This window comes from Tiliqua scincoides, chromosome 2 (assembly GCF_035046505.1).
Source record: "Tiliqua scincoides isolate rTilSci1 chromosome 2, rTilSci1.hap2, whole genome shotgun sequence".
Classification (NCBI taxonomy): Eukaryota; Metazoa; Chordata; class Lepidosauria; order Squamata; family Scincidae; genus Tiliqua; species Tiliqua scincoides.
The window spans coordinates 254,201,389-254,272,964 of NC_089822.1; the positions used below are offsets into that span (position 1 = coordinate 254,201,389).

Sequence of the window (71,576 nt, forward strand, 5' to 3'; positions counted from 1 at the left end):
ACCTTTTCAAAAATTTTGGTTAGCCTAGGTGGGTCCAGAAGGGATGTCATTTTAAAAAAATGGTTCCCATTGCTAAAAAGTTTGGGAACCACTGAGCTAAATGATTTCCCTTATAAGACAAATTTCTTAAACCTTGGAAGGTTGGCTTCAGCAAGGGACTGATCTGATTAAACTGTACAACCAGCAGGAGAGAATTGTTTGAAGGTCTTTTTACTGGTTATTATTACTTATAAATAAATAAAATATTTCTTTTTAGATCTTTCTTTTTAAAAGTCTGGTAAACCTAGATGGGTCCCAATAGAGTGCCATTTTAAAAAGTGGATCCTGGTGCTAAAAAGTTTGAGAACCACTGCACTAAAACACACACAAAAGGATAAAAACATATTGCTTCAGGACAGCATTGAAAACAGCTGACCAAAGAGGGGGGCACATGCAGGTCCTTTTTAAAAAGCTGAAGTCTAGCTGATAAAAAGAAGCTCTGAACCTTGCTGTTCCTTCTCCCGGTTGCAGGTCTGGAGAGGAGAGTTCATGCCCGCCCAGTGGTGTCACTAGGGTTTGTGTCACCCAGTGCAGGATGCCAGTGCATCACCCCCATGCAATGGGCAGGGCAACACCCCAGGTGGTGGGCATGGTGATATACCATCACACCACCCCCACTAGTTTTTTGGCTGTACCTTTTGATAGAAAAAAGATAGAACACATTCTGCATGAAATTACACATTGATTGATATATAACATGCTGGTATTATTCCTCCAAACTCTGATTTTAGTGATTTTGGTCACTAGTGATGTCACACATCCCCCCAAGGGTGTCAACTTACTAACACCTTATTGCAGCAGTTATCAAACTTTTAGTACCAGGACCCACTTTTTAGAATAACAATCTGTCCAAGACCGACCAGAAGTGATGTCATGGTGGAAGTGACATCATCAGGCAAGTTAAGTACAAATAATTAAATAAGCCGAAGCCAGCCCTGGTCCACCAAGTGAATTTCCTCTGTAGCAATTACACACCCGATCGGGGGAAAAGATAGCTGCCTTCTAGCAGTATCTCGGCCGCTGGAGCTCTTATCAATTTTAGCCTTAGTGGCAACGCAGGAGGTTTTTTCTTCTTCCAAGTTATTTTAACTTGCTGAAGATCCTATTGACAACATTACATAGTTGGCAACCTTCAGTCTCGAAAGACTATGGTATCACGCTCTGAAAGGTGGTTCTGGAACAGCGTCTAGTGTGGCTGAAAAGGCCAATTCGGGAGTGACAATCCCTTCCACACTGGGAGCAAGTGCAGTCTGTCCCTGGCCTGTCTCCCTGGCTATGGGCCTTCCTTCTTTGCCTCTTAGCCTCAGACTGTTGGCCAAGTGTCTCTTCAAACTGGGAAAGGCCATGTTGCACAGCCTGCCTCCAAGCAGGCTGCTCAGAGGCCAGGGTTTCCCACTTGTTGAGGTCCACTCCTAAGGCCTTCAGATCCCTCTTGCAGATGTCCTTGTATCGCAGCTGTGGTCTACCTGTAGGGCGCTTTCCTTGCACGAGTTCTCCATAGAGGAGATCCTTTGGGATCCGGCCATCATCCATTCTCACGACATGACCGAGCCAATGCAGGCGTCTCTGTTTCAGTAGTGCATACATGCTAGGGATTCCAGCACGTTCCAGGACTGTGTTGTTTGGAACTTTGTCCTGCCAGGTGATGCCGAGAATACGTCGGAGGCAGCGCATGTGGAAAGCATTCAGTTTCCTCTCCTGTTGTGAGTGAAGAGTCCATGACTCGCTGCAGTACAGAAGTGTACTCAGGACGCAAGCTCTATAGACCTGGATCTTGGTATGTTCCGTCAGCTTCTTGTTGGACCAGACTCTCTTTGTGAGTCTGGAAAACGTGGTAGCTGCTTTACCGATGCGTTTGTTTAGCTCGGTATCGAGAGAAAGAGTGTCGGAGATCGTTGAGCCAAGGTACACAAAGTCATGGACAACCTCCAGTTCATGTGCAGAGATTGTAATGCAGGGAGGTGAGTCCGCATCCTGAACCATGACCTGTGTTTTCTTCAGGCTGATCGTCAGTCCAAAATCTTGGCAGGCCTTGCTAAAACGATCCATGAGCTGCTGGAGATCTTTGGCAGAGTGGGTAGTGACAGCTGCATCGTCGGCAAAGAGGAAGTCACGCAGACATTTCAGCTGGACTTTGGACTTTGCTCTCAGTCTGGAGGGGTTGAAGAACTTTCCATCTGATCTGGTCCGGAGATAGATGACAACATTGATACTGGTTATTTTGCTGCTTTGGAGTGCCTACTCTTGTGGATTGATTTGGATTGAAAACATGGGCAGGAGAAGGAAAAGGCAGCGAGCTGGCAGCAGTTCCCCACTGAAGGTCTCTAAACAACTTCGATTAGGCCAAATAACATCTTGGAACGAGACCATAAGTGTTACTCCCAACCCTGCTTCATCTAACAACTCGGGCTACCTAGAGACTGAAATTGATTTGGAGGGGGAAGAACATAACAGCATACCATGTTTGGGAAACACTAAGAATGGGTCCTGCCCTGAAGTTATCTCACTAAATGTTTATGCTCATGAGAGTGCACTGGGAGATAAGGACCTAGCTCACGCGGACCAAGAGGAACTGGTGGACCTTGAACCAGGCAATACCTCCCTCTTAACTCTTTTGGGAGATCACTCCCTTGTTGTGGCTAGAACAGTTTTGGCAATCTTTCGGGAACTTAAGTTTATATCCTCCCAAATTGATAAACTACAAAAGAAGCTGCAGGAGCAATCAGCCTCAAGACCCAAGGGCAGCTCTCTGGCAACAACACAAGCTTATAGCCACACGCAGATAATGCCCAAGGACGCCTCTGTCTTTGTGAAAGAATCTAGGATAAAACCTGTCTCTTTGCCTAAAGCTGCTGGCTCTCGCTCATGCTGTTTCCAAGCAAACCAAATTCTCCTGGAGGTTGGCAGAGTGCCAGTAAATTATGGAAAATGGAGGGACAGGTTCTGTGTAAAAATTTCCTTAAGTAAACTTTTATGTATGGACCTAAATCAAATTGACATGATAAGTGCTCAATGGCTAAGTAGTCCTACATCTACAGTCAAACTCCTTTTGTCTTTTGACACCTCTACAATACCCCTGACTCTGTTTCTGATGAGAAGGTTTCTCAGCACATTTAAAATAACAGCGAAGAGAGTCTTCTCTGATTTCTCTGACTCTAATCAAGAGCTGCTGCCCTCCTCCACACATAGCTTGAAGCCTCTGACCACTGCGTCGTCCTCCGTCCCTGCACAAAGTGATTCTTGGCTGCCTGCCCAGACAGCTGATAAGACTGCAGCAACATCCCCCTCTAATGAGCAAACAAACTCTCCGAGTCCAAATATAATAAAGAACACTATTGAAAGGGACTCAGCTACCTTGCAAAGCCTAACCTTTTCCCTAGAAACTGCCTTAACTAAGCTGAATCACTCTTCCAACCTGCGATATCCAGGGACTGACAAAGACATTTGTGGAAAGCTTACCCCAGCTGCTCTGCCAGAGTCCCATCTGATGTATACATTTGCCACACGGCAGGAACAAATGAGGGAGACTGAATCTAAGTCAGTAAGCTACCCTTTGGATGTTGATGAAACAGCTGATGCCATTGTGGGCACAATGCCTGGAAATCCTAGGATAAACCTTCCAATACAGCTCGATGCCACTGAGCTGGATAGTATGGAAATTGCTGAAGAATCCAATAACCCAAGGAATTTGGCAGATCTGTCTGATCCTCCAGACTCTCTTTCATCCATAGAGCTGACTGCTAAAAGAGTTTCAACTGCTTCTGCAGGTTTGAACCAACGACCCCCTGCAACACTAAATGACCAACTGATCAGGACAGATCATATGGGTTCACCTTCAATAAGGTGCCCTGAGAGGGTCATTAACTCAACTATAGAGCCACAGGATGAGATGCCCAACATAGATATGGAATGTGCCAGAAAACATCCTTCTAAGAACTCTGTGCTCAGCTCTGAGGTGACTACAAGTACTGGTGACATTCCCCAGTGTCCACCTAATGACCCTCCACAAACTATGATGGAAAACTGGCTCTCTCAGCAGCAACACAAGCTTCCAATCAACAGATCTCTCTGCACCTGGACATGGATGAGAACACACTGACCAGGGAGGCCCTGGAGGCATTTAGACTTCTTCCCCGACAGGAACAACTAAGGATGGTCAAGAAATTGAAGATGGTATGGCAATAACTAACAGGCATTATACTGACCCCTTGCTGCTCTGTATCATCTAAGACAGGGGTGCTCACATTTTTTTGGCTGGAGAGCTACTTTGAAACCCAGCAAGGCCCGGAGATCTACCAGAGTTTTTTTACAATGTTCGCGCCATCATAACATATAACATTTATGTGTACAATGTATGTTGGTGTACCTTGCATAACCGCATGAGCCAATATTACACAACACAACATAATTAACTATAATTTTTTGTAATTACTTGAGTTTACTTTGATGACTTGCACTGAAGTGAATCAGCCAAGGATGCATAGTCCGGACAGTAGCTGCTGACAGCCAGCCTCAAGCACACTTCCAAATGTTCATCAGTCATGGTGGAACGGTACTTGGACTTAATGATCTTCAAGTAGGAAAAGGCTGACTCACATAAATAAGTGGAGCCCTTCCTGCCTCAGGTGCTCTTATATCCCTGAGGGCCCTATTGCCTTCAAGTGGCTGCAGCTGTGCAGCACACTCTGCTGGATGCCCAGGCCTTACCCTTAAAGGGGCCACTGCTGACACCACATCTACCTCCTCACCAGATCTTCCTCGATTCCAATACAAGGGGGGGGGGACAGATCTCTATACAGACCAGTGCAAAAACAGGGGAAAGGTGTGAGGGAGGGAAGATCTCTATATAGACATCACAGCAAGACCAGTGGAAAACCACTTGCACACAGAACCAACAGATGGAAGTTGGGGGTGGGCAGATCTCCATACATACCAGTGCAAAAGCAGGGGAAAGGTGTGGGGGAGGGAAGATCTCTGTATGGACATCACAGCAAGACCAGTGCAAAACCCCTTGCACACAGAACCAACAGATGGAAGTTGGGGGGGGGGGGCAGATCTCCATACATACCAGTGCAAAAGCAGGGGAAAGGTGTGGGCGAGGGAAGATCTCTGTATAGACATCACAGCAAGACCATTGCAAAACCCCTTGCACACAGAACCAACAGATGGAAGTTGGGGGGAGATCTCCATACATACCAGTGCAAAAGCAGGAGAAAGGTGTGGGGGAGGGAAGATCTCTGTATAGACATCACAGCAAGACCAGTGCAAAACCCCTTGCACAAAGAACCAACAGATGGAAGTGGGGGGGCAGATCTCCATACATACCAGTGCAAAAACAGGGGAAAGGTAAGTCAGCCCCAGTAGAGTCAATGGGGCTCACTCCCAGGGATGCGTGGATGGGAGAAAAGCCAGCCAGCGGCTCCTCTCCCAGGGAGGAGCCTGCCAGGTGCTCACTCCCTGGGCTCCCTGGACTCACTCCCTAGGCTCCCTGGACTCACTCCCTGGGCTCGCTCCATGGGCTCACTCCCTAGGCTCCCTGGACTCACTCCCTGGGCTCACTCCCTGGGCTCACAAGCCTGCCAGGGGCTCACTCCTAGGGATGCGTGGATGGGAGAGAAGCCTGCGATCGACTCATTTCGCCTGGAGATCGACTGGTAGCTCGCGATCGATATAATGAGCACCCCTGATCTAAGAGCTTACCTCCTTCACGAAACCATACAACTTTTGTTCCAGATGCGGCCCCTCCTCAGAGGTGATCTCTCCAAGCAGAGATTCATCAGGAGCCTCCAGCTGGAGGTAGTCTGACCTCCTCTCAAGGTTTATCATCTGTCAATGTGGCTCAGATTTCTGAGCCTACGGAACTGCCTTTGAATAATCTGGACTCACCATCTACAGAGTCCATTGTCAGTGGCCCTTTCCAACCAATGGTAGTGTTGGAGAAAGCAGGGGCAGAGACATGCAAATCACTTCCACCAACTAAACAACAGACAGTATTTGCTAATCTAGAGGAAGCTTCAGCACAATTACCACAGCTCTCATCAGAGGATATTCAATCTAGCCAATTGGTGCAGATACCTTCTACACCTGACTGCACTCATCTTCTCCCAGTAACCAAAATAGCCCCAGAAGGGGCAAATCTGCTGAACAACCTAGATGCCAAGTCAAGACTGTCTAAGGACACTACCCCTGAAAAAGGGACACGACATCCTCTTATAAAAAATCAGAGGGATCCAGATACTCAAATCCTCTCAACTTCAACTTCTTCAGACTGACTTTCACCTACCCAGTCCTAGAGGGCAAGCTGAAAATCCTTTCCTGGAACATCGCTGGTTGGTTTGCAAAGACTCGTGGAAAAGATCTAGATCTTGTTTTAAGAGACCGAGATATTATTTTACTGCAGGAAACTTGGGCAATTAGACCTATTGAGCTTGATGGGTTTGTTTCTATATCTTTACCTGCACAGAAGAATACAGTAAAAGGCCGCCCAGTTGGAGGCCTCGCTATATTAGTGAAACCTGTTTTCAATCATGAATTGCTATTTATGGCTGATAGTGTTTGCAAAATACAAGTGATCAAGGTGAAGCTAATGCCCCAAAGCATAATGATAATTAACATATATATGCCTCCTTTAAAGATAAATCTGCAACTGAAAAGCAATGGGCATATCTTAGTGGTGTAATCAATAACCTGACTGGTAAATTTCCCTCTTATAAGATTCTAATCGCAGAAGATTTCAATTCCAGGGTGGGGCATAATTCTGACATCTTTCATCAACTTTGGGACCTACCTACCGACATGATATTGCCAGAGACCTATTTATTCAAAAGGCAATCGAAAGATAGAACAATTAATGTTGCGGGGCTGCTTCTAGCCAAATTTTGTATTACTTATGGCCTCACTTGGCTAAACGGCTTAGACGCATTGGGGGATAATGGAGAATTCACTTACATCTCATCTAGAGGTGCAAGTGTTATTGATTATATCTTGGTTCCTCCTCAACTCCTTCCCCAGATAGCAAACTTTTGTGTTGGATACCCTCAGCCTAGTGACCATCTTCCTCTGCTGTGTGATTTAGACTATCTCCCAAATCATTATCATAACACTAATACCCAGGAGGAAGAAGGTTACTCAAACATAACAAAAAGAATTAAATGGGACCCAGACTCTAAGGACTCATTTTATACATTAATACAAGCCAAGGAAATCCCTCAGTTGTCCACTCTGGATCAACCAGGGATTGTCCACTTTTTCGAGGATTTATTATTTACTCTCTTGAAAGTATTAGGTAAGATCCCCTCATCCTGAAGAGTTGAGGGCGGGCGAGATGACTCTAAGATTGATCAGATCTGCTTATCTCTGAAAACTGCCATTCACAGCACTTACAAAAAATTTAGAGACACTAACAGTAAAACACTTCTACGCCAATATTTCAAGCTGACTGCCCACCTGAAGGAAGCTGTCAGAGTCTCGATCCATCGTATTGCAGAAGCAAGATGGTCACTGCTAATCAATGCTGTTAGATCAAAAAATGCTAAGAGTTTTTGGCAAATTATATCAGGCTGTTTTCATAAAGAGTCAGTTGGTGCTACCACAATCCCTGCCAAACTGTGGGAATCGCACTTTAAATCAATTTTTTTTAATGAATCCAAATCAACCTCTGCTATTCAGGCATCCATCCCACCAGACCTCCCAGACTGGCCTGCTGTCTCAGAGGATGAGATCATTTCAATTATTAACCAGCTAAAACAGGGTAAAGCAGCTGGCCCAGATGCAATTCCCTCAGATATCTATAAAGAAGCGCCAGACTGGTGGGCACCAATCATCGTGGAACTATTCACAATAATCAATAAATTTGGAGTAATTCCAGAATCCTGGACCAGATCAATCTTGGTCCCTATTTTCAAAAAAGAAAATAAGAACCTTCCCTCTAGCTACAGGCCAATAAGCCTTTTGGATGTCGCAGGGAAAATGTACGCATCCCACTTATTGGAAAAACTTTCTTCCTGGATATCTGAGTATAACATCATAGGTCCAGAGCAAGCAGGTTTTAGACCAAAAAAGTCCACAGTCGACCACTGTGTGATATTGTCCCATTTAATTTTCAAACAGGTGACCCAAAAGAAATCTCAACTCTATGTGGCATTCCTGGATTTAAAGTCTGCCTTTGACTCTATTGATAGGGACAGACTCTGGGAAAAACTTGAGAAGATGGGACTTGACAAAAGACTATTAGAATTAATTCGTGTCCTCCACCTAAACACTTCCTGTCAAGTGAAATTATCCCTGCAGGGTGACCTTTCAGCTCCAATCCCGATCAATAAGGGGGTCAAGCAGGGTTGTGTGCTGGCACCCACTTTGTTCATCCTTTTCATCAATGATTTGGCCCCCTTCTTAACAAAGCTTGACTCGCATTGCCCCAAACTGGGATCGGTGGATGTCCCTTTACTTTTATATGCTGACGACATGGCTCTGATCTCACGTACAAAAATAGGCTTACAGAGACTGGTCAAAGCCTGCATTGAATATTTTACAACAAACTCTTTGCAGTTAAATTATGAAAAGTCTAAAATTGTGGTATTTGGGAACTCTTGGAAACCACAATCTTGACTTTTCAGTGGAAAATTAATACAGCAGGTCAAGGAATTCCAGTACCTTGGTCTTTGATTTCATTACAAGCATTCCTGGTCCTCTCATCGATCAACTGCAATTAATTCATCTAAATTAGTGGTTCAAGCCATAATTCGCTTTTTCTTCTCCTGGGGCAACCGGTTTGTACCAGCTGCTTTACAAGCCTTTAATGTTAAAGTTATACCACAAATTTTATATGGCATCCCAGTATGGATGCCAGCATTAAATAACACAATTGAAAGGGTTCAATCCAAATTTCTTTACAAAATTCTCAGCTTACCGCATTGCGTTCCCTATGCGGCACTCTGCCTGGAATCAGGTCAACACAGGCTGGAGTTACATGCATGGTCCAGTTTTTTAAAATACTGGGCCAAAGTCTTTTTTAGGGCTGATCAGGAATTGCTGCTAAAGGGGCTGTTGACTGATTCAACGTTATCCCCTTGCCTAGTACTATTCTATAAAAAAAACTCAACAGATGGACCTTGAGGTCGCTTCCAGGGAAGATCGTTTATGTAGCTGCAATTTAGGCGTAGTAGAATCATCCACAAACATCATGTTGCACTGTCCCAGATATCAAGTACTAAGGCAGCAATTTCTCTCTCCCTTGCTCCATCCCAAAACAGGACATTCTGAGAAAGATATAATTCAATTTCTTCTAGCAGGTGATATAGAACATACAACCCTCTCAGTCGCACAGTTCCTAAATTTGAGTATTCTGAATCGAGCCAAGCTTTCTGTACCAAGTAATCACTGAGTAGGCTACATTCTGGCATGATCCGCAGAGTAACTGATTGTTTCTGTCTTTTAAATAATTCATGTTTGTTTGTAAAATGTAATGTACGTTGTATAGGTGTGTACACATAGGTGTGCACATATACATATATTTGTGTATTACTTAGGTTTATACTCTCTCTATGATTTCTGTATAGAGTCCTCACCTATCAAATGTTTATGCCTAATAAAGGTTTTGTTGACTGTTGACTGTTAATTACACCCCCCCCCCCCATCAGTAAGGTTTTCAGCCCTGCCCAGTGCCCAGTTCAATTTAAGAACTTCTGATTAAACCAGATTACTGTCAGGATCCACCAGGCTTTGCAAGTCTCAAAAAAGTTCACCTTATCAGCTGAAGCCTCTGTTTTTAACCTTTTTAGGGGGGGAGGCTGCCTTCTGGAGCATTTGTTGAGCTCCAGTTCCATCAGGTCAGGACCATTCTGGTGGTTTCACATTCCCTTTTGTCTGGCCTGACCACCAGCCAAAGCATGTTTGCTTACTTGTGAGTAAACATGACCTTGAGGCTTAGTTTATCTTCCCATAGGGCTCAATACATTCATCTGCTTGAAGGGAGGGACTTCCTTCTCAGGTGTTTTTGGGGGCTGCATTCATTGGATCAGGACCACTCTGGTGTCTTTGGATTCCTCTCAGCCTGTCCTTTCTGACAGGCTAAGGCAAGGTTGCCTACTTGTGAGTAAATGCGTGATACAGCTCAGTTTCACTTTCCATAGGGCTCCATGCATTTTTTGTTCTCTGGTGTTTTGGTCATAACTTTTGATAGAAATGAGATATTTCACTCAGGTTTTCTGCATTGCATTCTGCTCGAAAGTCTGCATCCAATGGTATATACCATGATGGGGTTACTCCTAACCACTGAGATTTTAGCGTTTCACCCCCCTCAGAGTGCGTCACCCCCCTGTGCACATCACCTGGTGTGATCCGCACCCCCGCACTCCCCTAGTGATGCCGCTGTGCACGCATGTTGCCTAGTCACACATATGGTTCACTATCTGGCTGGTAAGATGCAAACGAACAACTTCTTCAACCCATGCCCTAAGCTGGAACTGTGTGATATAAATATATCTCCCTTCTGTGGCTTCAACTTCCCTTTCCCTGTGACTTCCCCTGCCCAGTTTATGTCCTTTTCATAAGCCACCCGATCAAGAAGCCTCAGGACATGCTGGACACTTATATCTTGCTATCTGTTCTGTTAGCCTTCCTGCCTTTTTGATGCCTCAAGAGGTTTTTTCTTTTCTTTAAAGACTTATAGTAACTATAGCTAACCACAAGAACATAAGAGCCCTGCTGGGCCAGAACAAGGATCCATTTTTGCCAAACAAGGACAAGACTAAATTGTCCACCCAAAATGGGCGCTGCTCCTCTAAGCTTTGTGGCCGCAGTCTGTGCTCTGGCCAGCTTCTTCTTGCCTTTCCGCCTCTGTGCTGCCGAAAGTAAGAATGAAACATTTACTTTTAAATGTTATTGATCTTGAGGGGTGGCAAGCAGGTTGAGATGGAAATAGGGGTCTGTGGGTGGTTGGATCTATTTTGTTTAAAGTTGCATGGATTTGAGAATGACTGGGGGGGTAGAGACTTGACATAAGGAGTATTCTGAGGGTGGACACTGGGGTAAAGCAGGGTTTCTTAAAATATTTTTTTGCACACAGCCTTGTTCTGAGCTTTGTTTCATCATACACCTGACAGCTAAGCCTGGATGCTCCCCATCAAAATGTATTATGGCTCTTTAATGTTCCATTTCTGCCACGTGGCACCTAGAAGTATGGTGTTGCCCCCTGGGACCACATGGCCCATGATGAGAACCACTAGTGTAAAATATCTACCAGGTTGGTCACCAGCAAAGGGCCCAGGCTCATCAGGGTGCTCTCCTGGTACTGGTAGCTATGGTAGTAGTCTCAATATAGGGGCATAGGGAACCCAGTGGATGTTCTGTCCTGGGACCCCTAGCAATTTGGTGCCAGCACTGCCCATGTCAGGGACATGTGGTGAAGAGAGGCAGACCTGCATGGTCATCGTTCACAAAAAAGAGCCACAGAGTCCCCTATGATTGCACATGCGCTCTACCCACTTTCCAATTCTGATTCCTGCATGCACAATCACAGGAGAAGCTACAGATCTTTTCTGTGGACTATGACAGGTGGGTATGCCTCCCTTCATCTCACGTCCTTGGCCCACACCCATCAGGGGGTTCCCCTGGTTAGGCTGGCACCCAAGTGCTCAGTATCTCAGTGATAGAGGTAGCATCTCATGCGCCATCAAGGGTTGGGTGAGAGCTCAGGGAGATCAGATGCAATGGAGGACAGAGTGCCTATACCTTTAACTTTTGTAGAGAGCAGGGAATTTTGGCTAGTGCAGCTTTTCAAACCCTTCCATGTTGAGCTGCGCCTGCCAAAATTCCCTCTTCTCTACAATGTTTAAAGGTATAGGCACTCCGTCCTCCATTATATCTGGTCACCCTGTGAGGGCTCCAGTGCTGGACTTTGCCTTGGGTGTTGAGCAATCTGGCACCACCAGTGGGATGCCAGGTTCTGCACTGCATCTCCACATTTCCTGATGGGGCAGCTGTGGCTTATCCAAGCTAGTTGAACGTGTACAGGGTGAACACAGCAACAATTTGCAATAGGAATAGTGATAACAGCCTCCTAGCGATGCGAGCAACAGCCCTAGCAGTGCTTCTAGGACACACTGCTGTGGACCAGAAGATGACAATTGGTCAACAGAGACATTTCACAGTGATCCCAGAATGAAACACAATTGAATTAAAATTTATAACAAAATGCTGTCACTTGACCAAAACGAGGATTTTAAAAATTGCTCATCAGAGTTCATTAATGTAGCATTGCTAGGGGGCTGCTATCCGCAATTACTGCTTTCATGAATTGCCACCTTGAATTTTCTCTTGCTTGCTTTAAAGTTTGCCATTGGCCTCCCACATTTCCTCTGCTATTAACTTTCCTCTTTTTTATTTTTTATTTTTTGTATTTCTTCTCTCTCTACAAATATCTTGATCTGCATACTTTATCTTTATCTTCATTTGCATCTTTTTAGATTGTGAGCCCTTTTGGGACAGGGAGCCATTTAGTTATTTGATTTTTCTCTGTAAACCGCTTTGTGAACATTTAGTTGAAAAGCGGTATATAAATACTGTTAATAATAATAATAAATACTGAGGATTTTGCCCCCTGCATTCCTGAAGGGGAAGTTCATGAAACTTTATGCTACAATAGAGCTGTTCATCTTTAAGGTGTCACAAGACACCTTTTTTGCTGCTTTTTTTGCTGCTTTTTTTGCTGCTACAGACTAAGGGCCCAATCCTATCCAACTTTCCAGCACTGGTGCAGCTGCAATGAAGCCCCAAGATAAGGGAACAAATGTTCCCATACCTTAAGGAGGCTTCTGTGACCGCTGCCCCACCACAAGATGTAGTGCATGCCCCATTGTCACAGCTGCACCAGCACTGGAAATTGGATAGGATTGGGCCCTAACATGGCTCCCCTCTGGAAGTTATCATTACTTTAGGAAAGTCATTCTTCCTCTCTCTCATACAGGATGGAATGCTGCTTCTGAGAAGATGTCCACTATTACGAATGCATGCATGATCAAGTAATGGAATCCTTCTGTTTCTTTGCTGCTGTTTTTACTCATGTGCAATTTTTTGCAGATTAAACCCATTGATGACTCATACAGTAAATTATCTAAATTATCTTGAATCTGGTGACAGCTCGAGTCCAAATATTACATGATTTCTGATGTTGGTTTTGTGCCTCTGTTACTCATCCTAATAATTAATTACCGTGTTGTCTAGATCCTACTTACGGCTCTCCTAGGGTGCAAAAGTTCACCTGTCTCTGCCTACTAGAGTACATACCTTTTCTAGGCTTGGCACTGATTATGCCTTTTCTCTTCCAAAGCTGTGTATGCAGAGAAGCAGTCTTCAATAGAGCTGCCCTGTTCATGTCCCTCTTGTTCTGGGGAACACAGGGAGGTGAACTGGCTCTTCTACCGTGACGGCAATACAACTACAATCTTTCACAAAGTGACACACAGCAGATTGCCAGCTGCGTTGGGGCACCTTGCAATGCTTCAGAATCATTCCCTTTGCATTAACAATGTGACTGACAATGATACTGGGAGATACTGGTGTGAACAAATGTATTATGACCTAGTGGTTGTCACAGGTGAGTGAAAGCTCCCTTATGATCTTTTATTGATGTACAATTACCCCATATTTCAGACAAGATTGGCTTACAATTAAAATGTCCACAGAGGTACAATGACAAATACATAATGGAAACAAACCTGCACTGAATGAAGGGGCCCACTGTATCTTCAAGCGGTTATTCTCAAAATAGGCTCAGGTCAGGAATTTCACAATCTTCTAAAAGGAGGGCAACAGCGTGGCTAAGGGATCTGTCACCCAGGGCACCAGACCAGGAGCCAGATGCCCAGAACTCCCCACTTGGGGAATCCAGGAGGTGATCTGAGGTGTGGGAAGGCCTCCCTGGGTTTCAGAATACCGCTACAGGCCTTAGGAAGACACTTCTGGTTTTCACTAAAACGTCTTTCTAAGGCCTCTGGCAGGGCTTCTAAGCAGTTGCGTGCCTGCCATAAACCGGGATGGGGCAAAAGCCCAAGGCGCCGGCTCCTGGGACCCCGCAGAAGCCTCTCTGAGGCTCCTGACAGGGGCGGAAACTGTGCTTCCGGTTTGCCGGAAGCACAGTTTATAGTGCCGGGGAACCTCACAGAGGTTTCCCTGGCGTGGGAGGAGGTCATGCGAGGCTCTGAGAGCCTCTGGTGAGTAGGGGGGGCGGATTTCTGCCTGGGGGGGTGACGATAGCCTGCAGGGGGGGCCATCGCGGAGCTTTGCCCCGGACGCGGGGCTGCGGAGATCCGCGGCTGCTTCTAATACCTTCTGAGGCTCGGGGAGGTTCTTCAGGCCTTAGAAGGTCTCCAAAAGGCACCCCCTGGCAACCTTCAGACATGCTACCCAGAGTAATGCCCTCCCTGCCCTCCCTTAGGTATGCCACTGAAGGGAGATCCAGAGCTAGGAGAAGAGCTCAGTTTGTTTGTGGCTCATCTTTCCTGTTTTAATGCAGGGCCAAGGCTCAAGATCTCTTGACACACGGGATTTTCATCTTTAGGTGTGAGGGACACCAGATATTCCCAGGGTCACTGCTGCCTGAGGTTAAATTGCTGAGCAACATGCTCAGAACAATTCTTCCTTCAAGCACTCTGCAGCTGGATTCCCCAGTCCTGGCCCATGAAAAGAACTCCCAAACCTGAGATTTTTCAGCCTGATCCTCTGTAGAGCAGTAGACTTTGCACAGAATCAGATGTTTCTTCCTTTTCCAGGAAGTAAGAGGATGATGGAGAGTGGCAGGGCTGATGTTGCATGCTATGCCCTGAGCTGCTCTGTCTCCATCAAAGAATTAGTCTGGGACGTGGCCAGCTGGTGGGAAGGTGGCAAAAAGCTCAAAGAAGAAGATGAGAAGAGAGAATACAGCATCTTCAAAGGGAAAAGAGCATCTCAACTTCACATCTGCTTGACAAAGGACCAGGGAAAGGAGAGCAAAAAGGAAGGGAGGAGGACCAGGGAAAGGAAAGTGAAGTGTCGCTTTGGCAAGAGGATGGAGATCACCTTTGGTCTGACAGGTAATGAACAGGATCCCTGGAAGTGTCATGCTTTGCTGGTCTTTTGTCAAGGTCAGGAACTAATGAACTTTCTACCTGACATTTCAGACAAACCGTCTCCCAGTGGCTCACATCAGTCAAAAATCCAATACAATGCTGGTTCTTTGCACAATCATAAATGAACATGAGGCCTAGGCTTTGCCCTTAGGCTTGCAGGCTAAAAAGACAAGATATAGAAGGGAAGGGGAACAGAGAGGAAGGGCAGAGGAAGGAGATCAGTTTGACAAGACTGGGCAAAATGGAGTTGTAAACAGGAATTCATGGCCTGCAGGGACCTTGCTGGTGCTCTTGCATAGGTAAAAGTGAAGTAGCCAGAAATCTGGTTCCTCAGGTCTGTGGCTTAGGATGGGGTGTCCTTCCCCTCACTTTTGCAGTCTTGGGGAAACTGGCAGTTAGAACAGAAGGTATGTGCAAAAGCCAGAAATCTATCCATTTCTCAGTTTCAGAAATCTGTTGAAACTCAGTAAAAGTCAATGGGAGAATTTACTATACAGGTGGAATGGTGTGCCCATGCATATATCTGAAATCCTGTTGCCACTCCCTTGCATGTGGCATTCAGAGATAGGCTACCTCGAAAACCCAGAGGTTGCACAGAGTCATCATGACTTGTAACCTGTCATGGACTTTTCTTCCATAAGGCTGAAATCCTAGCCACACTTATCTGGGAGTAAGCTCCATTGACTATAATGAGACTTACTTCTGAGTATACATGCATAGATGGGGCTCTGAGTCTGCCAAATCCTCTTTGAAAGGCATCTAGGCCCTGTGCCATCACTGTATCCTGTGGCAAGGAGTTCCACAGATTAATCACACTTTGGGTAAAGAAATATTTATTTTTCTCTATTCTAACTCTCCAGCCAGTCACTTTTAGTGGATGCGCCCTGGTGCTGGTATGGAGTGAAAGGGATAAGAATTCTCTGTATCTTTCCAGGTGATGCATAATTTTCTATGTCTCAATCATGTCCAAACTCAGGTGCCTTGCTTAGCCTTGTCATCAGTCATTGCACATAGTGCCATGGTTTGAGGTTGCACAGTACACCTGGGTGTGGCACCTCAATTTCTGTCTCACCTGGGGTCTGTGGAGTGGAGCTGAGGGAAGACCAGAAGAAAATGGAGCAGGTGATAGCAGAGTGGTGTGGCAGAGGCAGCTCTAGGAATGGCTCTCATACCCACTTCGCTGTACAACACCTCCACCTTATGCTGTCAGCTCAACCCTGCCGGTAGTGTCTGCAGGAGTGAACACTTTTGGAATTTGATCCCTGCCTGATTTGCCCTGGGCCCTTTGGTCTTGCTCCTGAACCAGACCTTAGCTACGAAAGCAGAATCACGAGTTTCATGGTTTTCTCCTCTCCTTGTGCTTTCTCCCTTGTGTAGGAAAAGCGAAAAATTGCTCATCAGTCAGCTATAATCACACTCTGGGTTTACAAAGCAAAGGAAATGGGATTTCCTGGATCTTCCTGGTGGTTTCTGATGCACTGTTGTTAGTGATCATATTTGTCCTTGGGGTGGCACTGTGGAAAAGGTAGGTAACTCACAGTCATATGAATGGTGATGGATGAAAGTTCAGCTTCTCTGTCTTATGGGAGCAGCGTGAGGTGGGGAAGAAGAGTCCGAACAGAGATATTTCATGCCAGTCAGTGCAGAATGTCTTGAATGAGTCTGACAATTGTTCTTCAGTTACAGTGAAGACAGATAATGTAAGATTTTTAGATCAATGATGCTAGGTTGAAAAGATCCTTACTGAATTCAGTACAAATATATATTTCCCTACCCTGAGATGAATTTGGGGGGGGGGTCGGGGGATGATGACATAGTTCTGCAAGTTTGAACTGTTTGTACAGTGGTCCATTTGAACTAGGGGGAAAAAAAACCAACCATGAAAAGTTGGCTAGTGCCCTGGCAAACCTCACCAGCAAAATTCCACAAAGTGTTTATGAATTTGGGAAGTGGGGGTTGGAGAGCGGGCAGGAATGAAGGTGAAGAATGGACATATAAATCAATAAGTGTACATCTGCTGGCAGGGTTGGCGCATCCATGGTCTCCTCAGGTCTCCTGAGGCAACAGATTGGTCTCCTCAGGCAACATATTGGTGGGGGGGCATTGCCTATTTCTGTCTAACTACTTGCCTCTACTGGTCCTCCTCCTCTGTCTACTCCCTGGTTTGGAAAAGGAAGAGGAGGACAGAGAGAAAGAGGAAATGAGGAAGAGAGTGCTGAGCTAGAGCATTGGAAAGGGGGTGGAACAGAGGCTGGGGGGCATCATTGGGTAAGGGGAAAAATCATTTGACATACTTCCTCATTTGCTAGTAGGTCTTGGGCTGGTCCTGTGTGTTAGCTAGCTCGCTAGCTAGCTAACTGCTGGCCTGAAGTATGAAAGAGGGGGCAAGACTAAAAAAGTTAATGCAGCCAAATTGTAAGAAAAGCAGCTATGCAAGAGAAGGCATGAAACTTGAGTTCATACTCTGAGTAAAGAATCTGCTGTGACTGTTGTGAAGAATGTTATCTCTGACTTTGCTTGGACACTGCAAACTGCTGTCAGTCGGAGTTGATATGACTGAGCTAGATCAGTGGTTCCCAAACTGTGAGTCGGGACCCACTAGTGAGTCGCAGCCTGATTTTTGGCGGGTTGCCAAAGAGTGATGGAAAGATCAGATAACTAATTGCCTCAAGCTCTGAGGCTGTTCAAAGATATATAGCTGCTGATTACCCTGTGAAGAGCTCAGCTCTTGCAGTTTGCAAGCATGTGTAAATATAGGGAGAGAAATGTTTGAGGGTCTCTTTTCTGGTTATTATTACTTATAAATAAATAAACAAAATATTATTTCTTTGTAGATCTTCTTTTTAAAAAATTCTGGTAAACCTGGGCGGGTCCTGAAAGAGTGTCATTTTAAAAAGCGCATCCCGGCACTAAAAAGTTTGGGAACCACTGATCTAGATGATTTCCCTTATAAGGCAAATTTCTTAAACTGTTCATGGGAAGGTTGGTTTCAGCATGGGACTGATCTGATTAAACTGTGCAACCAGCAGGTGGCAGCATGAACCTCAAAAACTCTCTCACCTTCCCATCTCTCTCACGCACACTTTTGTACACAAATGGTCAAACTTCCTTTTTATTTTTTCTTACATGTTTGTATCTTGACCCATCGTCCTAAGACTTTACATAAGAACATAAGAACAGCCCCACTGGATCAGGTCATAGGCCCATCTTTGGGGCAGCGCATACTTATTGTCCCACTGGTCAGCGAAGAGCAACAACTAGAATACATTTATCAGTGTTGTGCTCTGGGCTGATATTTACTGTCTCTCCTTTCAGCCGCAAACATCAAGAGCAACTTAAAGAATGCAACAAAGGTAGGAGCCGCGATGTGCTGCATTCTGGCTATCTAGGCTTTCTGGGTAGAAATGTGTCCTAAAGGAGTGAGGAGGACCTGAGTCTCTTTTGAGAAGAAAGTGGGATGTGATGGGTTAATGGTGGTGGTGCCGCTGGTTCACCTGGCTGCAAGCCGTTCCAGCTTCTCTGGAAGAGGAGGTCTAGCAAGTAAAGGCAGGTAAGGACAGAGTTCTCGGACCACTGGGTTCTCCATCTGTAAAAGAGAGGAATGTGGCTTCTGGGCTGTTTCTCTTGCCAGATGGTGAGCTGAAACTTCCATAGCACTCAAGAAATAAACATGAACATTTACGTAATAGATACCGATTGCAGCATTCCATTTGTTCTGATGCCAAGGTTGGGTGACCTTGGCACAGAACTTGGATTTTGCAGCACTAAGTAGGCACAGCTGAGAAGTAAATACTCATATCACTAGTGATGCATGTTACAGGTGCCTCTGACTCAGAATCCATGGTGTATGAGAATGTCCGAACCGGATCAGAGAAGCTCCGACATGGGGATGACCCTGCTTTGCGCTGACTCAGTCAATCCTGGTCTGCAGCCAACAACATTTGGATGCCCTAATGTTTTTTTGCACTAACTTTTTCCAAATCTCTGGTTCAGTGTGTTTTTCCAGTGAGGAGTTCAGTCAATGCCATGCTTTTCTTAAAATCTCCACGTATGCTACTGCCTTTGGGTGGAAGAATCCTGTATGTAAAGCAATGTTTACTGCACGGAATTAAATTGTCTCTTATTTTCCAATTTTCAAGTGATAACAGTTGGTGTGGCACCATGCATTGCTAAAATCCAAGTAGTGTACCTCGAGGGCCAGTGGCGTGGCTAGTGGGGTGCAGGTGGTGCAGGCAGTGCCAGGTGACAAGCATAGGGGAAGGTGACACCACTATTGGCCAAAATTTTTAAAATCTTGATATTTTTGAATAATAAATTATATATTAATTAACGCGTAATTTCATGCACAATACAATGAAACAAACTGTGTGATATATCTTTATTCTTCCAAAAGTTATAACCATAAAACCAGCGGGGCAGGTTGATGGTGCATCACCATGCCCACTGCCCTGGATGTTGCCCCTGCATGGGAGGAGGTCCATCATCGGGGTGACATACTGGCCTCCTACAGCAGGTGATACAAACCCTAGCGATGCCACTGTTGGGGGCACTGGTCATTCTTTCAACATTAGGGAATCCATACTTTTAACAGTTAGAGTTGCCAACTGACCATAAAAAATCAGACTGGCCTACTCTTGTGTCTTTAGTGGCAGCTTGAGTGGCGAAAATCAGGAGGTGAAGCTTTTCCAGGCATGAAAAGAAAACATTTAACAGCTGTTCTTTCTGCTTAAATAGGAAAGGATGCCCCATTACAAGTGTTTTAGGTGTGTATGCAGCACAGACTTAAATGGTGTTCAGCCCAATCCTATGTACACCTATGCAAAAGTAAGTCTCATTGTGTTCAGTGGGGCTCACTCTTGGGGAAGTGTGGATCGAATTGGAGTCTTTAACAGTCTTTTCCTGCCCGCAAGGAACTCTGGAGATTGCATTTCTGTAAAGGGGGACTTTAAATGAGAATTCTCAGCATTGCACCATCCTACAATGTCAAGAATCCTTTGGAGGAATTCATGAAACACTGAAATAAAATGAATAAACATTAGTAGGGTAGATAGGGATGTAATCTGAAAGGCTGGCTATTCCTCAGCTAGATCCAAGTACATTTCAGGAAAATGACTACATTTTTGTTAATTAAGTATTATGATCTAACTTTATAAACATATGCTATTTTCTGTCCATTTCTTGTTTTCCTTCATATGTTCATTTATGCTTAATTTTTCTTTAAATATTTGTTTGGCTTAGAGCTGAAGTTAATTTCACAAGCCTTTTTGGTTGTGGCACCCTGGAACCAACTGCTAGAAAGTCTGAGGACACCCTCCTCCTCTCTTTGCATGGTTTCCAATGGGGTGTAAAAATACTCCTATTCCACTTGGTGTTTGAGGAGGGAGAGAACTCTTAGGGACCCCATTTTAAACTAATAAAGACAGGTCTTTGTTGCTATTTTTTTTTACATTGTTGCCATTTTTACATTCTTAACTGTGTCTGTATTGTTTTAATTACATTTACCGTTTTTACTTAGATGTTTTATTATTGTATTTTGTTATATTTTATGTTGTGAACCGCTTTGAGCACTGGAAAAGTGAGATATAAATAAATGCCTATAATTACACAGGCCAACGCACATTTTGCTTCCTTAAATGTTACACCAATTCCTGGGTATATTTGGGATGCCGATTCCAAAAATGGCATCTGTTTTGCCCTATCACGTCTAGTTTTGGAGATATAGTATAGCCTCTTTAGTGAATGGTTCAAGCAGCTTCCTCATGGAGAAGCCTACACCATGGCTTCCTCATGAGGAAGCTGCTTGAACCATTCACTAATGAGGCTATACTATATCTCCAAAACTAGACGTGATAGGGCAAAACAGATGCCATTTTTGGAATCGGCAACCCAAATTCATATCAAACCACTACAAAGTTTGGGAAAAACGTTTCTGACCCTCAATTTTGTAGGCCTGTGTTATCAGAAACTTCTCCCCCCTGCCCCCCAGAACAAAGAGGGGCAATTAGTGGCCCTAAGAGCACATCCAGTTGCCATCCTGTTTTGCACCCTCCGACCTTGTTTTCTCACCACCCCAGTCTAGAAGCTGGTCACTGCTCCTTGAAGAACTTCAGGGAGGGATCAACCAAGCTGCTGTCCTACCTAGTGAACCACTAAGTAGGAAGAGTCTCAGAAGTCTCTGCTTTATCACAAAGGTCTCCAGTGCCTTCTTATTTTGCATAGGGTAAGTGCCAGTCAGAGGCAATACCTTGGGTGATGCTCTGCACCATGTGGGGCTCTGCCTCTTAGTAAATAACCAGGCATCGAAGAACCATTTGCAAAAAATGCCAGTGTTTCTTTTGGTGTCCTGTTAATTTGCTTTGGGCACCAGAAGCAGCAAATCACACAATATGAAGCATTGTACAGGGCAGTGTTTCTGACTCGGCAAATGCCCCACACAAAATGAAAGGACACTCCAGGCCGCTGCCATGGAATCACAAGGGCACTGTCTTGTGAAACGGAAAAATTTTCAGCGGGGGAGGCAAACCCTCCCTGACTAAGGGACATGGGATAATTGTAACATCAGGACCAGGGAAAGATTTGGCTGTGAAGCTGTGATTTGGTGATCCCAGTCTTTGGTTTGCCACCATCTTGCTTCTTTAGCCAATATTCTCAAGGAGCTCTGAGTATGTACGTGCATACCATGAGCATGCCATGTGCATGTGCTGGACCTGCCTTGCTCTCTTCTATGAATAGAAGAACATGCTGAGCATGCAATGGGGATTTTACACCATGCCCATGACCTTCTGGGCTCTTCCCAACATTACCAGGCTTGGAAAATCCTTAAGGATAACTCTAATCACAGCTCAATGCTGGGTTAGCGGCAGGGAAGGCTGTAAACTGAGACAGAGCAATGTGCGAGCAATGAAAGACTTTCAATAATAATAAACTCAAACAGACACTCAAAGCTAACATCGTCCAACTTTATTGGCATGACTTTGGACTGGATTCAGAAATGACAGGATAGCAACTGCAAGCAAACCAGGCGAAGCACTGCCAATCTCAGAGACGCCAGCAGAGGGAAGCACTGTGTGTGGCAAAAAAAGCCTTCTTGCATTCGCCTGGGTTAAAAACCAACACACCCAGTACCCAGTATCTGGTGAGAGTGCTGCTTGCAGATGTTTTGCATGAAATGCCAATTCAAAATGTGCAGACAGATGATCACTTCGGAGGTTGGCGACTTTGTCAATGGGAAATGGCTTCCTCCATACTTAAGATGGGTGATAAAATAAGGCAATATTGCGGTGAGAAGGAGTGCAAGGAACCCAAATAGGTGAAATTTTTGTTGCTACCCAAAACTGCAGTCTAGAGTCACAATCAATTCAAAGGGAAAAGTCTAACCTGAGTTACGAAACCTTAGAATTTTCATGAGGAAATCTCAACCTCTAAATCATGAAATATTAGTCTGAGAGTTCAACTACAGAGTGCTACAGAGGGGATGCAATCCTATATGCACTTACCTGTGAGTAAGCCCCATTGAACATAGTGGAACTTACTTCTGAGTAGACATGCATAGGATTGCACTGTCAATGCCTTTCATTGAATTTCAAATTCCTCCCTGTTCAAAGCAAATTTTGACACTCCAGTATCAAATTTTCTACTCTGAAATAGCAAACGTTACCTGAATAATAACAGAGCTCTTTCTGCTGATAAGGAAATAGAAGGTTATTAGTGATTTTGAATGCTATGTTCTGCGCACTCCAGCTTTCGTAACAGCTAAACATGAATTTTGAAAGGAAAAATTCTCCCACATTAAAACAGTTGTGGGAGATGTTTTATGTTTTAAAACATTAAAACAATGTTAAAAACAGTTAACATTGTTGGACGCTCATGTAAAATCCAATTTTTGAATTGTAAAAATTTGTCAGATTTCAAATCAATATAACATCTTCTTTCAGCTGTACTGCAATGCAGAGATAGCCACTTTCCTTGCTGCCCCCAGAGCCATTTGTGAACATCTGTCTCCACATCTTCGTAGGTACGACTCAAATCATAAGAACATAAGAACATAAAAAGAGCCCCGCTGGATCAGGTCAAAGGCCCATCTAGTCCAGCTTCCTCTATCTCACAGTGGCCCACCAGATGCTTCAGGGAGCAAGCGAGACAGCAAGACACAACCTGTGTCCTGGTGTCTTCCTCTGCATCATGAAATGTATGTTTGACAAAATCACCAATTTTAAGAAGAAAAAGGAGAGAAAAAAAAGAACCCTCCTGGATCAGAGCAAGGATCTATCTAGTATATAGCATTTTGCCAAGAAATCCAGGAAGCCCACAAACTATGAAGGTAGCAGAAAGGACTGAGAAATAATTCCTGGCATTCATGTCTGCTTTAAATACCAGACTTGCCAACCCCTGGAGACAAATGTTGGCAGTGAAATCTGATACTGAACTGCCATAAATATTGCTGCTGGCAAGTATGTCTGCAATGGATCGTGGCATAAGCAGTTTGGAAAGTGGAGGCCAAGCGCCTTCTTAATGCATGCAGTGCAGAAGTTGGACATGCTGAGCTGAATGTAATGTCTCCAGAATGACTAAATGTGCGTTTCACACCCATGTTTCTAAACATTAGCCGCCAGGGCCAACATTGGCTGTTACATTTTCAACACCGTACGTGAACAAAACTTGTTGCATAAGACATTTTACAGTTCAGCTGTTAACATTTGGCTTTTTCTATACATGGATACTGTCATGTGCTGAAAGCATTCCACCAGTACTGTAAAAGTGCACTTTGGGGAGGGATAACTATATACTAGAAGACTCCACCATTTGGCCTCTCTCCCTCATTGACATGCCACTATCATCAGGAGATGCCATGGAGGGGTAAACCATGAGCCACCGAAAAGCCAAGCTTAAAGAGTGGTTACTATACTTGGGCTAAGTCATATAAAAGTAGACTACGTACTGTGGGGGGGGGGGGGAGATTGATACAATGAGTGGATATAAACGAAAGAGCTTAGAAAGAGATTATTAATGAAAGATAGGAACAATGAGGAAAAAAGTATAAAAAAGTTTGATTGAAAAGGCGATGATAGAATGGAAAGGCAAACATTATGAATAGAAAGGACAAATGCTGAAACCAGCTCCAGGTGTTTTACCACTGCAAAGAATCTAATCAGTGGATATTCTTCTCTGTGATTTAGCCAACTGTCATGCAAAGTGAGAGCATGTCCCAGAGTTCCCTGCTGTCATACATGGGATTCTGTGCATTTTCCCACTCAGTGCACTTCAAAAAATAGTTTGGAACTTAAGAAGGGCCTGCACAAGCTTGCAGGTTGCTAGCCTTAGCCCTGGAGGACAAAGTTTGGACAGATGGATATGGGCAATACTCTGCCAGTGGTACCTTACCCTGGTGTGGCTGCTAATCATGAGGTAAGCCCTTGCAGATGATCAAGCTAAACCAAAGCGAGATGACTAACCTTGAGGTAGCTTGGTCTGGTGACAGATTTTAGGCTGGTGGGATTTGCTTTGTTTTTTACTGGAACTTTGAGGAACACCAACCAGAGCAGAGTGTGAAGTAGTGTCTCTGGGGCTAAAATACACAGAATTAAGGCATAGGGTGCCTCTGAGCACATGTTCAACCCAGGAATTAGTTTGTGGTATCACAGCTGAGCTCATAGGCTTTGTACACAAAACTCAGGCTTTTTTTTTTTTTTTTTTTTATAACTTCAGCAACCTAATATAGACAAAAAAGCCTCTCTGTCATCTCTGTGAAACTACTGGGAGTTCGAAACCCTTATGATCTACTACTGCAAATCACCCAGAGTTCTACCAGTAGATTCTGATCTATCTTCTACCAACACATCTTGCTAAGCGATAAAGAGCACCTTGCCATGCATCAAAGGCCGATGTATGGTGTATGGTCAAATGCTCATTTTGTATCCACCCAGTATAAACACCCAGAATTAAAGAACAAAGACAAGGGATAAAGGGTCAACAGAAAAAGACTTTCTTCTCCAAACACATTCTCGTCCCTGGAACCCTGTCCACCCATATGTTCATATGTTTTTAAGATAGCAGAGATATGGCAAGGAAGACAAGTCTTGATTCATTAAGAGGTGCCTCTATAAGTAAAGAAAAAAGCAACAATGAGAAGGAGGGTGAACAGCAACTGAATACAGTGTTTGGGTGGTTTAATTTTTTTGCTCTCCTGTAGAAATGGCTTTCACGCTTTCCTGGAGAGAGGAATTAGAGGATGCGAGAGAGCCAGGCACCGAGCATGGCCAGGGCCACAGGCAGGGCAAGGTGGGCAGAGGGGATCGTAGCCCCCGAGTTGCAGAAGTCGCCATCGCAGCAGTCAAAAGTGGTGACGTAGCTGACACCTGCAAAGGATGCCGTCTCATTCTGGTTGCATTTTTGCTGATCAACACAGTTCTTCTTCTTGATAAGTTTCTGGCCAGCTGTAGGGAGGAAGGCAAAGATCATGAGGATCTTAACCATCTGTTGACAGTCTTGCTTAGGCTGCTACCTTTTGCCCCTCCACCCTTAGCTTAACCCAGTGCTTCCCAAACTTTTGAACACCACGACCCACTTTTAAAAATGACAATCTGTTGCGACCCACATAGCTGTACTCGTTTGCTTATCAGCGCACTAACCTTTTCACCCGAGAAGAGATGGTTGGCACACATTGGGACACAAACATCAAAAGTCACCGTCTCTGTTTAGCCTTTACATGCTACATTCCACACATTCCCAATAGGATTGCAGGGGCCTGGCCTGCATGTGCAGAAGAATGAGAAGACTTTCAGCCCAACCTATCCACACTTTTCTGGGAAGAAGCCCCATTGACTCTAATGGGATTTACTTCTGAGTAGACATGCATAGAATTGGGCTCTGAGACAGTAGAACGGATGGGTAGCACCATTCCAGATTACAGGGAAGGCAGCTGTACTTTGGAAAAGGAAAGGGCCCTGTCTTTCAGAGGGTGAACCTGGCCGGGTGCCCGCGACCAAGACCGTAGGCTGCTGCCCACCCGCCCACTGAGCTGCCACCCTCTGCCTCCCTTCTGGAGGCCCAGGGAGGCAGCCCACTGCCTCTCAACCCTCTGAAGACCATCTAAAGGCCTTGGAGGGCCAACAAATATCACTTCTGGTTTCATGGAGAAAACAGGGAGTGATGTTTTGATGCCCTTAGAAGACATTCTGAGGGCTGGGGAAGCCTCCCTGGCCCTCAGAATGCCTCCTAAGGGTTTGAAAACTTCACTTTCAGTTTCCTCTGTGAAACCAGAAGTGACTTTTTTTTGGCCCTCCAAGAACTTTACAAGGTCTTTGGAAGGTCAGGGAGGCAGCACACTGCTTCCCCAGCCCTCAGAACACCTCTGGGTGAAAGGCCCTGGGTGGAGCAGGGGCACTGCGGGGGAGGGGCGTGGATGGTGGTGCAATGCTGCCCCCCCCAGCCTGGCGCCAGGGTATTTGTCCCTCTTGCCTCCCCTCAGGTACACCACTGCTGTCTTGTTCAGAAAGAATGTCTTGGAGAATTGCTGACAGTCAGAGCAGGCAGCATTGGGCTACTGGGTCGATGGTCTGACTCAGTAGAAGGCAGCCTCATGCCAAGAGTCTTCTCACAGAGCAGGGGTAGCCAAACTTGCTTAACATAAGAGTCACATACAACAAACTTCAGATGTTCAAGAGCAGCAAGTGAGATACTTGAGAGCTGCAGTATAGCTGGACTTCAATATTTGCAGGGAATCCATTCCTGGACCCTCCATGGATACTGAAACCCATGGATAAGTAAATCCACTGATCCAGTCCCATATGGACGACATGACTGGAGATGCTTTCCAGATGTGACTGGACATGTTCTTAAGTCACGTCCAGAGGTGTTCTGAGGCCTCTGAAGGTGTCAGAAAGGCACTTCTGGTTCTCATAAATACCAGAAGTGCCTTTCTGACACCTCCAAAGGCATTTCTGAGGCCCACAGAGAACACCTCTAGTCACGTCTGAGAGCTCAGGTCTGGCCCTCCACTGCGGATTTGGAACATGTAGTGAGTTAAATCCATGGGTTTTGAACTCACAGATAAACAGGGTGGAATCATATTTACACCAATGGACTCTCCAATTTTAATCCAATGGACTCTCAGTTTATACCTGGTAAATAATTATATAGTTCAAAAATGTGTTATTTACATTTTATATTGACTGTGATGCAAGAAAAGTAGCTTAGTCAACATATATCTGCTAGCCGCACATTATATGTCAAAGAACCGTGTGTGGCTTGAGCCACAGTTTGGCCATCCTCCATCCTAGAGGAACAATATAATGTCAGGACAGACAGGACAGGGAGCAAAGACAGGAAGAAGGTGGGGATGAGGTTATGGGGAATTTAAAAAGATGAAGGAACGCTCTTACCTGCTCTCCCCCGGATGATAGCGCAGACCTGCCCAGTTTCACAAGTGACGATTGAAGTGTGACAGGGGATGTCGAAAAGGGTGAATGAGCATTTCAGACACTGCACAGCTGCTCCTGGAGCAGAGAGAGAGGGAGAGAGAGAGAGAGAGAGAAGATGAGGGAATACAGTTGATTTGGGCTTGTATGGATAAACCAGAAGGGTACGGGGTGGCCTCAGTGGGATCACAGTCCTGGCAGGATGAAAAGTAGAATTCTATTGCAACAGCTGGTTCCTCATGAGTTCTTGAAAAAGGCTGCTGTGCCAGCATCTGCACAGGTGCAAAGGAACTAGAATTTGATTCCTGTTGGGGAACCTGTCTTCTGTTTGGTCCACAGTTCTAGTGTTAGAAAATGACATCAGAGATCATCTAGTCCAACCCCCCCCCCCCCCCCGCTCAGGGCAGGCAACTGCTACAGCATCCCTGGCAGGTGGCCATCCAGCCTCTTCTTGAAAATCAGAGTGGCAGGCTGTATTCCTTGACCCCCTGGTGCTCCTTGATACAAAAACTTGTTGCTTGTCCCCCTGAGCAATTGGCAATGCAATCCTATGCATGTCTATTCTGGTGTAAGTGCCACTGCATTCATCCTGAATGTGAATAAAGATGGAATGATGCAGTCCCATAAGAGCCTTTGCATTTTGCATTCATAGCACACTATAGGGTTACCTCTTAGTAAAGCGTAAAATGGAGAGACATTCAACAGTACAGTATAGTTACCCTGCACAAATCTATTAGTTTTATACTAATCCAGTATAGTTGCTTCCCCCAAAGAAGTCTGGGAATTGCAGTTTTGTTAGAATACTGTTAGAGATTCCTAGATATTCTCCAGAGACCTTCTGATGCCTGGAGTAACGTTGTCTACTCCCCCATTATCCAATGATGTGCCAGCCTCTGCTCCCTCTGCTCTCCAGTGTTCTAGCTCAGTTCTCTCCTCCCCTCTATATTTCCTCTTCCTTTCTGTCCCCCTCTTCCCTCTCAATCTGGGGAGTGGGAAGAGGACAATGGAGGAAGGTCAAGTACACAGGTTATCCCTCCCCATCTGCTGCCCACTGAGGCAACTGCTTTGGCCCACCCCAAAACTACAGTTCCTAGGGAAAATGACTGTGGAACCAATTGAAGTCAGAAGGACATAAGAAGAGCCCCGCTGGATCAGGCCAAAGACCCATCTAGTCCAGCTTCCTGTATCTCACAGTGGCTCACCAAATGCTTCAGGGAGCACACAAGAGAACAGACACAACCTGTATCCTGGTACCCTCCCCTGCATCTGGCAATCAGAGGCAGCCTACCTCTAAAACCAGGAGTCTGCACATACCTACCATGTCTTGTAACCCGTAATGAACTTTTCCTCCAGAAATTTGTCCAATCCCCTCTTAAAGGCATCTAGGCAAGATGCCATCATTACTTCCTGTGGCAAGGAGTTCCACAGACTAGTTACATGCTGGGTAAAGAAATATTTTCTTTTGTCTGTCCTAACTCTCCCAACACTCAATTTTAGCAGATGTCCCCTGGTTCCAGTATTGTGTGAGAGGGAAAAGAGCATCTCTCTATCCACTCTATCCATCTGCTGCATAATTTTGCATGTCTCAAAGTCTGTGGTAAGCTCAGCTGTTGAGTGTGGTCATGCACTCCTGAAAAGATCCTCATAATTGGACTGATGATGTCAGTGAGATTAGAAGACAAACACCAACCCGTACTTAGATAGGAAGACTTGAAATGTACTTGCTTTGGGCTTGTCTGCCTTTGTCGGACTTGCGGCTGAGGCAGAAATCATGAAAAGTGATGCTTCCAGACCAAGGATATATTGCAACTCTATTTGTCAGCGAGGAAGATTAATTTTCTTTCTTGGTAACAATCTGGGGGTGGGAAGAGGACATAGGAAAGAGGGCTAGAGACATAGTGCTGAGTCTGCAGGACTCTGAGTAAGCACAGCCAACGCCTAGGAGAAGCCACAATGAGGTACATTAACTGGATCTGCACATTGTTCCAATTCTCAGACATGCTTTTAAAATAAACATATTAGAACAGCGATTTTCAGCCTTTTTCATCTCATTGCATACTGACAAAACACTAATATTTTCATGGCAAAACCATTGGTTTTTTGACAATTGACACCGCATTGATGGTGGTGGTGGGGTTCACATTCCCCAATGGCCCTACTTATAAATGATCCTCCCCCAAACTCCTGTGGCGCACGTGCAGTCCATTCGCAGCACACCAGTGTGCCATGGCACACCGGTTGAAAATAGATGAGTAGTTAAACTAATGGTACTATAACAGAACAGGCAATCTATTTGCACATGGGAAAACTCCAAGCATTGGCTTGTGACAGGGCCTCCTCAATGGTAGCCCCTATGTTAGGCAACTCCTTTTAGGTGGAAGTACAGTTGGCACCCTTCTTACGTATTTCTTGTCCCAACTGAAGACTGCTTTGGCCTTCACATAATTTAAAAAAAAAAAAAAATTTGGTGTCTCAATAAGTCGGCAGTTCCTTCTGTTAGCAATTTATTTTGTGATTATTAATTTTTAATTGGTATCTGTAAATTTGTCCTTCTGTCTTATTGGAGAAGGATTGGAAATGCTTTTTAAAAAATGAATGAATAAATAAAATCATAAAATGATTCCAGCTGGGTCAGGCTAAAGATCCATGTAGTCACATCCAGTTTGTCACGTTGGCCACTGAGCAGCTTCTGGGAAGCCCACAAGCTGGATTTGAAGGCAATGGCACTCTTCAAACTGGCATTCAGTGGCATATTCTGTGGGATTGGGGGTCACTACCCTGATAGAATGAGAATGGGAATTCTATTATAACAGCCTGCTCTTTGTGAGTCCCTGAAAAGCTGGTGTGGTAGCATTTTCACAGGTTCAGTGGCATCTCTCGGGGGGTGCAGGGGGTGTAGGCCACAAAAGGTGATGCACACAGGGAGGGTGCTAGCCAAAATTTTTAAAATCTTGGTGTTTTTGAATAATATCATCTTGTTATATATCATTCAATCTACATGCTCATGCAGAAGGCAATGAAACAAACCGCACCGAAAAAATCTCTATTCTACCAAAAGTTGTAGCCAAAAAACCATTGGGGGTGGGGCAATGGTACATCACCATGCTCACTGCCTGGGGCGTTGCTCCGTTCACTGCATGGGAGGAGGTCCATCACGGGGGAGACTTGCTGGTCTTCTGCACTGGGTGACAGAAACGCTAGTGACGCCACTGCATAGGTTCAAAGGAGCTGGCATCTATTTCCTGACACGGAACCTGTGCTATGCTCGGCTAGTCTGTAATAAGTATTAGTTCTCCCAATCAAGCAGTACAATGTGGAAAGGGCATGGACATTTAAATTGTCCTCTTTATGTTGCGTCATAAAAGCTATACTTCAAACAAAAGTTCCATACAGTACTGTATTTAAGTTCCAGTCCTTGACAAAATGCCGAAGCAGAACCGATTTAGTAATAATTTGTATGTTTTCTTGAGAATGAACGTCCATATGGGTCCCGCCCTCCAAACCCAACCAAAAATGACTCTCCAAATTCAGAGCCTGCAAACTTGAGATCTGGCAACCATAATTGTGATTTTGTGACAAGGGTACAATCTGGGGTGGGGGAGCAAAGGGAGGATGGCAATGGGGGTGGAGGGTGGGCAGATCAGACCTGAGAGGGTTGGGATTGGCAGCACTGATGTGCACCATATCCCATCCCTCTTCCTGGGCCTGATCCTTTGATACAGGCTGACGCGGACTTGCACCAGCTATACAAATGTCCCCTCACCCTAAGGAGACTTCCAGCAGCCAAAATATCCCTGTAGTGGAGGTCATGCCAGTGCCACTGTATCACCATGCAGGGGTTTCAGTAGGATTGGGCTGCCTGGACTTTAAACCCAACACCTGCTATCACACACTGTCCTCTGATTTCTTTTCTAAGATATGTATATCTACGTTGTCAATAGAATAAATTCTGCTATCCTAAATGGATAATGAAGTGGGTTAAAATGTCCGTTATTACAGTCCCACAGACTTTTTTTGCCCAACCTATTATTTTTCCCATAAAGCTCCATAAGTACGTTTCCAACCCTTTCCATTATTTCCTTTCTAAGGATTCTGTCTTGGAACACTCTAGAGGAAAAATGTGGTGCCAGAATTAGGCCAAAGGAACAAAAAAGAAAGCCTCAGTCTGAGGCTGAAATAATTTACGTCGCAGTGTCATATGCCCAGCAGCCCTGTCATTTCTCCCTCCCCTCTTTTACCCCTTGATATTTTGCATAGCGCAATTGAATCTATTCACAAGATCCCTTTTTTCCAAGCAAAAGAAGCCATAAATTTTTAATAAGCAGGTGTGAAGGGGTTTGTGAAGATATCACAAGTTTGTGTTTTCAGAGCAAAACAAGACAGATTTATAGCAAATCTGTTTCTGTAAGTAGGGCAGAAAGTTTGCAGAAGCAAATTTGGAAGACAAGAATGAGACGGATGCCCAGCCTGGAAAAAATAGCTCTGCTCCAAGCCGCAGCTGTTCATGAAAAACAGAACCTTTCTCAAGGCCCCAGAGAATGTGTTTTTCCTGCGGGTTGTACTGCATGCCCTGTGAGTCCTTGGAATGGGAGGTGATGGCAATGTTAGTGGAGGAAGACATTCCTGGGGCGAAGTTAACTCTTGATTTAGATTGCGTGGGTACCAACACAAGGTGGCACTTCTGCCCCCATCCCCCAGATCAGAACTACGTGAATTTCAGGTTATTTCTGCAGGCAGGGGCTCTGCATATCTGGTTTAAAAACAGTACTGTTGGGGTTCAAATCTGCCTGGAAGCAACAATTTGTGATGGAGCCAGCTTCAGGGGGCCCTTGATAAATTGTCCTCCATAAGTACATAAGAACATAAGAAGAGCCCTGCTGGATCAGGCCAATCTAGTCCAGCTTCCTGTATCTCACAGTGGCCCACCAAATGCTTCATTTTCTGGCCAATGATGCCAACTGTCAGAGGTCGAGCCCTTGTCTGACCCCTACCTTACCTGGCTGCAGGCCAGGGGCAGAACTGCCTGGCCATAGAGCCACCACCACCTCTCCAGCTGACCAGGTAAGCCATAGGGCAGCTGGGTGGGAGAGACCGTCACCCCAGGGCTCACCTGACCTGAGCAGTGAACAGGGCTGAGTCACCATTAACCACCAAAGAGGAGGGAAGCAGGCCAGGGTCAGGGTCCCTTTAAGCCTAGAGAGGGAGGAAGGGGAGGAGCCAAGGGTGTGGCTGGGGAGGATAAAAGCAGGGAGGCCTGTGATGGCAGTTCTGGAGAGGGAAGGCAGGAGGCTGGAACTGGTACCCCTGCCTGAAGACCAAGGGCCTCAGGTCCTGCCTCCAGGGAGGAGAAAAAGGGTGTCGTGAACCCCCTCCCCCTGGCTTGGTCTGAGGCTTCCCCTGCAAGGAACCCCAGGGAGGTGGACACCCCACCGAGGGGTCCCATGAGACCATCCAGCCGACCCTCGGCACCCCACCAGATGACACCCTGAGACCCCCCCCTTTTCGGGGCACCCCTCACACCAGCTCAGGATGCTAGCCCTGACCTGTGCCCTGGAAGCCTTGCCCCCTCCAAATAAAAATGTAAAGAAAGTCCTGGTGGATTGGGTCAAAGGCTCAACTAGATCAGTTTTTTGTTTCTCACAGTGATCAGTCAAATGCCTCTGGGAAACCCAGAAGGAAGGCTATTATTGCCCTCTCCATTAACTGGAACTTAGAGATATACAGCTTCTGAACATGGAGGTTCCACATAGTTGTCTTGAGTAGTCAGGTCAGAGTTCTCCAAATCCCATTCATATGATGGCAAACTGTGGTTGAAAAATTCCCTTTTTGTGGCCTGAAAATACCCTTTGTGTTCTGCACCTGTTTATTCCTTGTTGCTGAGTGCTAGTATATTTCTTTCCAAATCTATACTCCCTGGTTTTCATTTAAGCATTCCAAAAGATACGCAACCATAGTAGCAGGCAATAAACATAAACTCTCGTTACAGCCCCACCACTACCATGCTGCTGAAAAAATTCCACAGCCTTAGGCTAGGTGCAAGTCTCTTGGCTTGCCTGTTCCAGCTCAGGATAGGGACCATAAGCGGCTCAGCCAGAGGCAAGGGGAAACTTTTCCCCTTACCCCTTAACCTCCGCAGGCTTCTTGGCTTCCTCCCAAGGAGGTGCTATGTTATATGTTATGGCATGTTTTCAACCCTCCTGGGCCGGCACAAGGGACTTGCGCTGGCCCAAGTGAAGGGCAGGATTGCGCCCTTAGAATATTGAACACTGCACTTCCAGGCATTCAGTATAGCCAAAATAGAAAGCTCTGTTGATGCTTCCAAACCATGCTTGGGCACTGATGGGTATCCAAAGAGGACATTCCATGGTTTGGGAACAACCACTGAGAATGACTGTTTATGCAAATCAATGGTACTAAGGGCATGATGGGATATAGTGGGTTGCAGTGAGTAGAAGCAAGAACTACCACTTCTGAGGTTGTGTCATGGAAACGAAGGGCTGAGTCACAGATGTACATGTATCACTGGGTCAGTGATGTCGCTAGGGGAGTGCAGGTCACACTGGGTGATGAGCATGGGGAAGAGGTGACACCACCACTGGCCAAAGTTTTTAAAATCTTGGTTTTCTTGAATAATACCATCATGCTATATATCAATTGATGTGTAATTTTATGCAGAACTGTGTTGAAATATCTCTCTTCTATCAAAAGTTATAACCAAAAAACCAACAGGAGCAGGGTAATGGTACATTGCGACGCCCACTGCCCAGAACATTTCTCCACTCACTGCATGGGAGGAGGTCCATCATAGAGGTGACGAGTTGGCCTCCCGCCCTGGGTGACGCAAACCCTAGTGTTGCCACTGCACTGGGTTACTCAGCCCTTGTGACTTTCGTGTGAATGTGTGTACAGACTCCATTGAAAGACCATCGTGTCTGAGGTGATAGGAGAATTCTACTTGTGGTATTTGATCTGAGGTTAAATGAAAACCATGTTTTCCATTTGCATACATTTGGGAATAAATATACTAGCACTCAATTTGCACATTTGAGTCCAAACTCCATGCTGTAGAAATGAGGGTCAGCGTTCAGTGGTAGGGTGCATTTTTTTGCATGCTGAAGATCCAAGGTCCAGTCCCTGACATCTCCAGTTAAGGGTGAGGAAGTTTCCTTTCCGAAATGCTAGAAAGATACTGCTAGTCAGTATAGACAAGAATACTGAGTTAAGTGGTCTGGTTTGGTTCAAGGCAGCTTCATATGTGCAACCTGTGTAAACTAGCCCTGTGAACATTGAACCACTTTAAAAGATGTTTAAGTTCATCTTTTAGGTGTGAGAAATGAGAAGAGCAACTGTGGCTCGAGATGACTAAGGGCACAATCCTAACCCCTTATGTCAGTGCTGGAAAGCACTGACATAAGGGGAATGCAGCTCTGAGGTAAGGGAACAAACATTCCCTTACTTTGAGGAGGCCTCCATGAGTGACACCCAACTGCAAGATACAGCACATGTCCCATTGGTGCTGGAAAGCACTGACATAAGGGGTTAGAATTGCACCCTAAAGGTGTTGTTGTTGTTGTTGTGTGTGTGTGTGTGTGTGTGTGTGTGTGTGTGTGTGTGTGTGTGTGTGTTTCAAAAGAGTTAAAGCAGTTTGAGTTCACACGCACATATTTACTTTGTTGCACTGTCACTGCTGGGATTTTTGTCCTATTGTCCTGCCTCTGATCAAACTGGCACTGCAGGTTTTTGAAACAGTACAAAAGCCTGTTTATCAGAGGTGAAGAAGGGAACCAAGATACTTGACACAAGCATCAATTCCTCTTTCAAACCACCTTGACTCTCTGAAATATGATCCTTTGTTTCTCACCTTGATACAATGGATCATAATGAATGTAGACTAGGCTATAAAATTATGTTCATTCCAAACAGACACTGCCCCCTCCCTTGAGCCTCAAGATTCTGGAGAACACACACCCTACATGGATTTGAAATAAGTATCTTTAGAAGATGCATTTGCAAGATGCATTGGTGGGTCACTGGGTAAGAGAACAAATCCCCACAAACATACATTCAAGTAACATACATTCAGGTAGAGGAATGGTTGTACGATCCCTGCTCATCTTGTTACTAGTCCACATGGACTAGCTGGATCAGCAAGTGTAGGGGTAATAGGAGGGAGGAGAGTTAGAGGGTCATCCAAGCTGCAATCAGGTCTCAAGCGCTTTTCAATAGAGAGTTCCTCTTCCATACAATAGCATCTCAAAACAGGAAATGATTTCCAGATCTCCATTGTGTTCCCTGGGCGTGTGATCTCTGAAACCAATTCAAATTGTTTGGAGCAAAAAGAACTAGGCTGCAGTCCATAGAGAGTTATTTATTTGTTTTTAACATTTTGACTAGAGGACTGTACTCAGGACATTCTATGACACTTTACCAGCTTAATCAGGAAGCCACACGTACTGTCCATCTTATCACTTGCTTAATGAGGCTGCTGACGCAGGCCCTGATTGATGCACGCATGCCATAATAAGTTAATTCACCGTCATCAGGTTGCCACAAGAATTGTTTGAGCCCATGTACACTATAAGCAGGCCTGCAGCCCAGATTTTGGCTGGTAAATCCCACTGCACCCAACCTTTCCACAACAATTCACCACCTAGCTACCCAATCCGTGAGCCAGAATATCTATACCCTCTCCCCTCCTTCCTCCCTCTTCTCTGCGGTGTCTCTCTCCCATTTCCTCCTGCCTGCCTCTTATGATGTATGCATTGTTTTTGTGGCAATGCTTGATCACCACAAGCAGAATAGAATTTACAGTAAGGTTTTTGTTGTTTCTTACACAAGTTTAATTGTCATGAATTCCCTGGAATTCTGGGAATTGTACAGGTATACACCTTTAACAATGGGGATACATTCTCCAATTCCCGTTGCTATGTAATTAGGTCATTAAGTGAACATTCAGTCCAATCTATTGCCTTTGTTGTGTAAACAGATTCTGCTAGTGTCTGGCAGAATCTGTTTACACAACAAAGGCAATAGATTGGACTGAATGTTCACTTAATGACCTAATTTACCCTAATTTACATTTCAGGTAAATTGTCTCTTCTTTGCATTAAGAGTCTCTCTGTTGTGGAAACAGACACCCTGCTACAGACTATGGGAGATGCGATTGCCTCATTAAGAGCATTTTTATTGTGCTTTGACCACCGTCATATATGCTGCCCATTGTTAAGTGAACAGTTGTTAAGTGGCACATGCCTATAGTTGGATACACTAACTGTAAGAAAAATTAAGCCAAACTGGAGCGGGTTCAGAGGAGAGCGACAAGAATGCTCAGAGGGCTGAAGGACAAGCCCTACAAGGAAAGGTTGAGGGAACCTGGTATGTTCAGCCTGGAGAAGATAAGGCTGGGAGAGGTTATGATAGCACTCTTCAAGTCCCTGAAGGGTCGTCATATGGAAGAAGGAGCAAATTTGTTCTCACCTGCCTCAGAAAGTAGAACTAGATCCAATGGATACAAATTCCAAGAGAAGGGATTCCAATCGGATATCAGAAAAATATTCTTGAGGGTCAAGGTGGTTTGGCAGTGGAACAGATTGCCAAGGGAGGTGATGCATTCTCCCTCACTGGAGATCTTTAAGCATAGGCTACACACAGGGGGTTGGACTAGATTACCTTTTAGGTCCCTTCCAACTCTATTATTCTATGATTCTATAAGAGAGAATAGATTGTAGATAACCTATCCTCCACAAAACTACAGCTTCTGAGCAAAGGCAGTGTCAAGGAATGGCCAAGCACAGGCTGATGGCCTAACCCAGGGGTCGGCAACCCGCGGCTCTGGAGCCACATGCGGCTCTTTCAGCCTTCTGCTGCGGCCCCTCCGGGTGAAAGTGGCAAAGGGGGTGACAGGAGGCACCTGAGTTAGGAGGGCAGGCTGCTTCCCTCCGCCCCCTGAGCTCACTGCCCTCCTCTCCCTTCACCCCCACCTGCCCCGCATTGGTTTCCCTTTTCAATTTTGCCCGCTCTGCAGGCTTAAGCTCCCTTTTTCCCTTCCCCAACTCTCCAGCAGGACGCCGCCCTCCTCCTCAGCCATTGCGAGCCCTTGCAGCCCACCTTTCCCTGAGCAGGTCCCCACTCAGTGCAAGGAGAGGCTTTTCCTCCACAGCAGAGGAGACATCCTGTGTGTCTACTCAGTAGTAAGCCCCATTACAGCAGATGAAGCTTACTCCCAGAAAAGGGTGCCTGGGATTGCAGCCTTGGAGCCTGCTCCTATGCGTGTGTACTCAGTTGTAAGCCCCATTACAATGGATGAGGTTTACTCCCAGGAAAGGGTGCCTGGGATTGCAGCCTTGGAGCCTGCTCAAGGCCAAGCACAAGGACGGGTGAGTGGGAGCCTGCGCCCAGCAGGTCTGTTTGTGAGCAAGCCCCACTGTAGTCCCTGGGCTACTCCCAGGAAGGTGTGGAGGGCTGCAGCCTCAGCCCCCTCCTATGCAAGTCTACTCACAAGTAGTCAGTGAGGCTTCCTCCCAGGAAAGTGTGGAACTGACTGCAACCTGAGAGCTCCAACCAACTTGTCTGCTCAGAAGTCCCATTGTAGTCAATGGGGCTTACTCCCAGGATAGTGTGGAGAGGGTTGCAGCCTGAGTGAGGGAGGGCAGGCAGGCAGGGCAGAAGCTGGCCTGTGGCTGCCCCCCCACCTTCCCCACCTCTGGAGTCTGTGTCCTTCTTTCCTTCCAGCAGGGTGCCTCTGGAAGGTGGGGGGAGTTCTTTAGTATCCATGTAAGATAAGCAGATGTCATAACCGCCATATGTATTGGAATTGCAGAAGATCTGGCGAGCAGGTAGATGTGGTGTCAGTAGTGGCCCCTTTAAGGGTAAGGCCTGGGCATCCAGCACAGTGTGCTGCACAGCTGCAGCCACTTGAATAGGGCCCTCAGGGATATAGGGAGCATCTGAGGCAGGAAGGGGGTGTGGGTTGTAGAAGGAGTGCAGGTTAGAGAGGAGACTGACTGTCTTTGACTTGGATACTCTGACTGACTTACTTTGGAATCTGACATTGGACTGTGACTTGGCTTATTGACTTTGGACTCTGCCCTGGATACTCTGACTGAATTTGTGACTAATGGACTGCTAGAGCCACTGGAGTTTGAAGTGTGGCTGCTGTGCCCAAGACCTGCTGATGACCCAGCGTCTGCTGTAGTGGTGGGAGGCTGCTGGCAGGAGAGATGACCTCTGCAGGTTGAACAGGCAAACTACCCTGGAGGTAGGGTTCAGCAGGACTGCAGGGCAGAACCAGGGTCATTTGTTGGGGGAAAGAAGAGGAGCTAATTTGCTGGGCATAATTCTCCAGGCAGAGAATGGCCTTGGAATAAGGCAAAACACCATAGAGGACCAGGCGTCTGAAAACACAGGACAAGAATGTATGACAAAACTAACTAAAAGCTACAAGAGGGGGCTACATTATAAAAATGGGACCTATAAGAGCATAAAGGTAAAAAAAAACAACTATATATGCAGTGTTATCTTCATTTTAGATGTCAAAAGGGTATTGTGGCTCCTGAGGTTTTTTTTCTTCTGGAAAACGGGTCCAAATGGCTCTTTGAGTGTTTAAGGTTGCCGACCCCTGGCCTAACCCATCAGAGTCCACTTGACCAGACTGACCCTTGAGCCCTCAGTGCTGGTGGCAGCGATAGCACTCATTATGGCATCAAGGTTGGCAATGAGAGGGAGATGACACCCAATGCAGGACTTTGTCCCTAGCACTCTGGTACCAGAACTGTCTCAGGGTCACCTGGGGAGATGGAACAGCTGCTACACCTGTAATGTTGTCACTGCACCCTTGATCCTTTTGCAGTATTTTGACTTCATTGTCCTTGTTATTATTTCTGAAGACTGAAGTTCTATTTCCATATAACACAGAAGGGAAAAAGCACTTAAAAGAATTATATATTGGCCAGCATGTTTTGATGTGCGGTAGCGAATCAAAGGTAAGACTTCAGAACCGAGGCCCCAGTCCTATTGGTGCATAACACTGCCAGAATGAGTGTTCTGGTGGTTCTAGGTGCTTTTGGCAGTCACAAATGGTGACATGCCAGACCGCATAGGCTTGCTGCTGCCACAAGTAGTGAGCATCTGGCTCCGTGCGCTAGTCGACATGGGACACCTGCCAGGCCAGGAATGATTGCATACCTGGGAGGGGTGGGAGGGAGGTAGAGGTGGGTAGAATGAGGTGGTGAGGGTGTTATGTACGCAAGTTATGCAGGATCTAAATCCTACAGAAACGATTGGCCCAGTCTTACGGCTGGTCAATTGGGTGGTGAATCGAAATCCTACTGGAAACATCCTACTGGAACATTTGCCCATCCACCTTCATGGGTCTACGCAGACTTCCACCAGTGATATCACTGGTACAGGTCCCAGTAGAGACCCATGGGGGCATGGGTCTACATGGGCAAATGTTCCCTTGCCCTGAGGAGGCTGGCAGAGGCCAAAATCCCCAAACGGGATGCAGCAGCACCATTCCTGAGCCACGGCATTGCCATGCTAGGAGTTCTGGTGGATTGGGCTGCTTGATTCAGAGAGTGTGAGTCACATTCTGGAGGGAGGCATGGGAAGGGGGGGGAGAATTGGTCCTGTGTGTCTGAGTCATCATAACTCAAAGACAACGCCCTGCTTCAGTTTTGAAGGAAAATAACCAGAACTGCTCAACTAATCTGTGTGGGTATTTTCCACATTTCTCCATAGCAGCAATCTACCTTAACCACAACTAATTTTACGTTGACCATTTAAAACATGTTTGGGTCATAAAGTGAAATGGATTTCAATTGTGAGGAGAAAAGAAAAATCTACATGTTATGAAACTGTACTTGAGGGTGCGTGTGGGGGGTTAGTTTTGCAAGTCCTGTTTTAAGTGGGGAATTCCTGTTTTAAGAGGTGGGGCTGGCATGATGGCTCATCAAAGAGAATCATGTTATGAAACTGTACTTGAGGGTGCGTGTGGGGGGTTAGTTTTGCAAGTCCTGTTTTAAGTGGGGAATTCCTGTTTTAAGAGGTGGGGCTGGCATGATGGCTCATCAGAGAGAATCATTCTTGCTAACCGCAAGAAGATGAGAAGGAGGCATTTTGGAGCAAGGGCCTGGTGGAGGAAAAATGATTAATCCACCTCAAGACCAGTACAATTCAAACATTCAGCCCTTTGGCAAATCTATCAGCACTGACTTGACAGCCAAAAACTTCTATGTGGTAGCTGCAGAATCTTTGAATGCTGGAAAAGATTTGGGGCTATGTTCTAAGATACAGCCACAGTTTCTGTGATTGCTGTGGAACTCCTTGCCACCGGATGTGGGGATGGCACCTGGCCCGGATGCCTTTAAAAGGGACTCGGACAGATTTCTAGAAGAAAAGTCCATTACAGGTTACATGCCGTGGTGGGTACATGCAACCTCCTGGTTTTAGAAGTAGGCTACCTCTGCATTCCAGATGTAAGGGAGTGGCACCAGGATGCAGGTCTCATGCTGTCTTGTGTGCCCCTGAGGCATTTTGTGGGCCACTGTGAGATATAGAAAATTGAACCAGATGGGTCTTTGGCCTGGTCTAGTAGTCTCTTCTTATGTTCTTATGGGCAGACCTGTTAGGTCTAGTTGTTACCCGTCACAAACACAAATACCTGCACGTTATACAGAGTGAACAAACGGCTTTAACTGCAGATTGCAGGTGTGGGGGTCATGTTTTTGTATGCTTCTCCATGCAAAAAACTCACGGCATGTAGTAAATAAGCACATGGGATGAAAATTTCTGAGCGGATCATTCCCTGATTTCCTTGTTTATTGCATGTAAAAATTTTTTTGCATGGGAGAGGATTCAAAACTAAAGCTGCAATCCTATCCACACTTACCCAGGGGTAAGCCCCACTGACTATAGTTGGACTTACTTCTGAGTAGACATGCCTAGGATTGGGCTATAAGACTCCCCACCTGTACATGAACACTTCAAAATTCTACCACTTCCGCTCACCATCTCACTGTTTTTGATGGGTTGAAGGGGTTTGAGACTGTTCTCTAGAACACATACTGTGATACTATCCTGTGGTTTCTCACTGTAGGAAAACCTGTCCACCATGACTGATCTTCACATGGAAGAGCCCCTGTTACAAGCTCTCAAATAACCTCCAAATTCTTGCAAACAGCTTGAAAGTCATTGCTCCCAAATGCATGAAGTTCTTACAGTTTGTGCCAGACACTAGGATTGCCCTCTTCTGCAGGCTCACCTTGAAGTTTGTCTCTTTGAACTGATTGCATCTTGCAACCCACATTTATGGTTTTGGTCAACAAGCAGGCCATAATTCGCTAAATAGAGAAAGAGTAAGCCTAGGTTTCCTTTCCTCTGTTTGAAGCTGCTCAACATCATTCCCCATCTGAAGAATGTTCCATTCTAATTTTGCCTCTCAGATTGTATCTACCTTTTCATTTCTTTTTTGAGGGAATCCATGCAAGTGGTTAGATTGTGTGCTAAAATATATTTCAACCACCTCACAAAACTGCCTGAATGGGGACTGAGACTACTGACATTGGCCATCTCTTCTTCCTGTGCTAGTCCAGGAGCTGGAGTAATCTGACCCTTCCCCTTCACAGTTGGCCAGCATCAATTGAAGTAGATTTAGAACACAATCCTAATGCACTCTTGGACTGGCGCAAACATGCTGTAAGGCACATTTATGCCAAGTTGGGAATCGGGGAGGCCAGCACAAGGATGCACGCTTGTCTCCCCATGCCGATGCAGGCTCTTAGCCCAGTAAGTTTGCCCCAGCCTTTTTATGGCTGCACAGAGGTCAGGGGGAGCATGGGGAGGGCTGGGAGGAGGCGGAGAGGAGGCATTTGGGGGCCAGGGGGAAGACGGGCAGCGAGGGCCTCAAGATCTCACAGATATGACTGGAAGTGCCTTCCAGTTGCACCCTGGAGGTGTTTTGAGGCCTCTGAAAGGCAGTTTTTGACGAAAGTGCCTTTTGGAGACCTCCTTCTGGTCACATCTGGGAGGGCAAGGGGGTTGACCCTTTGCAGCTACCCCTTACCTAGAGAAGACCTCCAGCAGCCAAAAATCCCTGGTGGAATGCAGCATAGCTGGCGCTTATGCTGGGCCACTGTGTTGCCATGTGTGGATTTAGTTAGGATGGGGCTGTTAGTTTGAAAAATGTTCCTCAGCATTATTTCAGTTCTAGTGAATCCTCTTTGTTTTAAGGCAATTGGCCACACACCTGTGTGTGTTTGGGTACATTGGCAGGAGGTGTGGTTAGGAGGTTGAGCTGTTGCCTTGCCTGAAAAAGCTAAGCACGATCAGCTGCTTGGAAGAGAGACAGAGAGACTCTGAGCAAGCGTATCTCTGTGGAGGAGTCAGCTGGCAAAAAACAGATAACATCTTGAGAACCTGTTTGAAGCTTGGTTTGCAGCTGCCTGCAAGAGCTCGGAGGGCACAAGTGCTGGCAACCAGGGTGATGACTCTAGTATGAAGGGAACCATCTGCAGAAATGGAGAGTCCTATGAGATTTTCTCATGGAACTTATAAAAACCTCATTGAACAACTGATTTTAAGTCCAGCCTGCCTATATAAATCACCTTGAGTCTATGAGAAAGGCAGTGCATAAACATTGTCATAATCATGATAATAATTTGTGTGACAGAGTTGTGAGTGAATAACTGGATGTCTTCACACAAATGAGAGCACTCTGTTTGGACGTGTTTTCTTATCTCTTTCTTCAACACCCAAGTTGCCTCATCCCAGCCCTTGACTGATTCCATTCTGACTGGTTTTAAAAATATCTCTTAACAACTGGAAAAGACTGCACAATGTTCCTGTACCTTGACCTTTCAACAATTATTGCCATTCTGCTTAGAAACATTGGATTGGTCCTGCCTGTGAGGCAAAACATCCCCTCAATCTTTCCTCATTTGTTCTCTCCCCTGAGATCCTTATCATTATCCTGACTCTTCCATCTCAACTATTAGACGTTTTGAACTATTAGACATTCAGCTGCCTCCCCTCAGCCCAGCCCAGCCCAGCCCAGCCCAGCCCAACCCAGCCAAGTACGGGGTGCGGCAAGGCAGCATTTAGAAGACAGAGGTGGAGGGAACAATTTGATGCAAGCAGAAATGTGAGGTTTGGTCTCTGGTGAATGATTAAATTGGGAATTGACTGATTGCTTGTTGTCGTTCATTTTTTTCCCCAGACAGGACGTATTAAAACAACAGAGAATGATAATTTAGATGTGCCCCAAACAGTGATGTAACCAGCCACCTGGAACCCGTGGCAAAGTTAAAAATTATGCCCCTCCATGTCACACCCAGAAGTGATGTCACTTCTGGGTGTGACATTAAACCTGTGGTTTGTTTTTTTTAAAATAGAAAATAAAAAAAATCAGCTGCCTCCCCCAAGCCCAGCCCAGCCCAGCCCCCATCCTACTCACCCCTGAAGCCCCTGGATGCTCCCCAAACCCCCAGAGCAAGCAGCCAGAGGCTGTGATTGCTGCTGCCCCTCTTTCAGAGTGCTGTTTTTTTCTGGCACTTTTTGCAAGAAGCACAAGTGGTGATGGGGGGGGGGGGGCGGTGCAACTGCACAGGCGAGTAGCCAGACTATTGCCCCCAGGCAGCCTGCAGTCCGGTGCAGTTGCTACCCCAGCACTCCTTCCAGTTATGCCTCTGAAATGCCATGGGAATACATTGGTTTTCCAAAAGGCCACTGGAACACATTCAAGAAAGAACCATTTGTTATTTGTATAATGATTGCTTCCTCAAGAACCATCCTAAAATGGACCTTCTAAATGCCAATGAAATGTACCAAGATGCCTGGAGGACACTTAACAATGAATTATATGGGACTTTTCTAACCTTCTTGGGGAAAGGGACAATCAGGGTGGTTAGGGCTCAATCCTTACCAACATTCGAGCACCGATGCAGCTGCAGTGCAGCCCTGAGATAAGGGAACAAACTTTCCCTCACCTTGAGGAGGCCTTTGAGACTGCCCCCCCCCACTGCAGGATGCAGCACACGCCCTGTTGGCATGGCTGCATTAGTGCTGGAAAGATGGATAGGATTAGACCCTTAGTTCTTGAAAACCAAGAACATTCCTGGGGAAGTTCTCCCCCCCCCAACAATTTTGTGGCGCCTTAAAAACTATTAGGTCCCTTTTGCAGATTCTTTTGTGAATTTCAGAGCCCGCTTCATCTGATGAAAGGGCCTTCAGCCCATGAATGTAAAAAAATATTGTAAAAAATCCATTAAACTTTTTTCAGTTTTATGAAAAATAAACAAAATCCTGACAGATTTTAAACACAGAAACAAGGTCAAAGGAGATACAGAATCTATAGAACAAAGTGACATTATAACAAGTGCTTTAAAAACCAACAGCCCATAACAACCCTAAAACAAGACATAAAAATCTAAGCCAGATAGCTCTTCAAAAAGATTCTATTGCAAATCACTGCAAACTATAACTAATGCCTAACATCACCGTTAAATTTATCATTCCAGAACAAAATCTGTTATGTTTTCAGGTGTCATAAAAAGAAAATGTATGCTACAGTGGAGAACTCTGGGTTAGGTAAGAACACTGTCAAGGGTCTAGGTTTCAGAAAGAATCTAGGAAAAGGCAGGATTCCAGGATTCTTAAGAAGGATTCCAGGATTCTTAACAAGAGTTTAGAACAAAGAGATGCTGGCGTTTGGATTGAAGCAAATTAAAATATATGCAGAGATCCAGAATTCCAAGGCTATTTGGAGAGACAGGAGTGTAGCGTAGTGGTCAAAGCACAGAAGGTTGTATGCAGGACTCCTCCTGGGTTGATGGGGATGTCACTGAGAGAGTTTCAAGTTGCATAACAACATAAGAGAGCTGCTGGAGCAGATCAATGGCCATCATGCAACATTCTGATTCCTGGTTTAACCGGCGAGATACATCTTGCCAACTCACAAGCAATGCATGAAGGCAATAATTCTCCCTTGCTGTTGCCCCTTTCAGCACAGGGATTCAGAGCTACACTCCCCCTGAACATGGAGGTTCCACACCCATTGTGACTACGAAAATGGAGGTTCCACACCCATTGTGACTAATAACCAGCTCTATCCTATTGCAATATTGAATTCTATGAAAACCCTCATTCCATGACTTGGATCATTTGGGGCGAAGGCTCTTTCTCCCTATGTCTTAACAGATGGCATATTCTTTGAACCCTTTATGAAAATACTTCTGCTAGCAACAAAGGAGGTCCCTTTTCCTACTGATACCATATTATGCTGGTTGCATGCAATCCTACATAAGTCTACTCAGAAGTCAGCCCCATTGAGTTCAATGGGACTTACTCCCAAATGTAACCCGATTGAGAAACTGTTACCAGATTGAAAGGATCCTGGCAAGGTCCAAAGAAAAGGAATATTCCCCCTCTTTTCCCAGAAGACAGATCCAGAAATAAATGCATATGGAATATACAAGAAGATATATAAGAATCATCTTACCGACACCAATGCAGGCAAGGACCACAGCACACAAGACCAGGAGTTTGCCCATGTTGTAGTTATTGTGTTGAAACAGCAGGGTGATAATTTCAAGAAGAGGAATCCTGGGGCTATGAGTAGATGGATTTATTTCATCTGTTCTAAATATATGCACACACCGCACCCACTCAGCCTACGTTGGCCAGGGAGGATGGAACTGGTTGAAGTAAACAGCTAGCTTCTGAGTGGCATATGATCCTCTGGAGCCAAAATAGACATCAAGGGCTGAGTCAGACAAAGAGAGGGAAAGGAATCAGGAAAGGATCATGACCAATATTAAGGAGACAAACAGATGCACATGAAACGCTGCTGATGCTACATGATAATAGACTCCAAACTGTGCATTGCAAGAGATTTTATCTTTCTCTTGTAGTCATCTGTAGAAGCAGAACTTTGTCCTGAATAGGGCTATGTAGTTCAATTATTTCAGGCATGTTTCAGTCAGGATAATTTGTTTGAGATGGTTACTTTTAAGTGCTTTTCCTCGACAGAACAGTCTTGCTGGATTTTTCACATGTTCGCCAAGGCACCCTTTTTTTTTCTTCAGGGAGTGAGAAGAAGATTTCCAGAATTAATTGCATTTTTAAAATATTCAGGAAGAAATGTCAATCATAGAAACATGAAGAATCTACACCTTTCTAGAAATGGGGCAGCTCTAGAATACACCACACCCAGCCAGCTGGGAACAATGGTGTGCAAAACACAGCATGGTTTCAAAAACGGAGAGGGCTGTCTCACCACAAGGCCACGTGAAGTGACCACTTTGAGTGGCAAGCTGGGAGAGGTACTGGGGGGAACCCGTAACCCATACCTGCACACCACCTCCCTCAGCCGGTGGCCTGATCCATCCTCCTATTGCTTGCTGTCCTTGGGAAGTGAGTGAGAAAAGAGTGGGGGGGCAGCTACCCTCCTCCTGCAGTGCTGTCACTGAAGAACGCAGTGGAAGAGCTGGAGGAGGAGGAAATTGCAACCTGTTCCTGATTGCTCACCAATGACCAGGAGGAGAGGCACTGCCCCCCTCTGCCTCCTCTCTATCTTCAATCTTGGCTGGGTGGGGAGTGAGAGATGGTCACTGTCATGCTTGCCTTCCTGCTTGCCAGAGGGTGAAAGGAATGCCTACTGTGCAGCACAATTTGATCTTGTGCTGGAACAGGCAGGCCAGGATGCCTGTGCTGTATCCAGCGCAAGACTGGGGCTAGAAGTGGCTCAGCTGGAGGCAAGGGAAAACTCTTCCCCTTACCCCTGGGTAAGCCACCATGGCCCCAATGGGTCTCCATGGACTTGTGCCACATCAGGAGGTGGTACAAGTCTGAGAAGAGAACGGCTTGAAGCAGCCCCGCACTGCTCAGGGGTTGAGATCTGGCATAACAACTGGGTCCCAGCCCTGCCTCCTGCTTCCCACCAGCCCCGGGACCGCCCTCCGCCCGCCCTCCCCCCACCCCGGAAGGCCTTTGGAGGTCTTTGGCACAACACGGAAGCCACAAAAAAAAGTAAGCACCCACACACATGAAACCGAGTCGCAAGACAGGCACAGAAGACACAGACACAGAAGAAAGCAAGTTGTCACTTAATTCGAGTACTTAATTTGAGTTAATTCGAGTACTGACACTTTTCCGAGTCACTGGCTCTGAGTCGCAAGTCGCATTCAAGTCAGTGATGTCTGTGACTTGAGTTGATGTGAGTCTCAGAAAATGGATGTTCATGACTTGAATCATGTCTTTACGAGTCGAGTTCCCACCCCTGCATATTTCTATCCTGTCTTTCTCCCCCTGAGGGGGACCCAGAGCAGTGAACTTATGTGAACTACGTAAGAAACCACTCACTTTCGTAGAGCTTAGTAATATTCATAGTACATGTGTGCATTAGCTTATTGCAAGGTGAAAAACGACACGTTAGCTGAAAATGCTTTTAGGTGAACATGCTTTGGCCTTATCAAGGCAAATGGAATGTATTTGCTAATGGAGCTGCTCCAAGCTCAATCAGTAGGCAATGCACTGCTGGATGTTTAGATTACGGTAACAAGTTTTGGGGACATCATTTTGGGGAAATCATATTTCAGAGAAATGGAAAGTTGAAAACATGCTTTATGTACATATCTGGGTTTTGGGGAAAAATGTGCTCTATGTATGATTAATTTTATGTAATAGGTGTATTCTAAATATGATGATGGGGCAGTCTCTGCTACTATGGAGACAAATAAAGCTCTCAGGCAGTGCCATTCATGTTACTTGGCCCTCTGTATGAAACAAGCTTGCCACCCCATGTCTACACTGACTGGCAGTGAATCTCCAGGGTGGGAAAAGTACGCTGCCTCTTTAAGACTGGAATAATGTCTGGTGTTGGGATCTTTCTTGTTTCTTTCTCCTCTCCCTGGGCTCCCCCTCCCTTCCCCTACTGCAAAGCCCTTAATATTCCAGTTTCAATTCCCCCTGGGCAGCCCTCATTTCTCTATATCCTTTCCCTCTCCTTTTTCCTCTCCTTGCTTTCTCCATCACACCCCGCTTTCCCTTTTAAGGATTTATTCCTCCTCTTCTTCCTCTTTATATAATAGCTACTCATGTTTAGGGCCTCATATGGGTGGCTAAGGAGTATTGCAACAATTTTGATTTTTGATTCCCCTCCCCTGCATTTTTGCCCCTACAATAAAGTTTCTGTTGTTTGGGGATTTGGGGAACTGGACATGGTTATTGTATATGTCAATAGAAATGAATTATCCAGACTTGGAGATGTGGGATTTGCTGTGGCTACTGCACAAGACAAATTATTGCAGAAAGTGATAAGGGCAATGGAGCAGTGCTCTGGAATTTATTCCATATACAATGTTGAACTTCCATGTCTGCTTGCTGAGGTAGAGCCTCTTTCCTCCCTCATGATTAGGTTGCCCTTATCCCTAATTTTTCTTCTTTTTCTGAACTTGGTTATTCTTTTGATATTACTGTTTCTAATGCCTCTCACACCAGTGGCATAGCTAGAGGGGGTGCAAAGCACTAAGTTTTGCAGGGAGCATCACTGTGGTGTGCAAGCAGCCCCTCCCCCTCCCCTTTGGAGCCATTCCCAGGGGTGGGAGCAAAGTGAAGGTGCCTCCATTTTGCTCCCACCACCTGGAATGGCTCTGAAGGGGAGAGGCTGCTTACATGTCTCAGTGAGGCTCCCTGCAAAACTTAGTGCTTTGTACCCCTTCTAGTTATGCTTCTGTCTCACACACCTCTGTCTTCTCTGCAACACTTGTTCACTTTAAGAGGGTCAACCTGCCCCCAGCAAATGTGTACCCTCAGCATGAGACTCAGTAATCTGTGTGGAGCTCCAAGTCATCTTTCTGGATGTCTTATGATGTTCTGCCTGATATCCATTTTATGACTTTCATTTGAACATGCTTGTGTACACATGTGTGAGTTAGGATTTTGGGAGCCTAGTCATAGGGATGGCCAGTGGCCCAATTCCATCCTATGGTAGTACACAGGATGCAGGGTGTCCACTGTATCCTGTGGGCCACAAAGGAAGGTAGGTGAAGAAAAATTTTACTTATACAAGCATAAAATGCAATTGCTTTTGATTTTGGATTCCCCTCCCCATATTTGTGTTATTATCCCTGCAATAATGGGTTTGTTGTTGCCCCTTCACCCTTGCCTCCTTCTTCCTTCCCTCTGAACCAGGGGTGTCCAAAGTTTTTGGCAGGAGGGCCACATCATCTCTCTGACACTTTGTCGGGGGCCAAATTAATTTACATTTCCAATTTGAATAAATTTACGTAAATGAATATATTAGAGATGGAATTTGTATGAATGAATGAAGGTCTTGCAATAGCTCAAGGCCTATAAAAATCCTTGCACAAAGCAAGGCTAGCCTTTCCTTCACTGCCACTGCTACATCACAGATGTGAAACAGCAAGCAGTGGAGGGAACCCTTGTCCCACAGCTCATTCAAGAGGTCAAACAGTCATCTTCACACTGAGAGCAGTTGTGTCAGGCCAGCATGGGCTCCAGCAAGTCTCCGGAGGGCCAGATGCTCATTGGAGACTGGGGGCTCTCCGCGGGCCAGATGGTGAGTCCCCGAGGGCCGCAAGTGGCCCCCGGGCCGGGGTTTGGGCACCCCTGCTCTGAACCATTGAGCTGCGCCACTTGCAATTGGCACGTGGTCCCACCACACAAAAGAGATTTCACCCATGTGCACATTTTAGGCATGTTCTGAAAAGCATACCCAGTAACATTTAAGAGGATTAACGTAAACATTAAACCAGGGATTGGCAACCTATGGTTCATGGCTGGATCTGGCCCACCACCCAAGGTCATCTGGTCTTCATGGGAGGCAAAGCCTGCTGTTCACTTTGTCATGCACCAGACAGGGAATGGCAGAGCTGCCTGCCCAGGCAAGTGAAATCCATGTGCTGTGAAAACTGAGTTCCACACAGCTGCTTGTGGGAGCTCAGCAACCCAGAAGTTTGGCAGTGACGTGATGATGTCATCGCTGAACATCCAGCCCCTTTGCTGGAAAGGTTACTGACCCCAGCATTAAACCATGGTTTAACCAAATTAACTTCAACTATTAAAGTGAAAGTGTAAACCACTTTGTTGTCTAGGACAGGGCTGTCCAAACTTTTTGGCAGGAGAACCATGTCATCTCTCTGACACTGCGCAAGGGGCCAGGGAAAAAAAAGAATTAATTTACATTTCAAATTTAAATAAATTTACATAAATGGATATATTAGAGATGGAACTTATATGACTGAATGAAAGTCTTGCAATAGCTCAAGGCCTATAAAAGGCCTTGCACAAAGCAAGGCCAGCCTTTGCTTTGCTGCCACTGCTGCATCACAGATGTGAAACAGCAAGCAGTGGAGGGAGTCCTCATCCCACAGCTCATGCAAGAGGTCGAACAGTTGGCTGTCACACTAAGAGCAGTTGCATCAGGCCAGCACGAACTCCAGCAAGTCTCCGGAGGGCCAGAGGATCATTTGAGACTGGGGGCTCCCTGAGGGCCGATTGGGAGTCCTCGAGGGCTGCAAGTGACCCCAGGGCCGGAGTTTGGGCACCCCTGGTCTAGAAAGTAGTTGGAATGAATAGCCCCCTGCAATAGGCAGAGACTGAAATAGTTTGCCTACCCACAGACGAGTCAATTACTGTAGAATGGAGGGTTTTTCCATAGGTTTGAAGGAGCTATGAGGCAAAGTGTCTCTGTGCATGTGATGACTGTGTTTCCTCTGATGAAGGCAAGGTTCCCTTATCTGATGACTTTGGTCTGGGATCCTCACCTTGCCCTTTGCCTGAATGCCTAGGGTGGCATCCTCACAGGTGTTGCGATGACTGAGAATCAGGTTGGGCTGAGACAGCAGGCAATCACTCAGTCGAGAGATTCAGTCTCTTCTCTGGAACATTTGCTTTGGCAGCACAGTGAAAAGATTTGCGCTTGTGCACTCTCTTCAAAAGCACCATACAGCAGGTGTCTCTGCACACCTCTTGTGATGGGGCAGACCTCCATACAGTTGCATGATGTGCCCATATGGTGATCCCCAGGGTAGTGCCAAGAAGAACAGATTTTCCCTCTGGGAAATCTGGTGTTTCTCTCCACCAGTGGCGTTGCTAGGGGTGTGCAGGCCACACCAGGTGATGGATGCATAATTTCATGCAGAACGCAATGAAACAAACAGTGTTGAAATATCTCTAGTCTATCAAAAGTTATAACCAAAAACTCTGCAGGGTGTGGCAATGGTTCATCACCAAGCCCACTGCCTGGGGCGTTGGCTCACCCACTGCATGGGAGGAAGTTCATCATAGGGGTGACATGCCTGCCTCCTGCACCTGGTGACACAAACCCTAGTGACGCCACTGCAGTCTCCACCCTGAGTTCACATCAAGGGTTAGACTTTCACTGCCACCAGAAATGCAGGATAATGGTTACATTTTCAGCCCTTCACCCAGTTGTGAGTGTGTGTCTGTCTGCTAACCAATAGCCATCACACTGAGTTAAAGGAGGAGGGAGAAGGATGGGGAGCATCTTGACCAAGCTCCCTGCCTCACTTCTCTCCCTCTCTTGCCCACACCTCCCATAAATCATACACATATACTCAAGCCTTCAAGGCATACCAAGGCATCAGAGGTGGGAATTGCTCTGTGGGTTAATGCTCTAGGCAGGTTTGTTTTAATCAAATTGAAGGGAATTTATTGGGAATTAAAACAGAACAAGGAAAAGAACAGACCATCAAATTCCATACTTGAGAACAAGAGGCAAAGTTCAAAATAAAGTAGAAACAGTGTCTAAGGAAGACTAATCTGTTACAAAGGAGTCCAGTTACAAAACAGCAACCTCCTGGCACAGGAAGGAAAGATCCTCCTCAGATCCAGGAACTACAAATTAGTTTAAAATTGCTTTTGCTATGTAAACTGCTTTGTGACCTCCCCCCCCCCTTTGAAAAAGAAATATGTAAATATTTTATGTTAATATAGTAATATATATGGGTTTACCAACTGACTAGACAAAAACACAGCCCAACCTACTCCAGTGCTTTTAATAACAACTTGATCTGCAGACATCAGCCAGCTGTGAAGCTTTCACAGCATGGAGATGCAGATTAAAGGCACAGGAGTAAAGGCTGGCTAAAAAATTGGTGTCCTTGGCTTGCATAGGGCTGTGGGTAGCCCCAAGGGTCTGTATTCCAAGTTCCCAAGCAGCTATGAAGTACACTGTTAGCTCGTGCTTCTCAGTCAGGGTGACCAGACATCCTTTTCTCCAGGACATGTCCTCTTTTTTAGCCTTGTGTCCTGGAAAAGTACTTAATATCCTCCTTTTCCTTCTGAGCAGGCCCCTGCAAGCAGCACATAGCCTTCTTGTGGTTAACAAATTATATGTAATAAGTTATATGTAATAAAGTTTTTAATTCAATAAGAAGTAATATAGTGTTAATTAACCACATGAAATCAATATATGAATGTTTTTAGCTTTTTGGGGGGGGTTCATGTCCTACATTTTCCTTAGATGTCCTACATTTTGGGGTGCCTTGTCCTCTTTTCCGGTTATGACATCTGGTCACCCTGCTCTCAGTCTAACCTACCTCACAGGGTTGTAGTGTAGAGGCCATGTGATATCTCCCTGCTTCAACAGTGGAATACAGAGGGAGGAGGACGTGAGGCAGGTCGAGGGGGTAGAAGGCTTTCCTGAGGAAAAATAAATAAATAACATATCCAACATTTATAGAGACAACATTATGAAACAATTTTGTCAAACAGATAGATTACCTGAGTAAATGAATGGATGTGTGAGTGTACAGAGTCTTCCTCAGACAGAAGCTCATAAACTAAATTGTACAGGTCACCAACCAGAATACAGTCACAACAAATCCTTACAGAGACAATGGAGACAGGAAGTGGAGAATAACAATCTTTTGCAATTTACAAAGCACTTTTTGCATACACTTATTTTACATCGTTACAACAATCCTGAAAGGTAGGCCAGTACTTTCACCTCCTCACACTGCAGGCTGCTAGAGCATAATGGCAACTTAATGAGTTCACAGCTGAAGCACTGAAGTATTTGTATTTGTATTGGCAACCTTCAGTCTCGAAAGACTATGGTATCGCGCTCTGAAAGGTGGTTCTGGCACAGCGTCTAGTGTGGCTGAAAAGGCACTGAAGTGAATGAAGAGCATTGCTGCTAAGGGCTCATGATTATCCACAAGCAAGTCCCACCAAGTTACTTCCAGAGCAGTTTACAATTGCATATAGGGTTGTTTTCATCTGCTTTGTTTTCAGATTGTTGTAAGCTACTTGGGATTCTTCTCTGAGGGGAAAAAAGAGGGGTATACATTTTTCAAAATAAATAGTTGCAGCCCCAGCCATTCCATGACACCCGTTCCCATAGATGAAGGTAACCTTTGAGAGTTTCCCCAGAATCTTTTGTATGGAGAACAGATTTATTTTGAATCAAACTAGATGTGATCTGGAACATGTAACTTGCTCCCCCTCCTTTTTTTTTTTGTTAAACAGTGTTCTGGAGGTCAAAATGGGACACAGTCCTAAAGCCCCTCTGTCCCTGCTGTGTTTTTGCTCCAGGTTGCCCCCCCACATGTGCTATTTAATAACCCCCAAACTACAAAGGGGCAACTTATGTGTTCCAGCTCATGTCTAGCTGGAGCCTTAAATAAGTATCAACTTCCTAGAAGTTCCTCTAGATCAGTGGTGTACTAAGGCAAGGGGCAGTCTGCCCCTGATGCAGGCACTAAGGGGTGACAGCATACATGTCCCTTCAAGTGCTGGGTAGACCTGGCTCTCGTTGGGGGATCTCAAAGCAGAGGCCAAGTTTACCCATGGCTTTGGGTGGCCAAGAGTGGGATGATGCAAACAGCCTGCCCCGGATACCAATGATGCCAAGTATAGCACAGCCCTAGATCAGCCATTTTCAACCATTGTGCCGTGGCACACTGGTGTGCCATGAGTGGTCCACAGGTGTGCCACAGGAATTTGGTGGAAGGTTATTTATTAATAGGGCCAATGGGAGATGTGAGCCCCCACTGTCAGCATGGTGTGCCTTGTCAATTGTCAAAAACCTGATGGTGTGCCTTGGCCATTTTAATGTCAGTGTGCCGTGAGATGAAAAAGGTTGAAAATCACTGCTGTAGATGATGCACAGCATTTGATGAACTGCACACCAAAATCAGCTCACTGTCATGGAATTGTTGGCATATCACTGATCACATTTAATTGATTTCTAAATTATGGTGGCTTTGTAAGCTGTTCTGTAGCTCTTTTATGGGCCCATAGGTAGAGTGGAAATCTTAACAGCAAATAATTCTGAATGAAAAGGTAGAGAAACTGAACCATAGCCAGTAGGGTAAAAGGCTAAATGTAGAGAGGCCACTGCTAGTTTTTAGCCTGGAGGTATTTTACAGGTCATTACTCAGGCCTGTCTTCTGCAGAGGGAGCTGACAGGTTCTGGGCTTCAGGAGAAGAAGGTGAATAGGACGGCCAAGACAGCAATTGCAAGGAGCAAAGGAAAATGGGCGTTGGAGGAACGGGGTGCCCCAGAGGTCCCTGTGTTGCACAAATCAGTGTTACAGCAGCTGAAAGTGGCCCGGTATGGGCTGCCCCAGTAGGAGATTCTGTCTTGACTGCCACATTTGTAGGCTGAGATGCAGTCCTTTTTGAAGATGGAATCATGCACTTTATAATCTGTAAGCAACAAGAACAAAGTTACACCTGAAAGAACAAATGGGATGAACCACCCTGGCAAAAAAAAAAAAAAAATGTCTATGCATGGAGGGCTTAACAAACCTAAATATCCCTTGATGGTGCCACATTTCTCTCCTTCCTTGCAAGTCACAATTTTCTCCACGCAGGGTTGGTCAAAGCCACAGTGGTAACATTGGAGCCTCTTCTTTCCCATGTCCTGGGACAGGGCTGAGATGCAGAAACAAAACCATATCATGACTCAGGGATGCTTGCAAATCCCACCCAACACTGGTGTCAGACTGCTGAGGATCCTAAGGCAAAACCCTGCACTGCCCCCTCCAGTGATGCTCCCTGCCCATCTCCTGATTGCCACTGTCTCCGCCATTGATATTGAAGTTTCAGGGTTGGCCTAGTCAGTGTGCGACCTGGCTGATCTCTTACACCAACCTCATTGGCTACCCAAGTATCAGAGCCTATTGGCCACCCCTCCCCAACCTTCATGCATTCAAATATCCTTTTTGCTCTGAGCATATACAAATTAGCTTGAAAGCGCATAGTCTCCTGTGTCTGGGGCAATCCATTTTTCAGGATTCTGCTTCCAGGAACTTCCATGTGTTTTAGTTTACATGTGTAGGCTCTACATAAACAATAACTTGAATGCATGAATGTCACGGTGGGGTCCATTGAGCACAATACCGATCAGTTTTCTCCATGCCTTCTTTTTCCTTTGTACTCAATGAACACCAAAACGGGGTCTTTATTTAACTGATGTTCTGAGAAAAGGGTAAATCCCATCACTCATCTCACCCCTAAGCCTGCCGGCTGTTGACTCACCAACGTTATCCTGCTATGCCAATGTTTTAAATACCCATCCTTTAAAAACCTCTCTTAAGCTTTTAAAAATTTTTTCATTGGGGGGAGTGGGGATAGACAAGCTCAGTGGGCAATCAAATATACAGTGTTTTTTGTGTGTGTGTGTGTGTGTGTGTGTGTGTGTGTGTGTGTGTGTTGCTCCAAGGCAAAATGGAGGTGGAATTTGGGAGAGACAAGGGATTGCTGTTTTGAATCAATGCTCTTTTAACTCCCTTCCTCTGCCTTGAAACTGCTCAAAAGGCGCCTCTACCATGCGGTTTGGCCCCAGCCGGAGCCAAGCAGCAGGGATCTCCATTGCTTTCTGCAGAGAAGAAGCCAGTGCTTCATTTGAATACATGAAACATGCCTTCCAACATTCTGCAGTTGGAAAATTTAAAGAGGAACTTCCTTGTGTACTTATCACACCCCCGATCCTTGTAGCTGAGCCCTGATTGAGACATGCCATTACACATTACACTGCCTGCTGTACAACAACAGTTTACTTGTGTGTGTTTGTGGGTTGTTGTTGTTGTTTTTTTTTTGGGGGGGGGGAGGATACAGATATTTACCAGAACATTTAGTCTCAGAATAGCTGTGGTTGTACTTATTATAGAACAGCTGCAACTAATGGCAACTTCCTTCTTGGTGTAATGAGCAGGAAGGGTGGGGGGGATTGTCAGAATTGTGGTACAGGAGAAAGGGATAAAAAAGCCTTTTGGCACACCATGGCCCAATTAGCCCAGTTCCCTCCCACAGCTGCTCTTTACAAAATTTTTGAACAGGGATACTTCTCCAGTGCATGGAGAACCGATATTTTGTCATTGTGGCTGTACTCCTGGGAACCTCCATTGACAAAAATATTTTTTTCTAAAGTTTGTGAATGTGGAGAACAGTTTGAAAAGGCAAAGGAGGTGCCTGCAAAAAACAAAAACACTTTTAGCATTTCAGGGCTGGGTTTTCTGTGGCTTGTGGCTACCTGGCAAAAAAGCACCAGTTGCTGTGGCCTCCAGCCAGAACCTTTTATTAATGACTGTAACTTGGCTGCATGTTTCTGTTTTTTTTAAACTGGCCTGCCTGTCTAGTTTTTCCAACTATGTTTGGATCAGCTGCCAAGAGTTCTTTCAAAATCCCTCCCAACAGATGATCGGGACTGTGACAGCTACTGCTCCTAAAAGTAGAGAGGATATAGCAACAATCTGATACGGAGTGTTTGTAATGAGCGACATGAACATGCCTTTCTGCTATTGTTTCACCAAATCTCAACTGCTGCTGTCACTTCCCTGATCCCTGAGGATCTGAGAAGAATGAAGCCTCGAGATTGACTAAAACAAACTGGCTTTTTTCATTGATTGGAGTGGCAGCCAGCCCCAATGCTGAAAAAACTGGGAATGGTTAAAAAAATCTGGAGTATCTAAAAGATTGGTTCACCACTTCCAAATTCAGCAAAGCTTTTGCATAAGAACATAAGAAGAGCCCCGCTGGATAGGCCCATGTAGCTCAGCTTCCTGTATCTCACAGTGGCCCACCAAATGCCTCAGGGAGTACACAAGACATCAAGACACAATTGAGACTTGGTGCCCTCCCCCACATCTGGCATTCTTAGGTAGCCTACTTCGAAAATCAGGAGCTTGCACTTACCTATCATGATTTGTAACCCATGATGGACTTTTCCTCCAGAAATTTGTCCAATCCTCTTTGAAAGGCATCTAGGCCAGATGCCATCACCACTTCCTGTGGCAAGGAGTTCCACAGACTAACTACTGATTTGACTCAGACTTGATGTTAAATGCATATTTGCATCTCTGTCTCCTTCCTTCTTTCCCTGCAAGCTTTCATTGGATGTGAAATGCTTCTTGTCACATGGCATACGTGGCTCAGTCATCATCTCACAGTTAAATCAATGTTTAACTACAGAGACTATGGAGATGCTCAGGAGCTGAATGATTTTGGTGGAGGTGAAGCTATGAAATTGTGAGGGTGAGACTAAAGGGCAGGGCTCACAGAAACAGACAGAGGGGGCATGAGAATATAAACAAGTGGAGAGGCACAAAATATTTGAACAGGATCCTGCAAGGAACAGATATAATTAACATGAGTCTGTTTTGCCCTTAGAAATCACTGTCTAATTGCTTCTTTTAATCATACTGGTCTAGGGTTGAATTTTGCCTCCTAGCAATAAACTTTAAGGACAAAATTAGATGAAGCAACAAAAATGCACAATTAGTTGTCCTCTCTATTTCCACTTGGGTAAAAGCAGTTGCTTGTGTGAGTGGAAATCTGGACTGAGGCTGTGGCACTGGAGACCTCCTGCAGGTCCCACACTGTTACACAGTTACATGTCTAGTGTTGGGGGGGGGGTCCCCCACTAATATCTTGCAAGAGAATACAAAGATGCAAGAGCAATGCCACATTTATTTTATTTTAAAAAGCATGTGCATAAGACTCTTATGAGTTCATAGTGCCTGCCCATGGACGAAGGTGCTGGCATGCTGGATCCAATGCCTTCTGGACTGTCCTTGGGCTTACACCAGCAAAGTAGATGGTGTAGGTCTAAGGAGACCTATAGATAATTCAGCATGTGGCATGGGCTGTTAATTAGCACCAATCAATCTGTAAAGGAAGGAAGATTAGACCTGTTCAAAACAAGATTAAAGCTGTTCAAAACAATAGGAATTGACCCTAGTCCACACTCCCTCTCCTACCAACATGCTCCTCTGCAAAAAAAACCCTTTCAAACTATGCAAATGTCCTGTCAAAGGTGCAAGCTGAGTAATGCTTACAAATTGATTACATAATTTAGCTGGATCACAGGATTTGAATCCCTTTTGGTGCAAGCCTGATCAACTGGGAGATGCCCTCTGTGTTGAAAGACCCTGTTTTTGACCTTCCTTTATACCAGGGGTCTCCAAAGCCCAGCCCGGGGGCCAGATGTGGCCCACAGCAAGCCTCTATCTGGCCCACAGCCAGGCTCTTGTCCCCTGAAAGCCTCTGGCCCACTCAACTGAACACGACCAGAGCTGTGCTCTGGTTGTGTCTGGAGGGTGTTCTGAGGGCCAGAGAGGTTGAATGAATGAGCCCATTCATTCATTCACTCATCTAAGTTCCATCTCTAATTTATTTATTTAAATTTTATATTTAAATTTTTTTTTCCAGTCCTCAACACCATGCCAGATATTTGATGCGGCCCTCTGGCCAAAAAGTTTGGAGACCCCTGGTTTTTAACGAAGAGGCTCCTGTGTTGCATTAGCATCCTGAAGGGGATGCTGAGGCTGCAATGGGAGTAAGCCCCATTGAACTCAGTGAATATTACTTTTGGGTAGACCTGCCTAGGATTGTGCTGTGAGGGCCCAATCCTATTTGACTTTCCAGCACCGGTGCAGCTGCAATGCAGGGCCGAGGTACGGAAACAAATGTTCCCATATTTTGGAGAGGTCTCTGTGACTGCCTCCCCAACACAGGAAGCAGCAATGACACTAGAAAATTGGATAGGATTGGGCCCTAGCAGCCCAATCCTATGCATGCCTACTCAGAAGTAAAGCCCATTACTCCCAGGAAAGTGTGGTTAGGATTGGGCTGTAAGGGCCCAATCCTATCCAATTTTCCAGCCCCAGTGCAACTACAATGCAGTCCCATGGTAAGGGAACAAATGTTCCCATACCTTAAGGAGGCCTCTGTGACTGCTGCCCCACTACAAGATGCAGTGAATGCCCCATTTGCACAGTTGCACCGCGACTGGAAAATTGGATAGGATTGGGCCCTAAGTCATTTAGATGAAAGTAACCATGCTTGCTGTATTGTCACAATTGACCAACTGACTTGTAAACAAAGAACTGGGCTCTGAGCCATCCCTGTCTCAGAGGCTACCCACTGGTTTTCAAAGAGACCCCTGGGCTTTGGGGTCCAGACAAGGAAGGAGATTTCCTCAAGGCAGCCTCCTTATGCCTGCACCTTCCTGGCCTTAGGTGGTGGCAGCAACTACTGTTTCTGTTCAGCCCCTGTTCAAAGAGTTTGAGCTGGAGAGTTGTAGGGCAGTGGCAGTTGGCAGGGCCTGATCCCTGTGCTCCATCTTCTGTAATGCCCCCACACCATAATGACTTTTGCCTCAAGCCTGAATTTAATCTCTCCACCCTTTTCCCCAGAGCTGACCCAAGACATTTTGGTATTTGAAGTGGAAATTCAAATGGTGTTCCCTGCACAGAACCACAGTTCAGTGGTGTAGCTGGCACCCAGTGGCCAATTTTTTTTCCAACAATTCCAGGTGCCCAGAACACCCCCAGGAGCATCTGGGAGGTGGTCTGAGGCCAGAGGAGGTCTCCCTGGGCCTCAGAAGACCTGCTGGAGGCCTTAGAAAGTTACTTCTGGTTTTCTGGAAGTGCCTTTCTAAGGCCTCCAACAGGCCTTCCAAGGCTCAGGAAGGCCATGCATGGCCTCCCCAGGCCTAAGAAGACCTCTGAAAGCCACCCCCCAAGGTGTGGCACTTGGGGTAATTTACCCCCTGGGCCCCCACTTAGCTATGCCACTGCCACAGTTAAATTACAACAGCTGAATTAAAATGATTGAAAATGTACTTCCCTTTAATAACCCCTAACATCTATTGCCCAAAGCAGCCCACCTCACTTTGCCTGATATCAGGATGCTCCATACTTCCTTGCCCTCCCTTTTTCTGCTGCAGTTGTGCCCCCCTCCCCAACAAGCCACTTTTTCCCACCAGGGTTCCAGGTGTCTGTTCACCAGGTAACTCCATGGTGGGGAAACATGAGAGAGGAATGGAGGGAGAAAGTGGCAGTTCAATAGCTTCTCCCCTCACCACTTTGCCACTCCAGATAACTCCTACCCCCCACAGCTTTGCAGCAAAATTTGTACAAGTTTTTTATCATACACATTTTCATGTAAGCTTTAATTAAACCCTTAAGAGACTCCCAATGATGACTATTGCAATTGCTGGCAGGGGGGAAAAAGTGGTTAAATTGTTGCCATTGCAGAGGTTCACACAAACAATAGGACAGGCATGTTCATAACCACAAAAGATTTGCAAGCCCAATCCAGCTAAATTCCGCCTTCTGGATCTTCTTACCCATTTGAAAGAAGGACACTGTCAGCAATAGGGTTGCAGCAACTCTGCAGGCCATCTCCTGAAAGATCCACAGAGCAGGAGGAGGGAGGAGCAGAAGCTGAAGGGACACCTCCTTTATACGACAAGGAGAAAAAGCAGCAGCAGGCCTGTTAGAACAGGGGCCAGGGAGCAGAGGTGCCACCCCTATATATTGCTGTGATCAGCAGTGAGCTGTCAAAATCCAGGGCCGTCACACTGACAGTGGGTGGAGGACACATTCTTCCAAATACACCTGTCTGAGCCCAGATTTGGAAAGACTCCTATGCATATGAGGACAGCCCAAGGCTGGGAAATAGAGAGGTCAAGCATCCCTGAAGGAGTTCCTTGAATCAGGATTGAGGGAGTACCTTCAAAGTTCCAACCTTCAACCCAGATAGGAATAAATGAACTGTGGCAAAATAGTTGCTGAGCCCAAGCATGACAGTTTGTGTCATCCCCAGAGTTTATGTTTCTGGGCAGAGCCAATGAGTCATTTCCCCCACACCCCTCTTTGTTTTGGACCTCAGAGCAACAATGACTCTTACTGTGACTTCTCCTTGCATATGTTCTGCACCTCCCTCAGCATGCCAGTTAGCAGTTTCCCAGGTCACATAGGGAACCAATAGCTACTGGGCAGCTTGAGCCATTCTCACTGTTGTTTGGCTATGTCGTGAAACCTCCAGTGGGGGGGGGGGTTCATCACACTGGGACTGTTCATTGTCCAGCCATCAGCAACAGCAGAAAGCAAAGCTTTATTTTGCAAGCAAAAGGCAGTCGTCAGACAGCACCCCCCCTCAAATAGATCAGACAGTTACTCACCAATAAATACTTTTAGACTGTGGTGTCCCTGCTTTGCCTTCTACCTGCTGTGGCATCATCCCACCAACTGCGCAGACGCGGAAGTAATTGGTGGTAATGTGTCCACCAGTTATAGGTATTGCAAACTACATTTGAGCAAATGCATCATGGGAGCATCAATTTCACAAAATGCTTCAGCGTGATGATGAAATGTTCAATATGGGTCAGAAAACCTTTTTTTCCCCAAAATTTATGGTGGTCTTATCTGAATTTGGGGTGCTGATTCCAAAAATGGCATCAATTTTGCCCTATCACCTAGTTTCAGAGATAGGAATAGCCTCATTAGTGAATGGTGAATCAAGCAGCTTCCTTGTCAGGAAGCTTATGCCATGGCCTAACTTTGAAGTTAGCCTACCTTTGAAGGCAGCAAAATGTGTGTTGGCCTGTGTAGTGTGCCTTTATGGGGTATTAGTTGCAGTCTTGTCTTGTTTAAGTAAAACAAAATCTGACCTTCCAATATAAAAAGGTTCCCCACCTCTGCTATGCTAATGACATCTAGAGGCCTGTATAGTAAGCTCCCGATGGTCATTTCAAGTGGTAGGATTGCCTGTCCTGAACAGGGCAGCACTTCTCATGAAAGAGCCAGTTCACAGCTTGGGAGTGTTCCAGCCCAGGATACAGTTGTTCTCTTCCAGATGGAGGCTACAGCAAGAAGCACATTGGGTTTGTGTACATGGAACTATCTGTGGTTTTTGAATTCACTTGGTCAGAATGTGGCAGTCAGACTGGTGGTGAGTGTTACCTGTTTGGTTTGAGCACCAATACTGCAGGAGCCCCACTAGTTAACAATCAGAGGTATGGATTCATTTTCAGAATGAATGGAACCAAAACATTACTATTCAGGGTCCATTCAGGAAAAAATGGGCCCTTGAATAACGAATATAAATTAATTAGAAGTTTGTTTTTGGGTCCCTCAATTCATTTTTGTTTTTGGCCCATTCATTTTATTTATTTACTAAAAAAAAAAAAAGCCTGTTACTTCAAAGCATGAGTTTTAAAATTGTCACAGGTGGCAGCAAAATGGGCTATTTAAAAGCAAGAGGATTGTTTTTTTAATTAATGAAAATAAATGGAAGGGAGAAACAAAACAGAGAGGGTCAGAGTGAATAGACTCAGAAGGAAGTGTGTGGAAGTGTGTGGAAGGAAGATGAATGGGGCTCCAAAATGAAAATCCTTGAAGTATACACCCCAATGTATCAATTTTTCTCCACATTAATTTCAGGGTATTGGTTCTTGCCTCTAAAGTTCTATGTTGTCTTAGTATGTGCTTTGTTTTATCTGGGTTGGGTTTTATTTTGGTCGCCCCCACCCAACCTGTTAATGAGTTCAAGTACCTTTTCAGAACACCCAATGCCACACCTGGATTGCATAAAGAGGAGAAACAGAGCTGGAGGTCATCAATGTACTGGTGGTGGCACTCACTCCAAATCCCCAGATTACCATCTGTCTTCAGTGTTTCATGTAGATGTTAAACCGGATGGAGGCCCCTATGGCATAAGCACCACAGGCCAGAGACAAGTGTCCCCTACTTTGGGAATCAGCCATCAGACAGGAAATAAACCAGTAGAGCTCATTGCCATTGATGCCTTTCCCACACCAACTATCTAGATAGCATAGCCAATGTCACTGAAAGATGCATAGTCCAAGAGCATAAACAGGGTCTTACTTCCCTTGCGGCCCAATCCTATTGTGTTTTGGCAGCAGTGTTTTGGCAGCAGTATGTGCTTTAAGGCATCTTAAGCACTGATTCAGAAGGGCACAGAGTCATGTGCTTCCAGCCACTACCATGGATGGTGGGGAGAACCCTGCTTGCTGCTGCAGCTAAGAGGCACTCCACTGACACTGGTAAGTTGGTGGGGTGGATAGAACTGGAGGTAGAAGGATTGGGGGGGGGATCAAGAAGGGCCAGGGGCAGGTTGGAGGTGGGAGGGGATGGCACCTGACATGAGCAACTTGCAGTGGATGTTATCCCCTCCAGTGCTGGCCGACACACCCCCTTTGTCTCCTTGGACTTGTGCCAACTAAAAAGCTTGTACAGGTACAAGGAGATTTATTGGCAGTTGGACTATGGAGGAGTAAGAAAATATTTTCTCTTACCCCTCCCAAGCCTCCCAATTGATCCCCCCCCATAGCATGCACTGCAACCTGTTTTGGAATGACTGCATGCTATGGCAGGGAAATCATCCTGCTCCTAATGAAGCATGTCTACCAGGGTGACCAAGGGTGTTTCTATCCCCAAACCAGGCTGTCAGTCAGCTTAATATGCAACTAGACCACTGGTTTTCAATCTTTTTTGTCTCATGGCATACTAAGGTACTAAAATTGTCAAAGTGCACCATCAGTTTTTTGACAAGGCACACCATAGTGTTGGTGGGGGGCTCACATCCCCCAATGGCCTTACTAATAAATGACCCTCCCCCCAAACTTCTGGGGGGACCATTCGTGGCGCACCAGTGTGCCATGGTACAGTGATTGAAAATGGCTGAGCTAGACAATCCATTTCATCTTGGAATTTCTTCAGTTGGGCAGGCACCACCTGCTCAAACACCTTACCCCAAAGAGGAGATTAGTGACCAACTGATAATTAGAGACAAAGTATGAGTCTTCTTAAGAGCTCTCTCACAGTCACCTCCTTCAAGGCAGCCAGGATGTCCCCTTCTCCCATCACTGACTGACAGCCACTGGGGTGAAGCCACCAGTGTCTGATGAAATCATGTCATTATTTGTATTTATTAAAAGCAGACTTCCTGTTCATAGACACACAAGCCACTTGAGACAGACAAGGTGAAAAGGTGCCTCAGCTCAATCCGCTCAAGCTTTGCCTTGCAGCTCTGTTCCACCCCCCTTCTGACAGCTCCCTCCATACCTCTGTCAAAGCTCCTTCTGATGTAATATTTGCAGTGACATGATTGGAACACAATTTGTCCCACATGAAGTTGCATAACACCTCTTGGGTTTCTAAAAGAAGCTGATGAGGCCTCCTTAGAAAGAGGTATAATTAGAAAAGGCGATTACCTGCATGACTGCTGTGCCCTCACCCTCAGTGACAGACAGTAACACCCTTTGAAACAGTTTCATTTTGCCTCTTCCTCTATTGAAGCAACTATTCAGCAAAGTGGAAGGGTGACACAATAGTGGATTTCTACGGCTAAGTTGCCACCTTTGCCCCTTCCGCCTTTTTCCCAGGTGAGAGGTCCACATCAAATGGAGTGGGGTAGGATATGTCTGGAGTTCTCTCTACTCAAGGGATCACACAATGCCAGATGTTTGCAGGAGGAAGGGATTTATTCTACCTTGTACAGACTATGACAAAGAGTACCATCCAACTTTTATCTCTACTTTTCACTTCCTGGTTGTCTTCACTAGGAGCCACAGTCTTGTACCAATTTTTGGTAATTCAGAACAGCTGGGCTGCCTGAGAGGAAAGGCTAGATCCAGTGGCGGACTCCTGCCAAGCTTGGCAGCCTGGAGGGACCTGCCTTGGCCTGCGTAGGGGGTGTGGGTACCATCAGTATGAGTTTGTCAATCCCATATGATTCAGTTAAGAGATACAGGCATGCCCCGTATCTGTGGGGGTTCCATTCCAGAACCCCCGCTGTTACCTGAAGCCACTGATATTGGTGTGAATCTGAGGACCCCGATTTCTATTGATGGGAAATCTCCTGTCCCTGCCTCCAATATGTTCCCTCCTGCCCTCGTCTCCACGTTCTCACACCTCTCTTTGCCCTCAGCTTTTCTGTGTCCTTCCTACCATTAAGTCCCCCGTTTCTTTGCCCTCCTATCCCCCAACTGTTGTGCTACTTCCTTCCATCTTTCCTCTTCCCTCACTCCCCTTCTTGTATCTCATTCCAGCCTCTTCTCCCCTCCTCCTCCCTCCTCCTTTTTAGAGTCCAATCCTATCCAATTTTCCAGTGCCGGTGTAGCCATGCCAATGGGGCATGCACTGCATCCTGTGGTGTGGAGGCAGTCACAGAGGCCACCTCAAGGTATGGGAAGATTTGTTGCCTTACCTCAGGGCTGCATTATGACTACACCGGTGCTGGAAAGTTAGATAGGATTGGGTCCTTAGTCTCTTTGTTTGTCTTCCTTACTGGCACCTTCCCTCTTGCCTCCTTCATCTCTTCCTTTGTTTTGCATCTCCCCTTGCCCCTGGTTTTCAGGCTTTCGCAGCATCCTGCTTCTTATGATTCCACCCAATCAGTTGGCTGGGCCACCTCTCTCCAGCCCCCATTGGCTCTGTTTGCGGCACCACCAGTGATGTAACCAACGGTTGTGTTGGAGCCAGGCAGATGACGGAACAGCCATGACTCCATTGGGTGGAATTGGGCACTACAGGCTGTCATAGATGGGACAGTCCTCTGATGAAGGGGGTGAAGCTTGTGCTTTGAGTGCCAGGTTGAGAGAGGTGGTGAAATTGTGCTGGGTGTCCTGCACCTTGCTAGTAGCCCCTCCTGGTTCAGCTGCCTGACCGGGCGCACCATTCTGCCACTGTTCCACCACCTTCTCATACATTCTCCTGGGAGGGTGAAGAAAGGGAAGAACAGGGCATGGCTTCCTTACCTACTTTTTCTCCAGTTATAACTGCTTTTCCTTTTTTGATCCCCACCTACTCTGACAACTGTCCTTATCATAACTCTTTGTCAGTCTGTGGAAAATTCGGCCAGCTTATCTCTTTCTCCCTACATGCGGTTACTCTGCTATTTGCAAATATTTCATGGCAACTTACAGAACCTGAAACACGCTAAAATGCTAACTGAGGCCTAGAACAGCAATTGTCCTAAAAGCTCACCTCTCAGGGCTACCTCTGCCTTAAAATATGTTTCTTGAGTCTTTCACAGTCATAGAGGTACTTATCAAATCCAAATCACCCTATCAAGGTAAAGGATATACTGTTTCTTTTGCTAAACACTAAACCAGTGGTCTTCAACCTTTTTTTGTGCCATGACCCCCATATACATATAAATAAAATATGAAACTAGGGACCCCACTGTTGATTCTGCCCCCTCTCAGTACCCTATCTGCCCACCCCCATTGCCACCCACTCCCTGCCCCTATTATGGCCTCCCAGCACTGTTCACTGTAACCAGATATTCTTATTAGAGAGAGCAGTTACCATGAAGCCTGGCACTAGTGAAAGCTAATTTTAGCACTATTCCTAAGAATCTGAACAGAACTGAGACACAATCACCTGGTACCAGAAAAGGTACACCAGATGCCTCCCCCTTGACCTGGTGGTGCTCTAGCCCAGTATTCTTCAAATTTCTTCATTCCTCTAAGTTCCCATGACACCACAACTGAGGCTTCATGACCCCACTGGAATCCCAGCCCCAAGGTTGAAGAGCACTGCACTAAACAGGACATGATAAACTCTGTGGTTGGGCAGCACCCTGTATTTTGGAATTAATAATAATAATAATAATAATAATAATAATAATAATAATAATAATAATAATAATAATAATACAGGTATTTATATACTGCCTTTCTTGGTCTTTATTCAAGACTTTATTCAAGGCGGTTTACATAGGCAGGCTTATTAAATCCCCGTAGAGATTTTTACAATTTGAAAGAATGTTCTATCTTACAAGAACCACAACTTTCAGGTGTTACTTTCTTGATCTGGTTTCACATTCTGGCCTCCATCCTCCCATGCTCAGAGCAGATGGAATAACTCAGCTCAGCTTGTCAGCTGCTTCAAGGTCGCATGGTGCCGGTGGCCTCGAACAGGCGACCTTTGGATGTTATCTTCAGGTAAATGGAGGCTCTACCCTCTAGACCAGACCTCCTACCCTGGAATTCTAGGCCATTATATGCTCCATTTTTCTATAAAACTGTTATCCACCTTGCCTTTCCACTTTTATTCTGAATACAGGGGCCCCGTATCCATGGATCCCATATCCACGGATTCCAATATCTGCGAATCAGGACTGCAGAGGCTGCCCACATGTGCCCTCTCCAGAGGCATGGGCCCTTGCCTTTGGAGTGTCCTCTGAGCCCAGCAGAAGTGGCAGATGTCCCGGGGGTTACCCAATGCCTTATAAGGCATTAAAATGATACTTTTGGTTTCACGGAGAAACTGGAAGTGATGTTTTTGCAGCTCTAGGGCTCGGTCTGAGCCTGGCAGAGGCTGCGGACTGATGACTGAGGCCTCTGCTGGGCTCAGAGGACTCTCCGGAGGTGATGGAAGAAGAGGTCCCTTCAGCTCTGGAGGGTGGGGTGGAGGCATTTGCCCATATCCGTGATTACGGGGAACTCTGAGGGCTCCGGAATGCCTGTATCTCTTAATGGAATCATATGAAAAGTATGTTCTGTGCTCTTAGCAGCTAATTACGGATTCCCTTTTTCCCGTTTATAGCTGATGGCCATCCTGGTGGTTGTTAATGAATAAATCATAATCCTTTCCCTATGAACATAAGAACATAAGAACAGCCCCACTGGATCAGGCCATAGGCCCATCTAGTCCAGCTTCCTGTATCTCGCAGCGGCCCACCAAATGCCCCAGGGAGCACACCAGATAACAAGAGACCTCATCCTGGTGCCCTCCCTTGCATCTGGCATTCTGACATAACCCATTTCTAAAATCAGGAGGTTGCGCATACACATCATGGCTTGTACCCCATAATGGATTTTTCCTCCAGAAACTTGTCCAATCCCCTTTAAAGGCGTCTAGGCTAGACGCCATCACCACATCCTGTGCAAGGAGTTCCACAGACCAACCACACGCTGAGTAAAGAAATATTTTCTTTTGTCTGTCCTAACCCGCCCAACACTCAATTTTAGTGGATGTCCCCTGGTTCTGGTATTATGTGAGAGTGTAAAGAGCATCTCCCTATCCACTCTGTCCATCCCCTGCATAATTTTGTATGTCTCAATCATGTCCCCCCTCAGGCGTCTCTTTTCTAGGCTGAAGAGGCCCAAACGCCGTAGCCTTTCCTCATAAGGAAGGTGCCCCAGCCCCGTAATCATCTTAGTTGACCTTTTCAAAGAATTCTATAAGGTTCGTGAGGCAAGACTTACCCTTACAGAAGCCATGCTGACTCTCCCTCAGCAAGGCCTGTTCGTCTATGTGTTTTGAGATCCTATCTTTGATGAGGCATTCCACCATCTTACCCGGTATGGATGTTAGGCTGACCGGCCTATAGTTTCCCGGGTCCCCCCTCTTTCCCTTTTTAAAAATAGGCGTGACATTTGCTATCCTCCAATCTTCTGGCACCATGGCCGTTTTGAGGGACAAGTTGCATACCTTAGTCAAGAGGTCTGCAACTTCATTCTTCAATTCCTTAATAACTCTTGGGTGTATGCCATCAGGGCCCGGTGACTTATTGATCTCTAATTTATCGATAAGGTCTGAAACATCTTCTCTTTTAACCTCTATCTGACTTAACTCCTCGGTCAGGTGGGGCCGTTCGGGCAGCGGTATCTGCCTGAGGTCTTCTGCCGTGAAGACAGATGCAAAGAACTCATTTAATTTCTCTGCCATCTCTAAGTCTCCTTTTATCTCCCCTTTCCCTCCCTCACCATCCAGAGGGCCAACCGCTTCTCTGGCGGGTTTCCTGCTTCTAACATATTTGAAGAAGCTTCAAATTTGAAGAAGCTTATGCTCTCAGAGGACTGTCATTTTTCCATTCAAAACAGAATGATGTATGGTAAACCGTCACCAGTCACTACCTCTATTGGATTAAGAATTTCCAAAATCTCATCATTTTAGGAAAAATCAAAAATAGACAAAAAATCTGCTTGTTTGCCTCCATGGTGCCAGTTAAAAAAAATAGTTCTTGTGGTTCAGTGATGTACAATACTTTAAATGCATAAGTGTAAGTGCAGTCCCATAGCACTTAATCTCATAGCACTTAAGGCATAACTCACCTGTCCTGAGTGATCGAAGCTCTGCACTGGCACTTCAGAATGTAAATGGTGCTTCACTCCTTCAGATCAAGGTCTACTTAGTCCATCATTCTTTGCAAGAATTCTAGAAACTGCTGGCAGACCAGGATTCATCTCCGGTTCATTCCTAACAAACTCATGTTGATGTCTGAGCAGCATTTCTCCTGGGGTTTACACAACAATTATTTGACTTGATTTTCAGTGTTTCATTATATTCTGTTCTTTGTTTGTTCAGTATGTTGCAATCTGATTTCTGAAAGCTTTAAATCAGAAATAGGATATTATATTTTCCTTGGAAAGGTGGAAGAATTGACAGCCCAATCCTGAGCTGCCCAGTGCTGCAGGACCCGGCGGCTCCACAGAGGGCCTCCATGTTTGTCACCTTTCCCTGAGTAAGGGAAGCAGTCCCGCAATGAGACTACTCACTTTAGTGGCGACTGTTTGGTCACCGCTAAAGTGAAGGTGCTTGTGTCGGGTGCGCAGCCCTCCACGAGCACCCTGGATTCTGTGGAGCTTGGCTCCACGGATCCGCCTCTCCACCGCCCCCTGGAATGCTCCTGACCATGCCTCCCCCCTCCCTGGTACGCCTCCCCCACGCCCCTGGGAACGCCCCCATTCCCCATTCCGCAGATCGGTGGTCGCAGGCTGCGGAACACAGGCACCCGCTGGGTGGTGTCTCAGTGCTGGCCGGAGCTGAGCCACCTCTGGTGGGAGCCCGGCGGTAAGCCCTGCAAGCGTACCTTACGGCACGTTTGCGACTGTGGTCAGCACTGCAGAGGCACAGCGCAAACCACAGGATTGGGCTCTCAGGCAGCAGAATGCTTGCAGCTTGCAAAAGGAGTTTCAAATCGAGTACTGTAGTGGTTCTCAAGTTGTTTAGCACCGGGACCCACTTTTTAGAATGACAATCTGTCGGGACCCACAGGAAGCGATGTCATAGCCAAAAGTAATATTGTCAAGCAGGAAAATTTTTAACAACCCCACTATGACAAAAATTAAATTGATTTAGGTTAGTAAACTAAAAGTTTATGATAAGTAAATAGCAATAAGTTTAAAAATTTATTTAAAATAAAGAACCCTCCTAACCCTCCCTAGCAGTTGTTGATCTGTTTAAACAAACTTTCTCAAATATCCCAAAGGCTGCAATCCTATCCACACTTACCCAGGAGTAAGCCCTATTGATTATCATTGCTCAAAGCATATGCAGTACAGATCTGTAACATTTCCCCAAATGAAGTCACGTTCCATGGTAACATCAAGTCTAAGACACTAAAAATAAAATACACCTTGAAATGAATGGGGACCCACCTGAAATTGGCTTGCAACCGACCTAGTGGGTTCCTACCCACAGTTTGAGAAACACTGTAGTTCTGTATTGCAAATTGGGGTCGCTGGGGACAAATCTCCCCATTTTCACTCAGAGCTTTGCGTGTTCTCATTATCATTCCACAGCTGGGCTTTTCTAATATTTAGGTAACTAAGGTTACAATCCTAACCAATTTTCCAGCACTGACATAAGGGTAATGTAACTCCAAAGTAAGGGAACAAACATTGCCCTACCTTGAGGAGGCCTCCATGACTGCCCCCCAACTGCAGGATGCAACACATGCTCCACTGGCACAGCTATGCCAGCGCTGGAAA

The 71,576-nt window shown here is 45.7% G+C and overlaps 2 protein-coding genes across 3 annotated transcripts; one reads left to right on the forward strand and one right to left on the reverse strand.

Annotated features, from left to right (window-relative positions):
- Positions 1-10,804: 10,804 nt before the first annotated feature.
- On the forward strand, positions 10,805-15,268 carry LY6G6F (lymphocyte antigen 6 family member G6F). Its single transcript, XM_066613087.1, has 3 exons — positions 10,805-10,889; positions 13,367-13,633; positions 14,808-15,268. Exons 1-3 carry the CDS (start codon positions 10,805-10,807, stop codon positions 15,266-15,268), a joined length of 813 nt encoding a protein of 270 aa, XP_066469184.1.
- A 6,820-nt stretch (positions 15,269-22,088) lies between these two features.
- LOC136640619 (protein Bouncer-like) lies at positions 22,089-46,208 on the reverse strand. Of its 2 annotated transcripts, XM_066615816.1 has the most exons (4): positions 46,053-46,208; positions 30,661-30,740; positions 27,524-27,637; positions 22,089-25,576 (listed from the first exon to the last, which is right to left on the reverse strand). In XM_066615816.1, exons 2-4 carry the CDS (start codon positions 30,710-30,712, stop codon positions 25,365-25,367), a joined length of 378 nt encoding a protein of 125 aa, XP_066471913.1. In that variant the 5' UTR covers positions 30,713-30,740; positions 46,053-46,208; the 3' UTR covers positions 22,089-25,364. The 2 variants fall into 2 exon arrangements, with proteins under 2 accessions (XP_066471913.1, XP_066471912.1); XM_066615815.1 differs by lacking the exon at positions 30,661-30,740.
- Between the last annotated feature and the right edge of the window lie 25,368 nt (positions 46,209-71,576).

Bases quoted from the DNA above. Each gene is read 5' to 3' on its own strand.
- LY6G6F (XM_066613087.1), top strand. From the start codon at position 10,805: ATGGGCGCTGCTCCTCTAAGCTTTGTGGCCGCAGTCTGTGCTCTGGCC. The intron at 10,890-13,366 runs GTAAGAATGAAA...TCTCTTCCAAAG, and splicing joins CCGCCTCTGTGCTGCCGAAA to CTGTGTATGCAGAGAAGCAG. The intron at 13,634-14,807 runs GTGAGTGAAAGC...TTCCTTTTCCAG, and splicing joins TGACCTAGTGGTTGTCACAG to GAAGTAAGAGGATGATGGAG.
- LOC136640619 (XM_066615815.1), bottom strand. From the start codon at position 46,104: ATGGGCAAACTCCTGGTCTTGTGTGCTGTGGTCCTTGCCTGCATTGGT. The intron at 27,638-46,052 runs GTAAGATGATTC...TCTCTGCTCCAG, and splicing joins CCTTGCCTGCATTGGTGTCG to GAGCAGCTGTGCAGTGTCTG. The intron at 25,577-27,523 runs GTAAGAGCGTTC...TCCTCCCTACAG, and splicing joins TATCATCCGGGGGAGAGCAG to CTGGCCAGAAACTTATCAAG.